Below are 72,089 nucleotides of genomic sequence, written 5' to 3'. Positions count from 1 at the left end.
GGCTACCCGGAGAAGGTACTGACCGATCAGGGACCAGCATTCGAAGCAGAAGTGTTCCAAGAGTTCTGCCAACTGTACGGGTGTAAGAAGATCAGAACCACACCGTACCATCCTCAAACCAATGGGATGTGCGAAAAGATAAACCAAGTGGTGATCGACTTATTGAAGACCTTGCCCGTAGAGGAACGGAACCTGTGGCCGACAAAGTTGCCTGACTTGGTGGATATATACAATCACATCCCAGTAAATTCTACCAACTGCACTCCGGCGTACCTGATGTGAGGAAGGTCTAGCCAGTTACCCGTTGATCTGGACATGGGGGTCCTAGTCCCCGAAGATACCTCGCCGGATGCAGATTGGGATGCAGAAAGGCAGCGAAGGTACCGCAAAGTACAAGAGTGCGTGGAAAGAAGTCTCGCCCAGGCTAGGCAGAAACAAGAAAGGGACTACAACCAGCACGCTCCTGCGATTCCCCTGTCACCTGGTGAGCAAGTACTCAAACGAAAGAGGAGACTACACAAGCTCGATGACCAATGGGAAGCGGAGCCGTATACCATCCTGCCGTCCGATTTCGACAACACGAAGGTCTGTCTCATCAGCAAGGACGGAGGGGAGACCTCAACGGCGATATCCAGGGATCACCTTAAGGTCTGCCCTGATAAGTTGAGAGAGAGGGAAACGGCTCCAGGTATCTCCCCACCTGTAGAAAAGGAGAAGATGATCCACACTGTCCTTGGTGACTTTCCCCAGTCCTGGACTCAGATAAATCAGGCCATCGTGGTACCTGTCCTAACGTTCCCCCAGCCGAACCCACCAGAAACAAGGGTGGTACCAGATCATCCGGCCCCGCAGCCTCAGCAAGCTCAGCAGATCCGACCTGAAGATGCCATGCCAACTGTTGAACCGGCAAGTCCTCCCTCTGCTATCGGCGAATCTGTCGTACCCACTGTTGGTAGCAGCAGCCCTGAGAGCTCTAGCCTGCCAGTGCTACCCAGACTCACTAGAAGCATAGCCAGAAGACAGTGCACTACACCAGCGGTAGCAAGCATGGCGGGCCCTGCTAGGTCAATAGCGACCACTGCGCTGCGAAGGTCCACACGCAGCACTCAGAATCAAACTCCCCTCCGCTACAAAACGTGGAGGTATTAATGAGGGCTGCTATTTAGTTGAAAATGTTTGTGTGCATATCTTCTGTTACAGGTTTTAAAAATGGACAACGGAGTAATGGACAGTGAATTGCTCCAAAAACTTCTAAAAGGGGACCCCTTTGTTTACCCGGGGTCCCCGCTGTTTCAACCGCTGAACTGAGAGTCATAAACTGTGTATGACCTAACTTTCGCAATGTTCAAGAAGTCCTCACCTCCCATAAAGGGAAGCACTGTTATGTTTAATTGTTTATGATATTTCAAATTGTTGTGTGTTTCCTGTTAACATGTATTGTTGTTCTTGTTTTCCCAGTCCGGGAGTACTGGATTTAACCGGGGGGGGGGAGTGCAGCGCCCCAGAGTCCTGGTCGTTGCAGTAATGTCGCTCTGCCACTAAGGGGAGTGATGTTATGTCTGACTGCACTAAAGGAGTTCACCTGACCAGGTAACACTCACACTACACTTCACACTCTGGCCACCAGGGGGAGTGGTTCTATCTAGTAGGCCACTCCTCACACTCTGGTAAAACTGGGGGTTGGACAGGAAGACAGAGAGAAGTAACTGGGAAGAGCTAGAGAGAGGACCTGTCAGGGATGGGATCCTGACAGATTCCTAAGAAAGGACAAGAAGCGAGGTTTATTGTGCTGAGTGAGAAAAGCAGGAATACAGCAAAGAGGCAATAGGACCAGAAGGAGTTGTGCTGTAAGACCGAGGCAACATCCTTCTGAGGCGCAACAGTCGGTGGCCGGAACACCGAGAAAGTAAGAGACTTTAAGTATTACTACAAACCACGGCAGGGCAGCCAATTATAGGTTGGCTGCCTCACTTAAACACCTAAGCAGACAACGGAGGCAGCTGTGGGAGAGGGGCGACTCTAGAGTCCCGGAAGAACTCCAGGCCTACCCGTCATACGGGTGCGTCCTAGCCATATCATCTGGGGGACGGAGAGAACGAGCATCAGAGACAGACAGAACCAGTTGTGAGGACTATCCCGGGGTGCTCAGCAGGGAAGGACTACAACACACAGGCGCTAGAAGGTAGACGCTGATTCCCACCTGTTAAGGGGACTCCTGATGTGCCTTCAGACCGGCCGGTCTCAGACAGCCCGGTTAACAGTGCCCTGGAGTGGACACCTCGAGACCTTCAGTAAAGAGGTAAAGAGACTGCAACCTGTTGTCTTCGTTATTTACGGTGACCAGTACTGCACCGCACTACCACCACCATCCACACCTATTATTGGGCGCCCCTCAGCAGGGTCACGGACCGGGTCTAGCCACCGTGACAACCCCAGAGCAGAGACTCAGAGGCCCGGTACCGGGTACCCCTCGGCCCTGCGGCAGTGGGGGCGCTACACGTCATATAGACGCACAAGACAGGGCGCAGGGGACGCTACTTGTAGCGTTTTCCCTGCGCCGAAAGTCCCGATCTGTAGGATCTTATGACAACGCATGCGTCGCAAAACGCTGTGTTGTGTACATGCGTTGTTGGTTGCGTTGCGTCGCCGACGCTGCGTCCAACAACGCAAATTTGAACGTAGCCTAAGCTTGACTTATGAGGGGCTTATAACCTTATAAGGATCCGGGAGGGGGATGAATGGAAAACTGCGTTTCTGACTGTGGGATTGTTTGAAAATTTGGTTATGCCCTTCGGTCTCACTAATGCCCCTGCTGATTTCCAGAATTTCATTAATGTTGTTTTTTCTGACTTGATTGGACACTATGTGGTCATTTACCTGGATGACATCCTGATATACTCAGAGGACAGTCAATCACACTTACACCATCTACGTTCGGTTCTTATAAGACTCGGAGAACCATTTATACGCTAAGCTGGAGAAGTGCTCATTCTTTATGCAAGAACTGTCTTTTCTGGGTTTAATTATATCAGGGGAGGGATTCCGCATGGATCCGGGGAAGGTTCAGGCCATTTCAGATTGGGTGCAACCTCATGACCTGAAGGGGTTGCAACGATTCCTGGGCTTCGCTAATTACTATAGGAAGTTCATTAAAGGGTTTTCGCAGGTGGTGAAACAATTGACGGACCTCACTCTCAAAGGGGCAGATGTTAAAAATTGGTCCGTGGAAGCAAAAAATTACTTCCAGACACTGAAGAAATGTTTTACTTCAGCACTAGTGATGAGCGAGTATATTCGTTGCTCAGGTTTTCCCGAGCACGCTCTGGTGGTCTTCGCGTATTTGTAAGTGCTCGGAGATTTAGTTTTCATCGCGGCAGCTGAATGATTTACAGCTATTAGCCAGCTTAATTACATGTGGGGATTCCCTAGCAACCAGGCAACCCCCACATGTACTCAGCCTGGCTAGTAGCTGTACATCATTCAGCTGTGGAGATGAACACTAAATCTCCGAACACTAACAAATACTCGGAGATCACCCGAGCGTGCTCGGGAAAACCCGAGCAACGAGTATACTCGCTCATCAGTATTCAGCACCTGGGTTGGTACAACCAGATCCGTCAAGACCTTTCATCGTGGAGGTCAGCGCTTCGAGGGTGGAGGTGGGATCAGTGTTGTCCCAGGGTCCGTCCACCCTTACTAACCTTAAACCCTGTGCCCTTTTCTCTAAAAAAAATTATCTTCGGCCAAGAGAAATTATGATGTCGGCAACAGGGAATTGTTGGCGATTAATTTGGCCTTCGAAGAATGGAGGCATTTTCTGGAGGGGGCTGTTCATACCATTAGGTCATTACTGATCATAAAAACCTGGCCTATATCGAGGCCGTTAAGAGATTGACCCCACACAGGCTCTGTGGGCACTTTTTTTTTCTCGTTTTCATTTTACCGTTACGTTCCAACCAGGGTCTAAAAATGTAAAGGCGGATGCCTTATCTTGACGTTTTGATTCTGTGTCACCTCCAGAACCTCCTTCATCCATTCTTCAACCGGGAGTGGTTGTGGCAGAAGTCTCATCTGAGTTACAGAGAGAGATTCTGGAAGCACAAGCACAAGCTTCCCAGGAATACACCCCCAGGTAAATTATTTGCACCCCAACATTTCCGTCTCACACTCCTGCACGAATTTCATGATTCTGTGTTAAGTGCTCATCCTGGGATTGCAGCTACCCGGGGGGCAGTAGCTAGGAGTTTTTGCTGGCCCTCTATGGGTACTGATATCAAAAGGTTTGTAAATACTTGTGGGGTGTGCGCTCGCTCTAAGAGCTCTCAGGTCTGTCCGGCCGGGGAATTGGTACCTTTGCCAATTCCGGATAAACCAGGGACACACCTGTCCATGGACTTTATCACTAATATTCCGTCTTCCAAGGGCAACTCAGTTGTATGGGTAGTGGTTGATGCCTGGCCTCTTCCAGACAGGGGGACTGGTGTGAGGTATTGCCCATGGTAGAATTTACGTTCAACTGTCATATTAATCAGTCTACTGGTAAATCTCCCTTTCAGATCTATTATGGGTTTGTTCCGCAGTTTGGAGAATTTTCCTGCATGGATTCTGGTTGCCCTGGTACTGAGGGTATGGTGCAACAGTTAAGAACCCTTTGGAGGAAGGTTCAAGGGAACAGCTCCAAACCCAGAAGTACAAACATTTTGCGGACAGGAGGAGGGGGTCAGCTCCTGCCAGGGGCTGGCTGGCAAATTTTAGCCTGGGGGGCAAGCACACAGCAGTGGCCCATGAGTAGCGACCCATCCTTAAAGGGGTTTTCGGATCTTAAGCTGCCGCCACCGGGAACAGGTGGTCTTGTTACTGCAAGCTTGCGAATATAAATTTTATATATATATATATATATATATATATATATATATATATATATATATATATATATATATCTCGACACACACCAAACACGCACAGTTCCACTGTATAAAGAGACACACACAGGGACGGACTGGGACAAAAAAGCAGCCCTGCCTGCCAAACCCATATCCATTTAAATGGGTTTTCCAATATTTTTTTTTTTTTACCATAAAAAAACCCCTGAAAATAATAAACCAGTATTGACCTTCCCAAAGTCCAATGTCAGCTCTCTGACAATAGAAGAGGAGGAGTGGTACTGTGCAGTGTATATATACAGGACAGGAGGAGTGGTACATTGCAGTGTATATATACAGGAGAAGTGGTACTGTGCAGTGTAGATATACAGGACAGGAGAAGTGGTACTGTGCAGTATATATATACAGGACAGGAGGAGTGGTACTGTGCAGTGTATATATACAGGACAGGAGGAGTGGTACTGTGCAGTGTATATATACAGGAGGAGTGGTACTGTGCAGTGTATATATACAGGACAGGAGGAGTGGTACTGTGCAGTGTATATATACAGGAGAAGTGGTACTGTGCAGTGTAGATATACAGGACAGGAGAAGTGGTACTGTGCAGTGTATATATACAGGAGGAGTGGTACTGTGCAGTGTATATATACAGGACAGGAGGAGTGGTACTGTGCAGTGTATATATACAGGAGGAGTGGTACTGTGCAGTGTATATATACAGGACAGGAGGAGTGGTACTGTGCAGTGTATATATACAGGAGAAGTGGTACTGTGCAGTGTAGATATACAGGACAGAAGAAGTGGTACTGTGCAGTGTATATATACAGGACAGGAGGAGTGGTACTGTGCAGTGTATATATACAGGAGGAGTGGTACTGTGCAGTGTATATACACAGGACAGGAGGAGTGGTACTGTGCAGTGTATATATACAGGAGGAGTGGTACTGTGCAGTGTATATATACAGGACAGGAGGAGTGGTACTGTGCAGTGTATATATACAGGAGAAGTGGTACTGTGCAGTGTATATATACAGGACAGGAGGAGTGGTACTGTGCAGAGTATATATACAGGACAGGAGAAGTGGTACTGTGCAGTGCATACATACAGGACAGGAGGAGTGGTACTGTGCAGTGTATATATACAGGACAAGAGGAGTGGTACTGTGCAGTGTATATATACAGGACAGGAGAAGTGGTACTGTGCAGTGTATATATACAGGACAGGAGGAGTGGTACTGTGCAGAGTATATATACAGGACAGGAGGAGTGGTACTGTGCAGTGTATATATACAGGACAGGAGGAGTGGTACTGTGCAGTGTATATATACAGGACAAGAGGAGTGGTACTGTGCAGTGTATATATACAGGACAGGAGGAGTGGTACTGTGCAGTGTATATATACAGGACAGGAGGAGTGGTACTGTGCAGTGTATATATACAGGACAGAAGAAGTGGTACTGTGCAGTGTATATATACAGGACAGGAGGAGTGGTACTGTGCAGTGTATATATACAGGTGGAGTGGTACTGTGCAGTGTATATATACAGGACAGGAGAAGTGGTACTGTGCAGTGTATATATACAGGACAGGAGGAGTGGTACTGTGCAGTGTATATATACAGGACAGGAGGAGTGGTACTGTGCAGTGTATATATACAGGACAGGAGGAGTGGTACTGTGCAGTGTATATATACAGGACAGGAGGAGTGGTACTGTGCAGTGTATATATACAGGACAGAAGAAGTGGTACTGTGCAGTGTATATATACAGGACAGGAGGAGTGGTACTGTGCAGTGAATATATACAGGTGGAGTGGTACTGTGCAGTGTATATATACAGGACAGGAGAAGTGGTACTGTGCAGTGTATATATACAGGACAGGAGAAGTGGTACTGTGCAGTGTATATATACAGGACAAGAGGAGTGGTACTGTGCAGTGTATATATACAGGACAGGAGGAGTGGTACTGTGCAGTGTATATATACAGGACAGGAGGAGTGGTACTGTGCAGTGTATATATACAGGACAGGAGGAGTGGTACTGTGCAGTGTATATATACAGGACAGGAGAAGTGGTACTGTGCAGTGTATATATACAGGACAAGAGGAGTGGTACTGTGCAGTGTATATATACAGGACAGGAGGAGTGGTACTGTGCAGTGTATATATACAGGACAGGAGGAGTGGTACTGTGCAGTGTATATATACAGGACAGGAGAAGTGGTACTGTGCAGTGTATATATACAGGACAAGAGGAGTGGTACTGTGCAGTGTATATATACAGGACAGGAGGAGTGGTACTGTGCAGTGTATATATACAGGACAGGAGGAGTGGTACTGTGCAGAGTATATATACAGGACAGGAGGAGTGGTACTGTGCAGTGTATATATACAGGACAGGAGGAGTGGTACTGTGCAGTGTATATATACAGGACAGGAGGAGTGGTACTGTGCAGTGTATATATACAGGACAGGACGAGTGGTACTGTGCAGTGAATATATACAGAAAAGGCCATGTTCACACTAGCAGTATTTGGTCAGTATTTTACATCAGTATTTGTAGCCAAAACCAGGAGTGGGTGATAAATACAGAAGTGGTGCATATGTTTCTATTATACTTTTCCTCTGGATTGTCCGACTCCTGGTTTTGGCTTACAAATACTGATTAAAATACTGAACAAATACCGACCGTGTGAACGTGGGCTTAATACAGGTACCGTACTCATTAGGGTGGAATCACACTAGCATATGGAATCGGATGTGATCTAACGATACCCGGCTCTTGCTCTGCTGCGAGTGTGAGCCAAGTGTCAGTGGGAAGAAAATTCCCTGCCTGTAATATTAGTTAACCCCTTCAGATGGATTACATCGTGGGACGTGATCTGACATCAGAAGGTATGTATATTGTGCGTTTATTATTTTGACAAGCGAGGGCCTGGAAATGGATTGCGAGAACAATAAATTATTACAACAACCGCTGTGTTTATTTCATTAAAATCCTTTTTAATCATGTGTGTGTGTGTTTTTTTACCCTTTCCTACATTTGGATTAATAATGGATAGGTGTCATAATTGACGCCTCTCCATTATTAATCTGGCTTAATGTCACCTTACAATAGCAAGGTGGCATTAACCCTTCATTACCCCATATCCCACCGCTACAGGGAGTGGGAAGAGAGTGGCCAAGTGCCAGAATAGGCGCATCTTCCAGATGTGCCTTTTCTGGGGTGGCTGGGGGCAGATGTTTTTAGCCACGGGGGGGCCAATAACCATGGACCCTCTCCTGGCTATTAATATCTGCCCTCAGTCACTGGCTTTACCGCTCTGGCGGAGAAAATTGCGCGGGAGCCCACGCCAATTTTTTCCGCCATTTAACCCTTTATTTCAGCAGCTACAGTGCTGAAATTTTGCACATACACACTACTAACGTAGTGTGGAATATGCAAAAAAATAGGGGATATGAGATGGTTTACTGTATGTAAACCATGTCTCATATCCTGTCGGGTTTGTGCAGGAGAAATGCAAAGCCGGCAATTGAATTACCGGCTTTTCACAGATATCGCGCTGTAGTAAATATAAATACAGACTATATATATATATGTGTCTCAATGACATATATATATATATATATATATATATATATATATATATATATATACTGTATATATGTTTTCCCGAACATTTGAGCACATAAATCCATTAGATGTCGGTTTTGCAAGCCTGTGAGAAAATCTCGCAGTACGGATGCCATACGGATTACATACGGAGGATGCCATGCGCAAAATACGCTGACACACCCTGCCTACGGATCAATATTTTGGGAACATTTCTCCGTATTACGGCCGTAGTACGGACGTATAATACGTGGCGTATTGTCTTACGCCATGTGTGACTCCAGCCTTAATCAGGCTCCCTCGTCCCTGAATCCATGGCTCCTTATCCCCATCCTTGTATGCATGGCTCCATATCCCCATCCTTGTATGCAAGGCTCCTTATCCCCATCCTTGTATGCATGGCTCCTTATCCCCGTCCATGTATGCATGGCTCCTTATCCCCGTCCTTGTCTGCATGGTTCCTTATCCCTGTCCTTGTATGCATGGTTCCACCGGCTACTGCTTCTGTGACCCGCTGATCCCTCTCCATCTTTCTGAGACAATGACTCGTGTATAAGCCGAGGGGGGCGTTTTCAGCACAAAAAAAAATATGCTGAAAAGCTCGGCTGATACACGAGTATTTACGGTATACTACATTCTATTATATATACAGCTGCATATTATATACCGTGCTAAGGAATATAGAGCGGTGTAAATATTATATAGTGTAGAGATGTGGCAGTGTATATATAGTGTGAATTCTACACTATATACATATATACATAGCACCATACTATATAAACATCTCTAGACTATATATATATATATATATATATATATATATATATATATATATATATATATATATATATATACACACACACGCTAGATGGTGGCCCGATTCTAGCGCATCGGGTATTCTAGAACATGTATAGTAGTATATAGCACAGCCCACGCAGTACATAACACAGCCCACATAGTATTTAACACAGGCCACGTAGTATATAACACAGGCCACGTAGTATATAGCCCAGCCACGTAGTATATAGCCCAGTCACGTAATATATAGCACAGCCATGTAGTATATAGCACAGCCCACGTAGTATATAGCACAGCCCACGTAGTATATAGCACAGCCCACGTAGTATATAGCACAGAGACGTAGTATATAACACAGGCCACGCTGTATATAACACAGCCCATGCAGTATATAACACAGCCACATACTATATAGCACAGCCCACGTAGTATATAACACTGCCCACGCAGTATATTGCACAGCCACATAGTATATAGTACAGCCGACGTAGTATATAGCACAGAGACGTAGTATATAGCACAGTCCACGTAGTAAATAGCAATGTGGGCACTATATTCCTGTTAAAAAAATAAAAAATAAAATAAAAAATAGTTATATACTCACCTTCCGGCGGCCCCCGGATCCAGCCCAGGCCTTTACCGATGCTCCTCGCGACGCTCCGGTCCCAAGAATGCATTGCGGCAATGACACGTGATGATGTAGCGGTCTCACGAGACCGCTATATCATCTCCGGTCATTGCCGCAATGCACTCTTGGGACCGGAGCGTCACGAGGAGTGGGAAAGGCACCGGAAGGTGAGAATAGCACGATTTTTAATTTTTTTAAATTATTTTTAACATTAGATCTAGTAAAAAGTTGGTCATACAGAGTTAATAGCAGCGGTAACAGACTGCTAAACCGCAATGGGGGCACTGACCGGAGGAGAGTAGGGAGGGGCGAATTCGTGGCCGGACTGTGCCCGTCGATGATTGGTCGCGGCCGGCCGCGACCAATCAGCGACGCGGGATTTCCATGACGGACAAACAGACGGAAGTGACCCTTAGACGATTAAATGGATAGATAGATACCGCGACTGTACACAGCAGTATCACCTATATAACGAATATGAAGTAGTCTATACATTACACAGATGATACTGATACTGCTGTATATAATGATAATATCACCTATATAATGTATATACAGCAGTCTGTATACATTCTATAGGAAATACTGCTACTGTATATACATTATATATAGGTGATACTGCTGGGTATATGTGTGTGTGTATGTATATATATACATACACATACACCGCAGAGTTACCTATAATGAATATACACATCAGTAGCAGTATTACCTATAGAATGTATATAGACTGCCGTATATACATTATATAGGTGATACAATCATTATATACAGAAGCAGCCAGTATCACTTATATATTGTATATACAGCAGTCTATATACATTCTATAGGCAATATTACTACTGCTGTGTATATACGTTATATATAGGTGATACTGCTGTGTATATATGTACGTGTGTGTGTGTGTGTATATATATATATATATATATATATATACACACACACACACACGCACACCAGTATCGCCTATATAACGAATATACACATCAGTGGCAGTATTCCCTATATAATGTATATAGACTGCTATCTATACACATTTTATAGGTGATACTGCTGTATATAATCACTGTATCACCTATATAATGTATGTATGTATAGCAGTCTATATACATTATATAGTGAATACTGCTACTGATGTGTATATATGTTATATAGGTGATACTGCTGTGTATATATGTACGGGTGTGTGTGTATATAAATATATATATATATACAGTATATACACACACACACCGCAGTGTCACCTATATAATCTATATACATCAGTAGCAGCATTCCCTATATAATGTATATAGACTGCTATATATACATTGTATAGGTGATACAGTGATTATATACAGCAGCATCACCTATATAATGTATATATAGCAGTCTTTACACATTATATAGGTGCAACTGCTGTATATACACATTTAAAAAAATCATCTTGGGACTTACCAGGTCCCTGAGATGGGGGGGGAGGTCGGGAGGATGAAGGGCTGAGGTGGATCGGGTCCCAGCGTCGGCGGTGAAGAGGATCCCAGGCAGCATTGGTGAGAGCAGTCTTCTCTGACGTTGGTTCAGGCTGGCCAGCGTCAGACACAGGTGGAGGCGCCCTATGCGCGCCAGCTTTTCAAATATCTGCGTGTGCACGTGGGGTCTCCAGCTTGCCCGCGCTGACAAGGGCAGCAGCAGCAGACGAGCACACTCAGCACACGCAGGAACAAGGACCGCGGCCGTGCTCATTGCTAACGCGACCCGCACTGACGCCAGCCGCTGCGGCCCTTGTCAGTGCCGGCAACCGAACGCGCGCATACAGGACCATTTAAAGGGCCGGCGGGAGGGATGGTGCACTATGTAGTAAAATCGCTGCCGGTATTCCAGCGGCCCTGTGCAGCTGCTCAGGCACCGGCCCGGGGGGCAAATGCATTCCTGCAACCCGGCCCAGTCCGCCCCTGGCTCCTGCACTGGCTGTGGGGGGGGGAGGTGTGGTTGTCTACCCATAACATCAAACTTAAAATACCCTCCATGAAGCTGGGTCCCAGGTTTATAGGTCCGTACAAGATTGTGGAGGTGATCAATCCGGTGGCCTATAGATTACAGTTGCCCACCTCCTTCAAAATATCTAATGTCTTCCACAGGTCCCTATTAAAACCTGTTGGGACAGTTAGAGAAGATTCCTCATAGAATATTCTGCCAGTGTTGGTAGAGGGTCAGCTAGAGTACGAGGTAGGGCGCATCATTGATTCACGGTGGGTGCGTGGGGGGCTTCAGTACCTAATCCACTGGAAGGGATATTCCACTGAGGATCGGTCATGGGTTCCCGCCAGTTCTGTGCACGCTGATCGACTGGTGCGGGCTTTTCATGCCAGATACCTTGAGAAACCTGGGGGTCCAGTGGCCCCCTGTTAAGAGGGCGGGTTCTGTCATGGTTAGGACATGGTTAATGTCCTGTTCTCTCAGGGTTAATTTTGCTGGTCTCCCTTTGGATCTGGGAGGGGTATTTTTTACTCACTCCAGACTAGAATTCCCTGTCAGCTATACTTACGTCTTGTCTGTGTGTCTGACCTCTGGAGTGTGTGTTCAGTTTGCATTTGTGTTCCATCCTCTCCATGCATTACTCTGCTCGTTTGTTCTTTTGGATTTCTGACCTTTGGCTTATCTTCTGACAATCCCGTCTCTCCCCTTTGGTACTTCGTGATCCCCTGGTTCTGATCTTAGCTTGTTTGACTATTCTCCTGTGTGTATCGTCTCCTCTGCACCCCGGTCTCTGGCTCTGTCCCCAACCACCTCCCACTCTTTCAAATGGTTCAGGTCCTGTTTGTTACCTGGTTAGTAACCTGGTGTTTTGCTCAGCTCCCTTGCTGCTGTGTGCAGCTCTCCCTGCAGCAGTATTACCCGGGAGCTGTGACAACAAGTCCATCTCCAGAGATCTTGATGTTCTTTTGTCCACGGTGCGCAACATAATCAAGAAGTTTACAACTACAGCTAATCTCTCTGGATGGTAGAGAAAACTTGATGAAAGGTTGTAACGCAGGATTGTTCGGATGGTGGATAAGCAGCCCCAATCAAGTTCCAAGGAAATTCAAGCTGTCCTACAGGCTCAGGGTGCATCAGTATCAGCGTGAACTATCCGTCAACATTTAAATTAAATGAAAAGTTATGTCAGGAGACCCAGGAGGACCCCACTGCTGACACAGACAGCAGTTTGCTAAAATGTACATGAGTAAGCCAAAATTATTCTGGTAAAGCATGGACAGATGAGACCAAAATAGAGCTTTTTGGTAAAAGCACATCATTCTACTGATTACCAAAAATGGAATGACACTTACATAGAAACGAACACAGTACCTACAGTCAAATATGGTGGAGGTTCAAAGATGTTTTGGGGTTGTTTTGTGGCCTCTGGCACTTGGTGCCTTAACTGTGTTCAAGGCATCAAGAAATCTGAAGATGATCAAAGGATTTTGGGTCACAATGTAGTTTCCAGTGTAAGAAACCTGGGTTTGCGTCCTAAGTCATGGGTCTTCCAGCAGGACAATGACCGCAAACTTACAACAAGAAGCACCCAGAAATGGATGGAAACAAAGCGCTGGAGAGTTCTGAAGTGGCAGCAATGAGTCTGGATCTAAATCCCAGACTCATTGCTGCCACTTCAGAACTCTCCAGCGGTTTGTTTCCATCCAACAGCAATTTTAAGATCTCTCCACAGTTAATCAATGGATCTAAATCCCATTGATTACCTGTGGAGAGATCTTAAAATTGCTGTTGGGAGAAGGCGCCTTCACATATGAGAGACCTGGAGCAGTTTGCAAAAGAGTGGTCCAAAATTCTAGTTGAGAGGTGTAACAATATTGCTGATGGTTATAGGAAGTAATTGATTGCAGTTATCTATTCCAAAGGAGGGTGTGCAACCAAACATTAAGCTGAGGGTGCCAATGATTTTGACAGGACCATTTTTGTTGTTTTACGTGAAATTATGTCCTATTTACCTTTTTCTTCCTCTATTTAATTTTTTTTAGTGTTGTTCCAAAACACACAAAAGAAATAAACGTGTTTGGCAAAATATGTGCAGTTGCAATAATTTTCGGGAAGAAATACTTCATTTTCTGGAACAATTTCAAGGGTGCCAACACTTTGGTCCATGATTGTATATTTCCATGAGGCTGTCACGCTCAGGTCGGGAGAGCCGCATCTGGTTTGGGCATTGCGGTACGATTTGCATGTATGTCTGAATACTCCCTTAGATTGTGAGCCCCATTGGGGACAACGATGATAACGTCTGTAAAGTGCTGTGAAATATAACAGCACTACATAACTTAAGCCCCCATACACATTTGAGTAATGTCCATGGATGTATCTAGAGGGAAGCAGACCGGGAGCATCGAACAGAGGGGCCATCTGATGCAGTGGACCATGGTGCCTCCCAGGCGGTGTTTTTCCGTCACCAGGAGTGGAATGTATTGTTTGTCGAGCTGGTTGTCAAACTGACAGCTGTAAAATGCCATCTCTCACCACACAATTGTGCACCTTTCAGGTGTGAGTTCATTTGAAACCCTGACAGACGGTACTTCAAGGTCAAGGCAACATCAGCAGCATGATCATGTGAGCTGATCACGCTGCTGGCACCACTCCTGTGTCACAGAGCTGGTAGATGTCACAAGTGTGTCATGTCAACCTGAGAGATCAGGGGGTAGAAGATCACTGCATATTGTGAATCGCAGATTTTCCATTTAACCTGTGTTTGGATCCCATATTAAATGAATTTGGTTTCTTTTGGTGCTGAAGAGGTTAACGACCCTTTCCATGCTGGTCAGAAACAATCAGCTCTGTTTCAGCTACTTCTGATCTAGTCCTTAACTCTTCCTACAAAACCTGTCCAGACCCTCTCTGCCATGCCGCTGAAAGCTCTGCTTCCCTTAGGAGACACTGTGCTGAATAGGACTTTGTTGTTGCTATTGGAGATTCGTCTTCCTGTCCTGTGTGTTAAGATAAGTACGGTAGTTGAAGTTTGGAGTTCTGTTAGGTTGCTGTCCGCGCCACAGATGGATTGAGGAGAGGACACAGCTGGACCTCGACCAGGTAAAGGGAAAATGTTTTTTTTTTGTAAAGTCGAAGTATGGGGAGACATGGGGTCAGAATGGAGAGACATGGTTTCAGAATGGAGAGACATGGGGTCAGAATGGAGAGACATGGGGGCAGAGAGGAGAGACATGGGGCAGAGTGGAGAGACATGGGGCAGAGTGGAGAGACACGGAGGCAGTATGGAGAGACACAGGGGCAGTGTGGAGAGACACAGGGGCAGTGTGGAGAGACACGGGGGCAGTGTGGAGAGACATGGTCCCAGGATGAAGAGACATTGAGGGGAGTATGGAGAGACATTGGGAGGAGTATGGAGACATGGAGGCAGTGTGGAGAGGCATGAAGGCAGTGTGGTGAGACATGGACCCAGGATGAAGAGACATTGGGGGGGAGTATGGAGAGACAATGGGGGCAGGATGGAGAGACATTGGGTGGAGTATGGAGAGACATTGGGGGCAAGATGGAGACATGGGGCAGTATGGAGAGACATGGGGCAGAATGGGAGAACACGTGGGGTCCAGAATGGAATACATATGGGAGCAGGATGTAGGACATTATTACTGTAGGGGCTAATTCTGGGATATTATTAGTGCTGTGATGTATTTTATTTTTGAGGATACTGTTTTCAGTGTGTGTGTGTGTGTTGGGGGAGGTCCTGTTACTGTGCAGGGTGGCACTGTCATTTTTTTCTTCATCTGGCGTAGTGTAGAAGTTGGGAAAAATTTGGGGAATGTGCTCTGCATAACTGTGTTATTTTCTGCAGAGATGAGTCCTGGCTTTAAGAAATGATGGCAGTCTATACTGGAAGATGAAAGACTAGAGATGTCACCCGTGAGTAAGTGAGTACCTGTACATTCACGCTATACATATATGTATATTATATACAGAGCTCCTGTGTATAATGTCACTGGTGAACCCTATATTATCTGTAAACTGACATTATATACAGAGCTCCTGTGCATAACGTCACTGGTGATCACTGTATTACCTGTATACTGACACTATATACAGAGCTCCTATGTGTAATGTCACCAGTAACCACTGTATTACCTGTACACTGACACTATATACAGAGCTCCTGTGTATAATGTCACTGGTGATCACTGTATTACCTGTACACTGACACTATATACAGAGCTCCTTTGTATAATGTCACTGGTGATCACAGTTTTCTATTCAGAGCTCCTGTGTATAATATCACCAGTGATCACTGTATTCTCTGAACACTGACACTATATACAGAGCTCCTGTGAATAATGTCACCAGTGATACCTGAATTATGTACACTGACACTATATACAGGGCTCCTGTATATAATGTCACTGGTGATCACTGTACTACCTGTACACCAACACTATATACAGAGCTCCTGTGCATAACGTCACTGGTGATCACTGTATTACCTGTATACTGACACTATATACAGAGCTCCTATGTGTAATGTCACCAGTAACCACTGTATTACCTGTACACTGACACTATATACAGAGCTAATGTGTATGTCACTGGTGATCATTGTATTACCTGTACACTATATGCTATGTACAGAGCTCCAATATATAATGTCACTTGTGATCACTGTATTACGTGTACAATGACACTATAAACTGTGTATTATCTACAAAGCTCCGTTGTATAATGTCACTATGCTAATATTAGTATTGTAGTATTTAATCACTATGTGGTAGTAATATGTGGTCTAGCCATGGTGTGGCGGTATTTGTGCCTTGTATGAGGTATTATTTGGTCACTATGTGGTGGTAATATGTGGTCCGGCCATGGTGGAGTACACACCTTAAAAACCATGACAGATGAGTCTCCTCTTCTGCTTCTGTCTCTTCCTTCTGCTCACAATCAGCAGGGCAACCTGCCTCCCCAGTCCCACAAAGAGAGGATGTAACAGCTTCACTACCCCAGTGTCACTACGCATGTCGACAACATCCAGTGGAAGTGTTCAGCTTTCCATCCCCCAAATCCTTGAACGAAAGAGTATACACACACACACACCCAGCTACCCACGAGCCATGGTCCTGAATTACAGCATTTACAAATTACTGGCCTTTGAAATGTTGCCATTCTTTCTGATGGAGACAGACAGTTTTAAAATACTGATGTTGGTGGCTGTCTCGCAGTACGTGGTTCCTAGTTGCCACTACTTTTCCAGGCGGGCCCTCCCTGCCCTGCACAAACATGTTGCGGACCAAATTAGGTGTGCACTGCGCAACGCCATCAGTGACAAGATCCACATAACCACCGATATGTAGACCAGTAAGCACGGCCGGGGACATTAAATCTCCCTAACTGCCCACAGGGTAAATGCAGTGAGAGCTGAAGGTGTTCTAGCTCATGTCCTACCGCCACCTAGTATTGCAGAACGTTAGAAAAAAAGCAAAACAAAACACAACTGTAGAATTGCACTTTTTTTGCAATTTCACCGCACTTGGATTTTTTTTTCCCGTTTTCCAGTACACTATATGATAAAACCAATGGTGTCATTCAAAAGTACAACTTAAAACAAGCCCTCACATGGCCAAAATGGAAAAGTTATGGCTCTGAGAAGGGGAGCAAAAAAAAACCAGAAATTCAAAAACTGAAATACCCTTAGTCGTTAAGAGGTTAATAAAGGTGGGCACTTCCTGGTAGGGACAGGAGAGAGAAGTAACAAGTCCAACTCAAGTGGGCTGCTAGGGTCAGCATGTGTCTTCCATTTGAGACAGTGGGACAACATACTAAAATTCCGAGCGGACTCTCCTGTTGCCAAGGTCTGGCATAGGGACTACTGGGCAAATCGTGTCCTTTGGCATACAGGGGAAGATTGACTGTGGCCCACCAAGAAGGAAGGTAATGGATCCCGGGTGCACTGCCGAGTGAGGGAGATTCCTGGGGTTAACAGAGCCAGTGAGCAAAGGGATGTTCACGGAGGAACAAATGGTAGGGCTGTAGATGTGCTGTGTTAAAAAAGTAAGGAATAAGATGTTCTCTGCCCTATGAAAAGTGTCACCACTTGGTGAACTTGAACTGACTAGTAAATGTTTGCTTGTGGCAGTGAACTTGGTGTCCCCTGAATTGTGTGCGGTGGCTCCTGAAGATGGAGGCCTGCGGCCTACAAGCAAGTGTGATGCACCCCACACCTGACAGCACACTGGGACTGCGACACCATTTGTCTGTAAAGTGCCAGAGTGTAACCGAATAATGGCTTAGGCTACGTTCACATTTGCGCCGCAACGCACAACGCAAACAAAAACGCAGCAAAACGCATGCACAACGCTGCGTTTTGCGCCGCATGCGTCCTTTTTTTGATTGATTTTGGACGCAGCAAAAATGCAACTTGCTGCGTCCTCTGCGCCCGGACGCGTGCGCCGCAGTGACGCATGCGGCGCAAAACGCAAGTGCGACGCATGTCCATGTGCCCCCATGTTAAATATAGGGGCACATGACGCATGCGGCGACGCTGCGGCGCAGACCGCAAATGTGAACGTAGACTTAGTCATGACTAGAGATGAGCGATTTTGCGCGGGTTCCCTCTTAATCGGCGCTCTATAGCAGAGGGAACACGGTTTCCTGGTTCGCGCCGGCCGATCCTGCGCCGCAGCTGTATGTGTCGTGGCTGGGTTATTGTCACAGCACATGCATGGAGAGCCTGCTTGTTATTCACATTAGTAGTGACAAATAACTACAGGCAGCCTGCTATGAATTAGTAAACTCTCAACATTCAGTATTTGGTGAGTATTTTTACCTCAGTATTTGTAGGCCAAAACCAGGAGGGGCACAATCCGAGGAAAAGTATAGTAGAAACACGTCACCACTTCTGTATTTATCACCCACGCCTGGTTTTGGCTTACAAATACTGAGGTAAAAATACTCACCAAATACTCAATGTGTGAACGTGGCCTTATAGTATGTTCAAATCTAACAGAAGTTTCTACAACTTAAAATCTGTACATCCGAATGAGATAATTTCTGCAGTATGTGGCAGGAGTTACAAACCACATACAGATATATGGAGCAGCTACATGTTGGATTTTCCTTCTGCTGATCAGTTTCCATATTTTTGTTCTTTTTGCAGCGGAGTTGCGTCACCCTCAGGGCTGCGCTATCATCCTGTCTATGGTCCCCTTACGTCAGTGTGTCGGAACAAAACGGTATCGGTGCCATCAATGCAGCATGCTTTTTTTTCCCGGTATGGCTTAAGAAAAATCAATTATAAAGCTTCTCCTGTCACTCGCAATGTTAAACACATGCAGTATATGGATGCAATCCATGTGCATGTATGTTTTACCTTGACCCATAGACTTGTATTGGCCCTTGTTATCCATGCTGCTGGTAAAAACGGACATGTCCCTGTGTGGTTTGCACAGACACAACATGGGCCGTGCACACAGACATCTATCTATATAATCGACTAAGGGTCACTTCCGTCTGTCACGGAAATCCCGCGTCAGCGACGGGCACAGTCCGGCCGCGAATTCGCCCCTTCCTACTCTCAGTCAGTGCCCCCTCCAGTCAGCGCTCACACAGGGTTAATGGCTGCGTTACACCGTGTTATGCCGCGGTGTAACGCAGTCTGTTAACGCTGCTATTAACCCTGTGTGACCAACTTTTTACTATTGATGCTGCCTATGCAGCATTAATAGTAAAAAGATCTAATGTTAAAAATAATAAAAAAATCATTATATTCTCACCTTCCGGCGCCTTTCCGGCTCCTCGCGACGCTCCGGTCCATGCATTGAGGTCTCGCGAGATGATGACGTAGCGGTCTCGCAAGACCGCTATGTCATCATTTCGCGAGACCGCAATGCATTCTTGGGACCGGAGCGTCGTGAGGAGCATCGCTAAACGCCTGGCCTGGATTCGGGGGCCACCGGAAGGTGAGTATATAACTATTTTTTATTTTAATTCTTTTTTTTTTTTTTTTTTTTTAAGAGGGATATGGTGCCCACATTGCTATATACTACGTGGACTGTTAGATACTACGTGAGCTGTTATATGCTGCATGGGCTGTGTTATATACTGCGTGGGCTGTGTTATATACTACGTGGGCTGTGCTATATACTACGTGGCTGTGCAATATATCACATGGGTGGGCAATATACTATGTGGCTGTTATACACTGCGTGAGCTGTGCTATATACTACGTGGGCGGTTATATACTGCATGGGCTGTTATATACTACGTCTCTGCCATATACTACGTGGCTGTTGAAAAAAAACACAAAAAGGCGGGCACCGCACACAATAAATACTAAAGGGATCAACCACATGCATATATAAAGTACCAAGAGAACAAAAGTAGAAAGTAATATGCACACAGTGGGATCAACCTAATAAATTTTATTTTTATTATCACAATTCACCATACATAAAGGCAAAAAAAGGGAGAAACGAACATTTAAAAGCATTTAAAAACAAAACGGACCTACCCGCATCCCCCCACATGACAATATATAACAAATATACAAGCAGTACACGGAACCCTTGAAAGGCTCGGCAGATGAATACAATGACAAACACATTTATTCAATACAGTGTACTGCCACCTAACAGAGCCCTCATAGACCGTTATCAAAAAATATTATCAAAAATTGAGTCCCAAACAAATGGTTAACACCCCCCAGTCACAAAGCAGGCCTGTAATCAGTCAAGCTGCTATCCACCAAAAAAAAAAAAAAATTAAATATAAAACAGAATGACCAAATAGCTAATGCAGCTGAATAGCAGCCTTCCCTAATACTACCACCTACTATGATACTTTACCAACCATACGGTGCAAGTCTCCCAGTTACCAAGGAGTCACTACCCCATCGGTATCCATGGATAAATTTTAACCTCAAGGCAAGAGTGTAAGCAGTAAGCATACAGACGTGCATGCATAAAAATGAGATTTAGAGGTGAGTAGGGAATAAGGCCGAGACCAGGGGGGTCCAAAAGAAGGGAAAAAAGGGGGGGGGGATGGAGGCCCCACGCGTATCGACGCTGCCTAGAGCGTCTTCGTCAGGGGAAGGTAGTGAGGATAACCTCCCAAAGCTGCCTTATATGCATGGAATTTAATCAATAAAGATACCTTACACCTGTGAGGCTGCCAACGGCATCCATATGGCCCATGGATGTGAGGTGCTGGAGAAATCGTTCCTGACATGCGCACAGGAATGCCGTGGGTGTAGCCGGCATGTCAGCCAATCAGTTCCCACCTGGCACGCATAGACCAAACTGCTTTAGAAAGACCAGCTCCAATTGGTCCAGGAGCGGTGTAAACAATGCGCACAGGTCCGGAAAACCAGCGCCAATGCAACGTTACATAGGGTCAGTGTGCGCGCGCGCCTGGGTTACCATGGAGAGGACGCCCAGGCATGCGCAGTAAAGGTAGAAAATGAATTCATCTATACTGATCGTGAACCTTGTGCGCAAGTGCACCAACTACCCTGGGTTAAAAAAAAAAACACAAAAAAAAACCCCACAGGCATAAAATAAGGGTATGTCTCCACGTTCAGGATTGCATCAGTCTTTGGTCAGGATTTTATGCAAGTAAAATCCTGACCAAAACTGCACCTGAGGTCACTGGCAGGTCACCTGCGGTGTACCTGCGTGTTTTGCTCATAGTAGCAACATGCAGCGTTTTGAAAAAACGCACAACGCATGCGTTTTCGCGGCAAAAACGCATGCGTTTTTAAACGCATGCGTTTTTAAACGCATAGTGGAGTCTGGATTTCATAAAATCCCATCCACTATGCTGTAACATCTGGACGCTGCGTTTTTGACGCAGCAGAAAAACGCAGCGTCAAAAACGCAGCGTTTCCTGAACGTGGAAACATACCCTAAGGAGTCCATGAAGTACTTATCTAATCACAAACAGTCTGGTACCACATCCACATCATGCACCCTACACGTTATATTGGTGCATAACGCGAAAAGAAAAAAGATGACAAATGGTCACACACAATAAATAGAAATACTATAAACTTTATTAATAGCATACCACAATATTAAAACCAGGTGAAAGGAGGGAAGGTAGTAACAGCACAAAAACCTCTGTTATAGAGTTAACAGGAAGGGTGCCACCAGGAATAACAGTCCTACAGGCTTATACATTATCAGAATAGAAAAAATAAGCAAAAATAGGAAACAAATAGTAAAAAACTAAATAAACAAAAATAATAATTTGATCCTACTGCAGTCAGGAATACCAAGCCAAATAACAACAGTTCACATATAAGATAGGTAAATACAAGAACCGCTATAGTGCTAACCTAATTGAAGTCCCATAGCCTATCAAACAAACATAGTAGATATTATTAGAGCAAGGTACCCACCGCACAGAGGACTGTAGTACTGGAGGCACGCTTCCACCCCAACGCGCGTTTCGGCGATCACACCTTCATCAGGGGGCAAAGACAGTGAGTGCACATGGGTTTAAAAAGCTCCCGGACCGGAAATGAGCGGGTGCAACGACCAAAATAGTCCGTACGGCAACAGGAAAGAAAGAAACAGTGACCGCATATACCGGAAGTATAGGGGCGTGGCTATCAAAGTGATTACGCAGTACCGTGGAAACCATGACGCAGAAGCGTCAAAAATAAAACGCTGTAACATGGCAATCAAAACGCAGCAGCGTCAGGAAAAGAACGTAACTCCGTGGAAACCACAACGCTAAATAGTTGCGAAATTTCATGAACACCATAGCGCCGGCGACGTCCAATGGGGGCCAAAGGGAGCCGGAGACCACTGGGGCCCCAAGTGATCCGTAGCATCCAAAGGCCACCACAAGAACGCACCGGCGTATAGGATTCACTGAAGCAGCACCCAAAGATGTAATAATTACTGCTAGATGGAATCACTAAGAATGGCCCCATTCAATTGTACATAGACATAAACATAGAATATAAGAACATAAAATAAAAGGACAAATACCAAATAGATACCTATGACACCGACCACAAACTATATATTACTTAATCACCTCTAATCCTACAGAAATACAAGAAGCTCATCCCACAGTTAATGAGAGATTAATACAACGGATTTAACATACAATCTATACATTGCAAATGCAATAAAAGTGATAACAAACACATATATAAATAGCAATAATAGATATAGAGAAAGCATATATATATATATATACAAAACTGTGGTTGTAATAACTGTGGCCGTAGTCACCTTTCATGACTGTAACCCTGATCTTCTCAGGGCTAGAGGGATTGATTTACTTGAAGTAGGGATCCGTGGGGGTGGTACCTTTCAGAGGCTGGCCCGCGTCGAGTCAAGATGGATATGGACTCTGGGCACGGTTCAGCCGACTGGCCTTAATGACAATATTAGCTATGCTCCCTTTTTGTAAGATTGGCATTAATACAACTGCTCCTCTTCCAAGTGTATATGCTGTTATCGGTCCTGCTGGTAGTATCTGCACGTTTACGCTGTTAGTTCTTTGTTTTTAATCTTGTTTTTTACTTACTTCGTTGTTTTTAGCACATGTTGACCTGGTAGTACCCTGCGGCATATCCCAGATTTTTGTTTTATGAGAAAAAAAGAAAAAAGGAAAAAAAGAAAAAAAGAAAGAAAAAAAGAAAAATTGAGAAGAAAAAAAGAGTTTAAAAAGAAGAAAAAAGAAAGAAAAGGATTTAGAAGGCAGAAATGAGCAATTGACTACGGCCACAGTTATTACAACCACAGTTTTGTATATATATATATATATATGCTTTCTCTATATCTATTATTGCTATTTATATATGTGTTTGTTATCACTTTTATTGCATTTGCAATGTATAGATTGTATGTTAAATCCGTTGTATTAATCTCTCATTAACTGTGGGATGAGCTTCTTGTATTTCTGTAGGATTAGAGGTGATTAAGTAATATATAGTTTGTGGTCGGTGTCATAGGTATCTATTTGGTATTTGTCCTTTTATTTTATGTTCTTATATTCTATGTTTATGTCTATGTACAATTGAATGGGGCCATTCTTAGTGATTCCATCTAGCAGTAATTATTACATCTTTGGGTGCTGCTTCAGTGAATCCTATACGCCGGTGCGTTCTTGTGGTGGCCTTTGGATGCTACGGATCACTTGGGGCCCCAGTGGTCTCCGGCTCCCTTTGGCCCCCATTGGACGTCGCCGGCGCTATGGTGTTCATGAAATTTCGCAACTATTTAGCGTTGTGGTTTCCACGGAGTTACGTTCTTTTCCTGACGCTGCTGCGTTTTGATTGCCATGTTACAGCGTTTTATTTTTGACGCTTCTGCGTCATGGTTTCCACGGTACTGCGTAATCACTTTGATAGCCACGCCCCTATACTTCCGGTATATGCGGTCACTGTTTCTTTCTTTCCTGTTGCCGTACGGACTATTTTGGTCGTTGCACCCGCTCATTTCCGGTCCGGGAGCTTTTTAAACCCATGTGCACTCACTGTCTTTGCCCCCTGATGAAGGTGTGATCGCCGAAACGCGCGTTGGGGTGGAAGCGTGCCTCCAGTACTACAGTCCTCTGTGCGGTGGGTACCTTGCTCTAATAATATCTACTATGTTTGTTTGATAGGCTATGGGACTTCAATTAGGTTAGCACTATAGCGGTTCTTGTATTTACCTATCTTATATGTGAACTGTTGTTATTTGGCTTGGTATTCCTGACTGCAGTAGGATCAAATTATTATTTTTGTTTATTTAGTTTTTTACTATTTGTTTCCTATTTTTGCTTATTTTTTCTATTCTGATAATGTATAAGCCTGTAGGACTGTTATTCCTGGTGGCACCCTTCCTGTTAACTCTATAACAGAGGTTTTTGTGCTGTTACTACCTTCCCTCCTTTCACCTGGTTTTAATATTGTGGTATGCTATTAATAAAGTTTATAGTATTTCTATTTATTGTGTGTGACCATTTGTCATCTTTTTTCTTTTCGCGTTATGTGCTTATCGTGATGATAGGTCTTGTTGGTCCTTTTTCACCTATGGTACAGATTTTTGTCAAATTATGAGTTACCATGGTGTTTAGTCATATAAGTTGTTATTCACGTTATATTGGTGCACTGAATTGCGCACATAGTCCATCTAAATCGCCGAACATGTTGCGCACACACTATAATCAAAGGCCACATTGCTGCCTACACCTATATAGTAACCAAGGATGTTATTTGGTGGGGGCCCACCACAAATACGCAATACACATATGGGCTTAGATAGTTGTCTTGTGGGCAAATATACATAGCCCAGAATCAACACCCTTTTAGCATATCCCTCATACGATGTTTTTTAGAACCAAAATTAATTAAGGGCAAATGTACCTAGAGGATAAAAAAGTCCCCGTCAAAAAAAAAAAAATAAATAAAATATAAAAAAATAAAAAATATATTTTTTTGCCTAAATTGCGAGAGGACACTGCAACTCTTTTGCCAAAAAGCCACCTTTATTCTTGTTCTAAAGTGCTAAATGCAAATAAGTCACTGAAAAATCCCCCATTTCAGAACACCACCCACTTGAGATCAAGGGAAAGGAGGGCCATGTAAGATCACGGGACAAAAAGCCAGGAAAGGAGGGGGAATGGAGGGGGAATCAGAGGGAGGAGAGACATAGGGAGGAATTACATTTGTGAGGCTAAACCTGTTTGTAGAAGCCAGTAAAAAGAAGCTCCTCATTGATTCCTACCGGAGCCCGACTATTAAGATTATAGATCCACTTGGACTCTCTCCTAAGTAAATCCAATGTAATATTACCACCCCTTATATCAAGCTTCACCCCCTCCAGCCCCATAACCCTCAAGCTTCCAGCAGAGCCCCCATGCTTCTGAAGAAAACTACGTGGCTGTGTTATACACTGCGAGAGCTGTGCTATATACTATGTGGGCTGTTATATACTGCGTGAGCTGTGCTATATACGTGGGTGTGATATGCAAAGTGGGTATCATTTTTGTGTATATTTCTATTTTACTGATTATCATGGTGTTACTGTATCTTGTAGGATGTTATTTGCCATCTGATATTCTCCCCACAGTTCTGTATTGTTATCTCTCCACAGGGTCAGTGAATAATATTGTTTGCTAATATGCTAATGACATGTTGACCTAGCTTGTTGAAACAATGAGCCCCTGAGACCTTCCCCCCTCCTGGCCTGTGAATGAGGGGGGAGACTTGTAAATATCAGTGAGGTGAGACACAGAGATCAGTCTGATGTGGAACCATGATGTGAAGAGCATATCAGAGAGAAAGAAGGGAATATGGACTGTTATCCTCTGTGCTGGATTGTTGGACTTTTATCCTGATACTGAAATGCATTCGTGTTCTGGAATATTTTATCCTTTGTGTGATGGATCGTATATATGGACCTCTCGTGTTTTGCCTAAATAAAGGTCTTAGAATTGTTCACTATTCTCTTGCTCTGTTGATTGTGTGATACCGGAGAAGGAACCCGTGACAGTGGGCTGTGCTATATACTATGTAGCTGTGCAATATACGTGGCTTGTTATATACTGCGTGAGCTGTGCTGTATACTACGTGGCTGTGCTACATACTACATGGGCTGTGTTATAAACTACGTGGCTGTGCTATATGCCACGTGGGCTGTTATATACTACGTGGCCTGTGCTATATTCTACGTGGCTGTGATATATGCTACTTGGCTGTGCTATATTTCTCTGCTGTTTCTGTGCATCATGAATCATGGTATGTGTTAAAGAGGGGGGCCCACTGAGATTCTTTCGCCCGGGGCCCTCAAAAACCTGGAGCAGGCCCTGGCTTCACTGATTGTTCGCAGCCGGCCAGGCATGACCAATCAGCGACAGGCGCAGTCCGGCCACGAATTGGCGCGGAATTTGAACCGCGCTTCACTAATTGGTCGCGCCCGGTTGGCCGAATCCTGTGTATAAATTGCATTATTCTGAAACCTTCATAAATAAACTACATATATATTCTAGAATACCCGATGCGTTAGAATCGGGCCACCATCTAGTAGATTATAATGGGTACATGTGTTATCCATGAAAAAAAAACGGATATGTGAAGGGGGCCTAACAAAGATTCATTTTATAGGATGATTCTTTATAAAATGCCTTGGCTCGTTATTCTCAAGTATATCTACAGCAGCGACACACTGACAATGGGCGCTGCATGAATCTATGCGCAGTGAGCACCACCTAGTGATGGTACACACATAAACATGGGTCTGTCATGTCCCCAAACGCCAATGAGCTGCAGGTATTGGGTTAATCTGCAGGTTAATAGCATCCTGAACCTGCCCAGTGCCTTCACTTAGAATCTCGCCATTGGAACTTTATTCCTCCAGCTATCGTTCCTGTTTCAGTCATGTGGGCGGTGTCAGCGCAGGTTCAGTCAATGCTCTGTGTATAGAGAGTGGCGGCTGTAACCGCACTCCTGGCGCTGATAGAGCGGCTGTGCAGTTACAAAATAATAATCATGTAACAATTAAAAACCAGATCAGCTGGACACAGTCTTAATTTCCCATTGCGTCAATGTCGCTCTGTCTAGACTCAACCCTAGAAGTCAATGTCTGTCCCTTTAAATAAGTGTTGCATTATAACAAGGGTAATGAGTAGTGATGAGCGAGTGTGCTCGTTACTCGAGTTTTCCGAGCATGCTCGGGTGATGATCTAGTATTTTGGGCGTGCTCGTATATTATGTTTGTGTCCCCACATCTGCATCATTTGCGGCTGTTAGATAACCTGAACACATGCAGGGATTGCCTGTTTGTTAGGGAATCTCCACATGTATTCAGAATGTCAAGCAGCCGCAAATCATGCAGCTGGGGGGACTCAAACATAATTTACGAGCACGCCCAAGATACTCGGAGATCACCCGAGCATGCTCGGAAAACTCAAGTAACGAGCACACTCGCTCATCACTAGTAATGAGTCAAGCCAGACTCTCCGTGTACAGACACCAGTCTCAAAGTATGAAAAGGGAATATGAGGAATTGTTAGAATTCTGGGCATGAAGATCTTAGTTTTTATGTTACTGTCCATGATCGTTTGTTACAAGGATCTTACAGGTTGTGGTGCCCTTTTAGGTTATGCCAAGTCCTAATGGATGGGTAAGAAAAATCCAAGATTAAATGGAACCTGTCTCCCCCAAAATCGAAGGTGAGCTAAGCCCACCAGCATCAGGGGCTTATCTACAGCATTCTGGAATGCTTTAGATAAGCCCCCGATGTATCGTGAAAGATGAGAAAAAGACGTTAGATTATACTCACCCAGGGGCGGTCCCGGTCCGATGGGCGTCGCGGTTCGGTCCGGGGCCTCCCACCTTCTTACGATGACGTTCCTCTTCTTGTATTCACGCTGCGGCTCCGGCTTACTTTGTCTGCCCTCAGGGCAGATAAAGTACGCCTGCGCCGGAGCGTGAATACAAGAAGAACGTCATCGTAAGATGGGAGGGCCCGGACCGCGACGCCCATCGGACAGGGACCGCCCCTGGGTGAGTATAATCTAACGTCTTTTTCTCATCTTTCAGGATAAATCGGGGGCTTATCTAAAGCATTCCAGAATGCTGTAGATAAGCCCCTGATGCTGGTGGGCTTAGCTCACCTTCGATTTTGGGGGTGACAGGTTCCCTTTAAAGGGGGTTTGTAGAAAAAGAAATACAAGTAGTTCCGGTAATGTCTGGCATTACTCATCTTCTCGTAATAACATCAGACTGCTTGAAATCCATCTTGCTGAAGCCTTCAGGCAGTTATCACAGATATTTGGTCAGATTTGTAGAAATATGATGAAATTTGCACCAAAAAAAGTCTTTAATGACTTTCACCATACTTGTGACCAAAAAACGCATCAAAATTATGGCAGGTATGTCCGGCTCAAAAGTACGCCAACGCACTAATACATGGTTTAAACTTAGAGTAGACAATATTAAAGAGGGCCTTTCACCATTTTTTCATGTTAAAGTGTCTACGTCATAAAATGGCTGAAGAACGAACGTAGAAGAATAATAACATAGTTTTCTATTTATTTCTCCTATTAATTGTGGAGATACAGAAATCTAAATTATAAGACACATAATATGCGAAATTTCCATACAGGCAATAGGGCATCAACAGAGATTCTTCTCTGGGGCGTTTACTTTATCCCATGTATGACGTGCCCAATCAGATAGGACAGAGTCATGCAGGGAGAGGGGGGAGAAAAAAAAACACCCCCAGAGAAGGCCAGAACTGGCTTTTTCAGTAAAATCTGGTAAGACTGATGTGTGCAAACCTAATTACACTGAGATCTCCTCTCCTGGCTCTTGTAATGTCGTTTAGGGCTGGAAATGGAGGTATTGTATCGTCATATGATTAGATCTAGGGTGTAGTCAGATGGCTGTATAAGTCAGACCGAGATCGGAATGCAGAGCACAGACTGGCTGCGGCTCTCCTAACCCGAGCGGGACAGCATCATGTATTTCTAAGTAGCCCCAACGCTCGGGTCGGTAGATCCGCTGGCCAGTTCATGCACTGCATTCCCATTTATACTGCCGTCTGGACCCATAGACACATCAGTCTTGGCAGATCAAACTGGATGAGCCAGTTCTAACCTTCTCTGGGGGGCGGCTTCTTTCTTTTTTTTCCCCCTGTATGACTTTGCCTTATATGATTGAACATCATCATACAGGTGAAAAAGGTAAACGCCCCCACCCGAAAAAAAAATCTTTATTAATCCCCCCCGAAACTGTTCCCTTGGCTATAGGGGAAATTAGTATATTATGCACACTGACGTTTAGAAGCCAATATCTTCACTTTATCATGCAAACAGTGGTGGTGTAAGGTCATCTTTAAAATTAGACAAAACAATTTAGTAAATGTATCACATTTTAAAAGACTGTTTAGTCTAAGCCTGCACTAAGAATAAGACAGTTTTGACAAATATGCCCCAGAATCTTCTGTATGGATCCCAATAAAAGCAGCAGCACCCACAGGTCCAATCACACATCTATGGGCAGCTAAGTCCACTGTCTGCGTGAACGTGTGGAAAATCGGCCAACTTGACAAACGTCTCATTTATGACTTTTATAATAAGAAGGTAGTGGTTCCATGCAAATGCCTTACAGCATGCTAAAACCTGCTGCAAGTGTCTGAATAATACAGCTCAAACATTTAGTCTATTGCCACATTGGTACGACGTCCATGCTCTTCTTCCTTGAAGACTGAGTGATGCAATTCGGTAGGATGAGAAAATTCTCAACAACATCAGGAAAAAGAAAATGGTCTTAAGGTTGTCAGGTCTAATATTAAAGAGGGTGCAACACAGTAAATACAATAGTCAACATTTTTTTGCTATAGAGGAGCAGGCAGTGCAGCTGAAGAACCAGGATTCCCCCAAAGGGATCACATAAATTCATGTTTGTTTATTTTCCAAAATAAATCTCTCATCGTGGCACATATCAAAGGTCCAGCTCAATCTTCACATCCATTTTATTTTGGTAGGGGATCAGTAATGGAATAGCCTCTTCCTTCAAAAACTTTACCACCTGGCAAAAAACAAATAAGATTCATTATCTCGTAATCCATAGACAATAATATGGAGTCAGCCTCTTGGAAGCTAAAATAGCTCCCAATCTCTTGGTTTTCTACAGGATTTTGGAGATTTGCCGGTAGAAATTTTTGCCCATACAAATGCCCATCTGGATGACCGGTCAGACACAGATGTTGGAGGAGAGGACCTAGCTCCCAATTTCTGCTCCATCTCATCCTAAAGCTGTTGGATGGGGTTAAGGTCAGGGTTCTGTGCAGCCGGTCATGTTCTTCCACACCATCTTCCCCAACCGTGGCTTTATGGACCTTAGGCACTGGGGCATAGTCACGTGGATCAGAAAAGAGCCTTCTCCAAACTGTTCCCACAAAGCTGGACGCTAGAATGGTCCACAACATCTTGTATGCTGAAGGATTAAGAATTTCCTTCACTGGAAATAATCAGTCTTCTGAAATAGAAGCACCATACCCTTTCTCCACCAAACTTTACAGTGGGCACAGTGCAGTCAGGCCGATAATGTTCTGACAGTTACCAAACCCAAACTCGTCCATCAGATGACAGATAGAGAAGTGTGGTTTTTTAAATCATGTATTTTTTATTAAAGCATATGACACACCATTAAGGCCATGTTCACACTTTGCGGTTTTTACCGCGGATCTGCGGCGATTTTGATGCTGTGGGTCCGCAGCAGTTTCCATAGCGTTTACATTAACATGTAAACCCTATGGAAACCGCAAACCGCAGTGCACATGCTGCGGGAAAAACCGCACAGAAACGCAGCGGTTTACAACCCGCAGCATGTCACTTCTTTGTGCAGAATCGCAGCGATTCTGCACCCATAGGAAAGCATTGTTCCGCTTACTTCCCGCATGGGGCTGTGCCCACGTTGCGGGAAGTAAGCGAATAATGTGCGGTTGCTACCCGGGGTGGAGGAGAGGAGACTCTCCTCCAGGCCCTGGGAAGCATAAATAGTGTAAAAAAAAAAGAATTTAAATAAAAATTGATGCTATACTCACCTCTCAGCGCTGCACGCGGCTGTCCGGTCTTAGTTGCTGTGCGAGCAGGACCTGCGGTGACGTCGCGGTCACATGACCGTGATGACGCCGCGGTCCCATGACCGTGACGTCACGAAGGTCCTTCTCGGCACAGCATCTTTGGAACCGGACCGCCGCGTGCAGCGCCGAGGAGATCGGGACTTCAGAGGGTGAGTATAACCAATTTTTATTATTTTTACCATTACTATTGATGCTGCATATTGCTGCATATGCATCATCAATAGTATAGGAGTAATCCCGCAGCGGAAATCGCAAAACAAACCGCGATAAACCTGCAGGGATAACCGCAGCGGTTTTGCCCTGCAGATTTATCAATTCCGCTGCAGGAGAACCCGCAGAGGGACGCCGCAAAGTGTGCACATAGCCTTAAGGTACCGTCACATTAAGCGACGCTGCAGCGATAGCGACAGCGATGCCGATCGCTGCAGCGTCGCTGTTTGGTCGCTGGAGAGCTGTCACACAGACCGCTCTCCAGCGACCAACGATGCCGAGGTCCCCGGGTAACCAGGGTAAGCATCGGGTTGCTAAGCGCAGGGCCGCGCTTAGTAACCCGATGTTTACCCTGGTTACCAGCGTAAAAGTTAAAAAAACAAACAGTACATACTCACCAGCGCGTCCCCCAGCCTCTGCTTCCTGACACTGACTGAGCTCCGGCCCTAACAGCACAGCGGTGACGTCACCGCTGTGCTTTCACTTTCAGTTTAGGGCCGGCGCTCAGTCAGTGTCAGGAAGCAGAGGCTGGGGGACGCGCTGGTGAGTATGTGCTGTTTGTTTTTTTAACTTTTACGCTGGTAACCAGGGTAAACATCGGGTTACTAAGCGCGGCCCTGCGCTTAGTAACCCGATGTTTACCCTGGTTACCAGTGTAAAATATCGCTGGTATGGTTGCTTTTGCTGTCAAACACGGCGATACACGGCGACCTAGCGACCAAATAATGTGCAGACCTTCTAGCAGCGACCAGCAATTTCACAGCGGGATTCTGATCGCTGCTGCGTGTCAAATACAGCGATATCGCTCCCTAGGACGCTGCAACGTCACAGATCGCTGGCGACGTTGCTTAGTGTGACGGTACCTTTAGAGTCCGATACAATTTCCAGACAAATACCGTACATTAGATACATGACCTGATAATATATTTTCATTTTACTAAACAACACCCTTACCACCTAACCAACCCCCCTCTCCCTCCCCCCAATCTCTTGCCCATTATCCCATACCACCATCTGACAGCATCACCTCTTGAGAAAAGATAACAAGCTTTACAAAAACACGCCTGTACATGTAGGAGTCCCCCAGAATCAACTACACGACACCCATTCTACTTTGCAGTAACTCAGCAGACGCCACACCTGGGTAATCCATCCATCCACCCCACACACTTTCAAATTTTGTATTCTGACCTCTCTTACTGTATATATTTCTTTCCATAAGGACAATACAATTTATCTTGTTGATAAATTCCTTTTTCCCTGGCAGTTTTCATCCAACCAGTGCATTGCTATAAGCTTTCTTGCAGCATACAACAATCTTGCGATAGTCAGCCTTCCACATTCATCCGTAGCAATATCATCCATACAGCCCAAAAGTCAAGTCAGCGGGTTACGCACCACATCTACTCTGTCACCTCCTGGATCAAGTTAAGCGCCTTCACCCAAAAGGGTTGTAGGCGAGCACACGACCACATCATATGTAGCAGATCAGCGCCTTCCTCACCACACCTGGGACATTCTGAGTCACCTCTCAGTCCTGCCTTCCTCATCCATGCCGGGGTCCTGTACACCCTATACACCAGGTATAACTGTGACACCCTCTTAGCCTCACTCAGGGAAGCCCTGGGGATATATTGAAGCATGGACTCCCACCGGGACTCCGACAAGGGGCCCACATCCGCCACCCATTTCTCCTTAATCCTTAACGGATGCTTCAATAAAAAGGTATCCATCAGACCCCTGTACATCAAGGTAATGAACCCCCTCGTACTCCTCCGAGGCCCAATAAGATTCAACAAGCTATCTGACTGCAGATTCACGCGCGACACCTCATTTTGACAGTTTAGGGCATGTCTCAACTGCAGGTACTGAAAGAATGACTTCTGGGTTAAAGGAAACTCAGTCCTAAGTGTCTCGAATGTTTTAATAACATCTCCATCAAGCAACTGAGACACGAACCAAATGCCAATGCCCCTCCACTGACCGAACCCCCGCAATCTCATGAGCTCTGCAAACCTAGGTTCAAACCAAATTGGCGTATATCTCGTAAATTCCGTTACTCCCCTCCATTGCTTAGTTTTCTGCCATACTTTCCCCATCATAGCTATTGTTGGGAATTTTTTTGGGTTAATTCTGAATCTACCTGCTTCAAGACTGGCCAACAATGGGCCCTTCCCTACCGCGCGTTCAAGGATTATCCCCGCTGAAGAGCTTTGTTCTAGCTCTCCCCAGCCTACCATGTGCTGGCATTGAGATGCTATATAGTAGATCCATGGATTGGGGACCGCCAGACCACCCTCATCCTTTGCAGATGTTCCAATTTGATGCGTGCCTGTCCACCCTTCCAAATTAAATCCCTAAATAGAGTATTGATCGTATAAAATTTACTCTGAGGCAGGCACACTGGAGCATTATGCAACATGTAGAGGAGCTGAGGCATAAGTATCATTTTGATCAAATTGGCTCTGCCTGCGACCAACAGAAATAGCTTCTTCCAGGCCCCAATCTTCTGCTGGAACTTCCCAAGCAAAGGAGTCAGGTTGAGCCGCACATAGTCCTCTATTTTGTCCGAAACCACGATGCCCAGATACTTAAACTCATGTACTACTCTTAAGGGAACCCCAGGGTCAAGAGTCAGAGGAGCCGCCGCGCCCATCTGCAACAACACAGACTTCTCCCAATTAATAGATAATCCGGAAAGAGACCCAAATTTAGAAATACTGTTCATAGCGGCCCCCAAGACTCCTGTGCATCTTCCAAGAACAATAACACGTCGTCAGCGTACAGGGCTATTTTTTCTTCATAGTTTCCATACCGAAACCCCTTTACGTCCCTGTCCCTCCGTATTGCCGCTCAACGTCCCCCCTTTACGTCCCTGTCCCTCCGTATTAGGGCTCAACAGCAATTGCAAACAGCAGAGGAGACGAGGGGCACCCCTGCCACGCTCCCCTATATAAAGGGAAATCCCCCACAAGACTCCATTCACCCGTATCCTGGCTCCTGGAAAGCATACATCAGCTGCACCCAACGTATGAACCTCTCAAAACCCATAGCCTTCATGACCGCCCACAAATACCGCCACTCCACACTATCAAACGCCTTAGCGGCGTCTAAAGACACCACAACCCTCCGACCCATATTATCCGCCTTTACCTGCATATTGAGAAACAGTCGTCGAAGATTACACGCTGTAGAACTATTGGGCATAAATCCGGACTGGTCCTGGTGTATTAGTGTTGTTATCACCTTGTTAAGACGGTTAGCCAACATCTTGGCCAAGATTTTGATATCTATCGTTAATAACGAGATTGGGCGATACGAAGCTGCATCCCTCGGATCCTTACCCTGTTTTGGCAGTACAACAATTATTGCCTCCCGCATGGACCTCGGCAGCTCCCCCTCCACCAGACCAGCTGCATACACCTCCAATAAGGCAGGAAGCAGTATCTCTTTATATTTTTTATACACCTCCCCCGGGATTCCATCTACCCCTGGGGCTTTATCATTGGGCATAGAGACCAATGCGACGTCAAGCTTCTCCAAATTAAAAGGCTCCTCGAGAAGTCCCCGATCGGCCACAGAGTCTGGGAAGCTGTACCCCTGTCAAGAAACCATCCACCTCCTCCATCGTTGGCTGTACCCGTGATTTATAAAGAGCCGAGTAATACTCCGTCATCACCTCCAAAATTGCTTTGCAACCAGTGTGCTCCCTCCCATCCCTTCCCTTCAAAGCGACTATATGTGTGGAATCTCTCTGCGCCGTCACTATTCTGGAAAGGAGATGGCCCGCCCTGTCCTCCTTTTCAAAGTATTTAGCAGTTTGAAACATTCTTCTACGTTCCGCTGTTTTCATTGCCATCTGACATACTCTATTCTGCACCACCTTTAACCTTCCCTGTGCCTCTGGGGATTGATCGTTAATTAATGAGAGAAGTGTGGTTGATCACTGAGCAGAACATGTTTCCACTGCTCCCGAGTCCAGGACTCACAGGTGTTAGGGGAGGATATAGAATGGAAGAGATTTCACAAATGGACATGTTACACGGGTGGCTCCTATTACGGGACCGCGCTGGTATCAGTGAGCTCTGTACCATGAACCATTCTGCCACATGTTAGTATAGGCAGAAGGCATGGTGCGGGACCGGAGGTTATACACATGTGGAGATCAGACTAAATGATAACCCTGAATTCAATGAATCTGTGTCAGTGACTTTTCTCTTGGTTCAGTACGTTTTATTAAAAGTGAAGCTTCACAGCCCGCATCATAACTTATAATTGGGGCACACCTACACCTACATGTGCAATGGCCCTGAGAACTCTACAGCCTACTGTTAGGAAACCGGCTAAACCCAATAATTGTATAAATGTCCTGTGGCAACTGGGAAGCGTATGACTGTTCTTCTGGAAGGCGGATAGGGGAGATTCCCATGTTAATCCATGTTGTAGTTATAATATGCTAGAATCCTGCCTTTGGTTTATATCTGAAGTATTTCCTCTTTTTTGCATGGTGGACCCAAGATGTGAGAACTATTAATTTGTCTTTTGCTTTGTTAAAACCCCACACTCCCTGGATTTCAAACACCCTTTTCCAAATTGATGTTCGCACACAGATAATAATTATACAAACTGATTCATGCGTTCACAGACACACACCACACATATTACTATTTTAGTACGGCTATTGGAATTGAACAATGTATAAAATAGTAACTGAGCACTCTGGTAGAAAGTGGACTCAGAGCATTTAATGTGCAATGTATGGTGAGATATTCTATACGGTATAGGGTATTAAGGGAGATGACCAAGATTACAAAAAAAACAAAAACCAAGAGCTTTCTTTAATAAATACCACCGCATCTGGACATGTGCTGCGAGTGGAACTGCAGCTCAAAGAGGGGAAAAAGTGTCACTAATTCACAAGTGGACAGTTTTTGCTTGTTTATTTCCAGTGCTCCCAAGGATTTATTTATTTTAAATCTGCAATAGGGTCCCAGAGATATGAGCCTTTTTAATATGTCCTTTTTTTTTTGTTCTTTTCCAAGTGGGTGTGGCTAATACCCTAGAGCAGGGGTGAGCAATTAATTTTCCCAAGAGACTGCACAAGAAACTGACTGTTATGGAGGGCTGAAACAATAAGCTGAAATTAATTCTGCTAAATATTAATATATTATAATTATTTTATATTAATTGTATAATTTAATATTCAGCAGCATTAAGTATGCTGACATCCCCCTATATACTTTATAAGCCCCGCATTGCGTCCTATATGCAGCGCGAGCCCCACATAGCCTCCCATGTGCAGAGCGAGCCCCACATAGCCTCCCATGTGCAGCGCGAGCCCCACATAGCCTCCCATGTGCAGCGCGAGCCCCACATAGCCTCCCATGTGCAGCGCGAGCCCCACATAGCCTCCCATGTGCAGCGCGAGCCCCACATAGCCTCCCATGTGCAGCGCGAGCCCCACATAGCCTCCCATGTGCAGCGCGAGCCCCACATAGCCTCCCATGTGCAGCGCGAGCCCCACATAGCCTCCCATGTGCAGCGCGAGCCCCACATAGCCTCCCATGTGCAGAGCGAGCCCCACATAGCCTCCCATGTGCAGCGCGAGCCCCACATAGCCTCCCATGTGCAGCGCGAGCCCCACATAGCCTCCCATGTGCAGCGCGAGCCCCACATAGCCTCCCATGTGCAGCGCGAGCCCCACATAGCCTCCCATGTGCAGCGCGAGCCCCACATAGCCTCCCATGTGCAGCGCGAGCCCCACATAGCCTCCCATGTGCAGCGCGAGCCCCACATAGCCTCCCATGTGCAGCGCGAGCCCCACATAGCCTCCCATGTGCAGCGCGAGCCCCACATAGCCTCCCATGTGCAGCGCGAGCCCCACATAGCCTCCCATGTGCAGCGCGAGCCCCACATAGCCTCCTATAAGCACAAAAACTGCTGACTTTATATTTGGAGACAGGTCCACATTAACTTTATTGAAGTGAAAGCGGTTACGCTGTCATAACAGACATCCAGAGAAGTGTGGAAGAAAGTAGCCATGTTTTTCTAATCCTGTACAACCCCTTTAATTAAACAGTGGACGTGCTTCTCACTGTATTGGGGTGTTAGCAACAATGTCTAATACCAAAGAGCAATTTTCTGCTAATACTGCGATGACTTGCAGGCTGTAGTACAATTACATTACTCAGCGAGACCCCAGCTCCATACAACATGCAGGATAGAAATAAACTAGGCTGAATGTTACTGTGCCCTATAAGCCAGACGTTGGAATCACTCGCCCAGATGACATGTGCATCCTGTCAATCTCACCTGCTGAGGAGCTCGGCCAGTAAAAGATTTGGGGTCCAGCAATTGTTCCAGTTGTCCATGAATAGGAGCAAAGTAGGGATCAGAGCGAATTCTGTGGATCAGGTCGTTGTCTCCCCCTTCCTGCTTCACTACAGCAGCGGCTTGTTGAGAGAGCACCCTGATACGCTCATGGCAGTCCTAAAGCAGAGGAACATAGGAAGAGTTACAGAGAACAAGAATCAAGTTATAATAAAACCATCAGACATTTGTTAAAGGTGTTTCCTGACTTTGCTTTTTAAGCATGCCTATGAGTAAAAAAAAAAAACAACTACTGACTTTTCTAATCTACCAATGCTGTTATGCCAACTGTTCTATGGTCCCCACCAGGTCACTGTGAGCCAGCACAGAAGGCCATGTCTCCACTGTGGCCAGTGTGTGGCTACGACGTCACAGTCAAATAGACAAGATCTGGCTACCATTAACTTGAGGAATGTCATGCTTGGTCACTCATTTTTCCTGTAGCTCGTTTGTAAACCGAGAGTCCCAAACATGAGACACCCCAATAAGGCATAGGTTACAGCAGTGATTCCCAAACTCCAGTCCTCCAGGCTCCCCCAACAGGATTTCCTTAGTATAGCACAGGTGAGAGAATCTGTGTCAGTGTCTGATGCCTTGATAATAATTCCAGCACCTGCGCAAAACTAAGGAAATCCTGAAAACATGATCTGTTGGGGGCTGTGAGGACTGGAGATTGGGAAACACTATGTTAGTGCATAACACTACAACCCCACCACCAAAATAAAAATTGACCTGCACCTCCAAACAGAATAAGACAGGTGTGAACAGGTGCAAGCGGTCACAACTATTCAATAAGACCAAGTAAATACAGCTACACTCTGAAATGCTGTCCCAACGGTCAGACCCACAGATATCGTCTATTTATCACGGAGGCAGCGAATTCTACAATTCTAGATGGGAGGTGGTGAGTTCTCCTTCAATGGAAGTCTTCAAACAAAGGCTGGACAGACATCTGTCTGGGATGGTTTAGTGAATCCTGCATTGAGCAGGGGGTTGGACATGATGACCCTGGAGGTCCCTTCCAACTCTAATGTTCTAGATAAATGCAGTCGGTGTGATAACCCCTTTACAATGAACTTTTATTTTAAAACAGAGTTAATTCCCTAAAAAAAAACACTGATATATAGTCATGTTTTGTCTTGATGTTGACCCCAGAAACAAAGCATCTTGCCTTGATGTTGTAGATATCGTGCTACCAACCTGCCTATTTCCTCCAGTTTTCACCATCGCCATGATGACATTCTCTGTGGCCATGAATGGAAGCTCCTGACGGATGCGCCTTTCAATTACCTGAGAAGATTTAGAAAAGCAAATGTGAGAAAAGTCACAATCATCTATTAGGATTCTGACCAAACGCTCCAGTGTTCTTTAATAGGATACCGGAAATATCTGGTGGCGGATTATCCCTTAGGGAACAAAAGGATCAAGAAACTGGAATCGAACATGCTGGATCCTTATCTCCCCCAACATAAATCAGTCAGTGGAGAATCTGCAGGCCCCCATACACATTAGATTGTCAGGCTAGTATAATGTATACAGGGGTCATTAGACACCGTGTATGGACCGCCATTTCCAAGCGGGCCACGGGTCTCTTGACCCAAACTCAACAGCCTGATATACAGCTCCTGAGCTTGTGCCATACACCTACACCAGACACTTGATATTCATACATGTCACATGTTGGGAAGGCGTTAAATCAAGCCTATCCATTCTTAGTAAAAAAAACACAAAAAATGATAATAAAATTGTAGATTGTCATTGGCAAAATAGACTGCTCCTATGACATTACAAGGCTGCAGGACTAAAGGTAAGTTCACACGGGGAGCTTTTTATGGTAATTTTCAGCTGCTTTTTACACTACCAGTAAAGCCTGAGATTTCAGAAATCTCATGCACACACATTGTTTTTTTTGTGTGATCAGTATTTTGTGCTTTGCTGCGTTTTTTGGACATAGAGCATGTCACTTCTTTCAGCATTTTTGCTGCATTTTTTCAGCGTTTTTGACCCATTGACTTGAATGGGTGTTGAAAAAACGCAGCAAAAAGCCCTGTGTCAATTTACCCTAAAGGTCCATTTACAGTGCACAATTAACGTGCAGTCTACACAGGCTCCCGATAACTTGAAGAATGAGCCAAAAGCACCAAAGAACCCATTACAGATGGTCTAGTGTACATCTGAAGAAAAGCGGTCGGCTTGTGTAATCAGGATATTAAACGACTGCCATCAACAAATGTTACCGGTTGCTTAATACTGTAAATGCACCAGTATTATTGGTGGACTCTTCAAATCATTGGTTAATAGAATATTCTAAGAGAACAGGTTCACTTTTTTCTCAAAAATGTGCGAAAAGAGAACAATACAGAAGGCAATTCACTCACATCCTGTCAGTAGCCTGGTATAGATAAACGTCATAAGCCATGTAAGACGTATACCTGTGTATTAAGCAGCCAGCCCAAAAGGAGGACATAGCAGCTTGTAAATGGTAATACAAATCTCATTATACACAGTCACATAACCCTGTGTATTTAACAGCCTTTCTAGAAGAGGACATAGCAGCTTGTAAATGGTTAATAAAAATCTCATTATACAGAGACAACAGCAGCTAGAAGAAGGCTGTGACAGGGTTTAGCTCTACTGCTGCTGCTCCATAATACACAGGAAGCCATCTTACATTGCTAATTTAACATACAGGATGAAGGCAAGAGCAGACTCCCCTATTGTTTATAACCAACACATCCCCTTTCCCCCACACAGTGGTATCCATCAACTGAAAAGAAGGAGCCCCACTCATGTCTTTATTTCTTAAAGGGACAAAGGTTTTTATCACTATGTTAGAGAGAAAAGATTAGATTTGATATTTCCTTGCTATACATACTTGAGACAAGCTTCTGGAGATAAAGGGGCATATTATGACTAAAGACTAAACATACTGATATAATGAGGTCAGGGGTTTTCTTCTTTCTTAGTCGGTATTACCTTAGGATAAACCACAAGCCCTTCAGAGATGTTCTGTAGAGTGCTGAGTACAATATCTGCAGTTAGGAAAGCTTCTGCCAAGCAAACCCGCCTAGAAAAGAAACACAAACATACAGGGAAAGGTAAATGGCAGCAGCTTTGTGCCTCGTTTCCAATGAGGAAACCTGCAGGTTCAGCTATAGGAAGGGGTCAGGACATATAGACATATGGCCACTGGCTATGAAGTGCGTGGTCTACAATGGCGGAGTACCACATGATCATATGTGTCACCATGTTTATGCTCCTACATGAAGTAGTGACTGACACTGATTTCAGCAGAAGTGAATGTGATGGCCAGAAGACTGGGATATTCACAAACTGCAGGCTACATCCACTCCATTTTGCAATTCGTTCTTTTCCCCTGTTGTACATGGGGAGAAAGCTATTAACGATTGGATAGAGCCTGTAGTTCAGGAACGTGATAGACTCCTAGGTCAGCACACTGTATTAAAGGGTACCTATATTTTACAAAAAACAGTATTAAAGAGGTTGCCCAGTCTTTTGCTAAAAATCTTCAGTCACTATGTGATTGCAGACTTATGAATCCTAAGAGTACGTGCACGGCATACTGTCGGGATTCTCCGGTGTCACTGCCGAGACTGTGTGGACATGACCACAAGTATGCAATTTGCATACATACGGTCATGTGCTGACGAGACCTGCTTGGGCTCAATCAATCTAAGTGAATCGAATGCGGCCATGCAGATCACAGACATGCGCCACGTGACCGCCCGGTCTCTGCAGCGCCACTGGAGAATCCTGACAGCGTGCAGTGCACACGCTGTAGAAATCCATATGTCTGCATTCACAGAGTTACTGCAGACTTTCACTACAAGACCAGACAACCCCTTTAATATGCTGTAGCCACTGTATAGAAGTTTTGATAGGGGACATCTGGGGGTCCTGAGAACCCTTTCCCCGTGAAAGGCAGACGTGCTCAGTTTATCCACAAACCAGGTGAAGTGATGCAAGGGTGTAATAGGTAGAGTTTACAGGTGGACGCCTTGCTCTGTTCCGAGAACAAGCAGCTATTTCCTTTTGGCGATCATGGAGGATCTCAGGACCAGGACTCCCATTGGTCAAAACTGACTAAATATTGGCTAGAAAATGTAGTTACCCTTTAAAAACCAAACCGCATAGTCACAGATGGCAGACACTGCTGAAAAATGAATGCCACTACTTCATGCTGCCTTCATAACCATAACCATGCAGCATAACCGCAGTGACAGATTCCCTTTAATCCATGCAAAATTTATATTTTCAGCTTTTTCCCAAAGTTGCACCATAACAAGTAGACAGCGTGCTGACAATTATTGGTCCATGACTGTGCAACAATACTAAATTTAGATGCCGAAATGGTGGATGTAGACCTTTCCGACTCCATCTCTAGTCTGCTGGTTTTGCTCATCAGACCTCTTCTAGGGTAGAGGTCAGGGGTGTACTTTATTTTAATTAGCTATACAACATGGATCATCTACTATATAATTGTCTAAGGGGTACTTCCGTCTGTCTGTCCCGGATATTCATTGGTCGCGGCCTCTGTCTGTCATGGAAATCCAAGTCGCTGATTGGTCGTGGCAACACACCCACGACCATTGCCACGACCAATCAGCGACGGGCGCAGTCCGACGGCAACATGGCCGCTCCTTCCTCCCCGCAGTCAGTGCCCCCTGCATACTCCCCTCCAGTCAGCGCTCACACAGGGTTAATGGCAGCGCTAATGGACCGCGTTATGCCACGGTGTAACGCAGTCCATTAACGCTGCTATTAACCCTGTGTGACCAACTTTTTTACTATTGAGGCTGCCTATGCAGCTTCAAAAGTAAAAAAATCTAATGTTAAAAATAATAAAAAATCATCATATACTCACCTTCCGGCGCCTTTCCCGCTCCTCGCAACGCTCCGGTAACCGCTCCATGCATTGCAATCTCACGAGATGATGACGTAGCGGTCTCGCGAGACCGCTACATCATCATCTCGCGAGACCACAATGTACTCTTCAGACCGGAGCACACGAGGAGCGTCGGTAACAGCTTCCTGGATCCAGGGGCCAACGGAAGGTGAGTATATAACTATTTTTTATTTTAATTCTTTTTTCTTTTAACAGGGATATCATGCCCACATTGCTATATACGTGGGCTGCGCAATGTACTACGTGGGCTGCGCAATGTACTACGTGGGCTGCGCAATGTACTACGTGGGCTGCGCAATGTACTACGTGGGCTGCGCAATGTACTACGTGGGCTGCGCAATGTACTACGTGGGCTGCGCAATGTACTACGTGGGCTGTGCTATACACTATGCATACATATTCTAGAATACCCGATGCGTTAAAATCGGGCCACCATCTAGTAAGGTATAATTGTACCTGTTGGCGCTGTCGTCCAGTGTGCGCTCAAACCACTGTACAGAAGCAGTCTGGAGTGGGTTCATGATCAGCGTCATGAGATGCCGGGCCAGGCTGCAGCAACGCTCGGAGCGCATGGGATTCCTCTTGTAGGGCATGGCACTGGATCCTGGAACAGTAACAATATACTATACAGGGGGAGAGGAGTAACAGACTTCATAGCAAGGCTTAATGCTCTGGCAAAGTGCCACATGCTTCATGCTCCATTGTGAGTGTAGACATCCCACTAGCGGGTCAATCTATACTTATTTCTAATTACAATGTTGACGGTAGGTAGAGAGGGAAAGCTTGGAGTTGGCATAGTCTGCCCTAAATATGGAATACAGATTAGCTCTGCAATATGACCACACCAAAACATTAATGTATCAAATTTCTCAAAAATATTTTTTTATAATCTGTGTATTCCAATTTGCTTCTTCAATATGTGCCTGTTTGCAGACCGGCGAGTTCAGAGTTTTTAGCGTGTACTGACTAATATTTATATGTACAGATTTGGCCAATTGGTTTGGATACTGAATGTGCATTGGTTGTACTTGTACTGGAATGAAATACCTTGCTAAAAAAAATATCAGAGCTCCCACATTCCGCAGCTCTCTTTCATTTTGCGCTGCATCGCAGAGATATTCACATTTGGTTTTTTATTCTGGAGCGCAATATGTGAAATCTCTGCTTGTAGTTAAAATGGGCATTTCTTCAGTCTTCTCTGGTGCAGTGTGCTTTCACCTCTTCCTATCAGACACTGCCAATCACAGCTCAGCAGCTGATCTAGCAATCTCAGATGCTGCCAAGTCGCATTAGATAAGACTGTGATGAAACGCCCAGTTGAACTGCAAACAGAGATTTCACATAGTGCGCGCTCCAGAAGAAACAAATATGAAAATCTCTGCAATGGAGCGGCGCAATGCAAGACTGTATCCGAATCAGGGGAGCTCAGGGATTTTTAATAGGTATTTAACTCAATTTTTTGAGCAAGTAGCATGTCCTCTTTTACACAGCTGTAATGGTCTAAATAAGTAATTGATAATTGATCATTAAAGGGAATCTGTCAGTCTTCCTAGCCCCAAACCTCATATATAGGCACGCAGGTCTTTGAATTGTAAATCTTATCTTCTATCTGTTGCTGCATTACCGGGTGATTAGTGTTTTCACTCACATGCAAATGGAAGCGTTAAGTGCTCTGGCCATAATAGAGCACTTCCCAGGCTTCTGCGTCTCTATGTTGTTTCCCTGCCCAGCCCCAGCCTCTTTAGCTTGTCTGATTGATAGCTTATGGTCTGATTTCCTTCCCTAGCTCCTCACATCACACAGTGAGACAACAATCAAGATAGAGAGGCTGGTGCTGAGCAAGGGAACAAGTTCTGGAGGCAGTGTCTCCTTAAAGGGGTTGTCCAGGTTTGGCATGAAAGTCCGCCAATCCTCACGCTGCGCACTAACCGGATTCTCTGGTGCCAGTGGCAACTTGGCTGGTGTTGGGCAGGAAAACAAGCTCTGGCAGAAGTGGTTCCTTAGGTGCTCTGTCCCACCTAGAGCATTTAATGCTTCATTTGCATACTAATGAAAGCGTTATTTGCTCGGGAATGCAACAAAAGATAGAAAATAGAAAAGGTGTTGATGGATTTATATTTCAAAGCCCATACATGTGGTTTGGAGCTGATTTTACTGACAGATTGCCTTTAATCATAGGTGAAGATATTCTGTGTATATTCATGATCTCTAACATCACAGGCAAAGCTAATAAAACATTGCTTAGTGCAAAAACTGGCTTGTGAAGCATTTAGACAGGAGAACTCACCAATCTGCTCTTTCTCAAAAGGCTCCTCAAGTTCCTTCAAGTTGGCTAACAAACGAATATCAGTACATATCTATAGAAAACACAGTGCACTATTATATGGAAATGCACAACACCACCAACACCTTTAACATTGTAAAAAGTACTGGTGAAATATATGTAGCCATTCTAAGAAGAGATATTAGATGAGGGGCTTCTACCGGCTGGGAGGGTTGGCTAGCTGCTGTCCCCAGTGATGGCAGCTGCTGTCCCATACCCTTTTATACTGCAGGAAAAAAAATCCTCTAACCCCCTCAGCAGACATCAGGCAAGGTCTCAGAGAACTAAATATGCGCTACCTACAATATATTTCATAGTTCAAAAAACTAAAGGAAAAGTGTGACAAGAGCTCCGAAAACGGAACCTAGTATACACAACACAATGCCATCCTGGGGAGCAAGTGGGAAAGTAACAGGCACCGCAGCACCTAGCCATAAACTGATTAAGAGATCTAAAAAGACTACTTATACTTTTGGATTCAAGGATGGTTTGGGATAAAAAGGAGAATAAAAATACAAGCAGACCCAGAATTCTTAGGCCAGATTCAAAAATCCATGTTTCGAGGCCCAAGTACAATGCGTGAATGCGGGGCTCTAAAAAATATATGGAGAATATCATTGAATACAAATATATAGATTTCAGTCCATTTTTCTTACCCACCTTGTGGACCGTGGCTCCTAAACTAGCCAGGACAGACAATACTTCTACATCCACTTTGCGACTGTAGGTTTGTCCAGTAACTATATATGCTCTTAAAAAAAACAAACAAAAAAGCACTTTTTTTATGGTCTGGATTCTTCCTGTTCACTGTACAGAAGGTTAATGAACACCTTTCACCAAACTTTTCATGTTCAGCCGGACACACGATGTAATAGCAGATGCATACTGGAATAAACATTTTTGTTTGCTTTTAATTTTGTCTCTCAGTTACTGAGATACTGGCAATCAAAGCATTGGCACATAAAAAGTTAACACCCACCAGGATTTGATTAAAGTTATCAGATAGTTTTCACTGGGGGCGTGTACTTATTTCCCCTTTATGAGTTATCAGATTAGTTACGTCCAAGTGGGTGTTATTAGATAGCAACTCGAAGGGAGAAGTAGTGCACACCCCCTGATGAAAGCCATCAGATAGCAACTCGAAGGGAGAAGTAGTATACGCCCCCAGTGAAAACTATCAGCTTTCACTGGAGGGTGGGGGTCCACTTCTCCCTTTATGAGTTATCTGACAACACTTAATTGGACTTAACTAATCAGATAACTCAAAGGGAGAAGGAGTACACGCCCCCAGTGAAAGCTATCTGATAACACCCACTTGGAGTTAACTAAAGTTAACTCATTATGTGCCAATGCTTTACTCGCTAATTTCTCTACAACAGAGACAAAATTAATAAACAAAAATGTTTTATTTTGTTCTTTCGCCACTAACATCGTGTATCCAGTTCAATATAAAAAAAATTGGTTAAAAGGGTCCACTTATTTCTGACCAGCCAGGAATTTTTTTTTTGTTATCCCGGACCAAGGTCAAACACCACACCATATATCAGTATGAATGTCCATCTTTGAGCGGATATGGACATCTTCGGGGGTGTATTTATTTATTTTTATCTATATATTTTGGGCTAAACATAAGTTTTTGTATTACAGTCAGGGACATAAAGGAAACCTCAAGATTGTTGGAAAAAGAAAACTCAAAGCTCTAACTTACCTTTTAAATCCTGCCATACTGGTCACCAGTCTGTCTAATTCTTCCACCTAAATTAAAAAAAGAAAAAAAATTCTCATCAATGCAGACCTAATCAGTCCTCTGTCATGAAGCACTTACGGATGGAAGCTAGTGACAAAAAAGACTAAAAATAATTTCGGGCTACCATTCCAAAATCAACGTAGGTATGTCTCCCCACAATTTGACATTCTAAGCACTTATGGCCAAAGTCAGATGTTTTATAAGATCCAGTGGTCAATCTTCCATACATTTCTAGGAGGAACAACAGAGGGACAGTGCAATGAAGAGTTCTAAGAAATGATGCTCCACAACTGTATTTATAAGCTATGCAAGTAGATAGTAAAAAGGATAAGTCAGAAGAGCCATCAGAAACACGGGCGATCCACTACCTTGTCATGGTCTCCATCGAATAGTTGCAGGAAGCTGGCCTGGGTTCCAGTTGTGCCCTTCACCCCTCGGAATCGGAGTTCGTTTCTGGCTCGTTCCAGATTTCGCAGATCCATGCACAGGTCTTGAAGCCAGAGACAAGCGCGTTTTCCTACAGTGGTCAGCTGGGCCGGTCTACAAGACAACAACGTGGTGGAAATAAAACATAACGGTTCGACAGAATCCTGGGTGTATCTGTGACTTCAGTGTGCATGCTCAGCCGTGTGTGCTCCAGACTTGTAACTTTAACTTTGTAGTTTTGAATGATAGTAGACATGTATGTACATCACATGTTGGGATGGGGCTCATTTTTGGAACAGGAAGAATCTGACAGGTACAACTGTTGGGACTGATTTTTCTGTCAACAGTTTACAGAGTGGACCTTTCTCCTTCTGTAAGGTCTACTAGGCGTTCCTATGAGGGACCCTCCTCACTCACCATCACATCTATGGTCTGGCATCAGTGGCCGAATTATTTGCCCATCAGTAAAAAAACAGATCAGACCCATCACCCTTAAAATAAAAGACTGCTGGAAAAAGTATTGGCTGCAATAGCTTTCTTTGACAGTTTCAAAACAGTTGCGCCATTGTTTTAAAGGGAACCTGTCACCAGGTTTGGCCGATATAAGTTACCACCACCGCCTTTCAGGGCTGATATATACAGCATTCTGTAATGCTGTATATCTGCCCCCAACCTAACCTGCAAGAGAAAAAAAACCAAACTTTTATTATACTCGCCTGTGGGGCGGTCCGGTCCGATGGGAGTCGGCGATCTTGGTCCGGCGCCTCCCATCTTCTTACGATCACCGCCCTCCTGCTTGCTTCTTGTGGATGACTCGACCCTGCATCATCCACACAGGCTCCTCGGCACCGCGCTCCTGCGCAGGCAACGTCTCTGCACTGTTGAGGGCAGAGCAAAGTACTGCAGTGCGCAGGTGCGGGGCTCTTTGACCTTTCCTGGCGCATGTGCACTGCAGTACTTTGCTCTCCCTCAACAGTGCAGAGAAGTCGCCTGCGCCGGAGCTTGGTGCCGAGCAGACTGTGTGGATTATATAGGGACACGTCATCCACATCAAACAAGAAGGAGGGCGGCGATCATAAGAAGATGGGAGGCGCAGTACCAAGACCAGCGACACCCATCGGACCACAGGTGAGTATAATAAAGTATAATAAAAGTAATTTTTCAGCTCTTACAGGTCGGATCGGGGGCTTATATACAGCATTATAGAATGCTATATAACAGCGCTGAAAGGTGATGGCCGTATCCTATATCGGCCAAAACAGCTGACAGGTTCCCTTTAACTTGAGGATGAATGTTAAGGGAGCACAATTTCAGACCAATTTAACATACATTCATAGAACCATGTCTTTTTAAAAAAGGAGGTCTGTGTTTTCCTTCTCATTCCTGTAGACTTGAATGGGGTAGTCAGATCCAGACTTTAAAGGCATTCTGTCAGCAAGATCAAACCAAGTCTTTGAAATGTAAATCCATCAACACCTTTATATCTTCTATGTGTTACTGCATTCCCCTAAAAATAAGGCATTAAGTGCTCTGGGCGTGGCAGAGCACTTAATGGCCTACTGCATCTCTAGGTGGCTCCCTTGCCCATCACCAACCTCTTCAGCTTGATTGATAGCTCACAGACTGATTTCCCAGCCTGGCTCCTGACATCACCCAGTGATATATCGATCAAGCTAAAGAGACTGGTGCTGAGAAAGGGAACAAGCTCTGCAGAGTCTCCTAAAAGGAGTTGTCCAGGTTTGGCACGAAAGTCTGCTATGTGACTACAGAATTGTGAATCCTGACATTGCACATTATCGGGATTCTCCAATGTGGTCATGTGATCTGCTGTGACTAGACTTTTGAATCCTGACATTGTACATTGTTGGGATTCTCCGATGCGGTCATGTGATCACAAGCATGCAATATGCATACTTTCAGACACATTCCGACTACACGTGCACAGCCTTGCTCAGTTTACTTGTATTGAGCGACACTGCGCATGCCTAGTCAGAATGTGGCCGGGAGAATGAATATCGCATACGTGCAGTCACATGACGGCGGTCCTGGCGAATCCTGACAGTGTGTGCTTTGCACAATACGAATACTAGGAGTGGTGACTGAACGCATGGGGCGCACATAACACACGGTCACACCGGCAGCCGTGCCATCGCTTACTGATAGTGGGTGAATCCTAATGTTGGTAGATCAGCGTATTTTTCTGCAAAGTCCGACAGGCGACTTATGACCCGAGCGAGCTGTGATTCAGAGACGAGAAGGAGACAACGTTACAAGTTATGCAGCGAGTTATTCAGATTACCGCTTGCTTTCTTATAGTAAACAGCTCTCACCTTTGGAAGCAGAAGATCAAAACCATCACGCAAAACAATAAGGTCCTAAAAGTACAAGAAAGTCATATTATAATGGCAGTAAATTAAGCGACTGTCTACTACTGTCAGCTTTATGCCCTCTGGCAAGTGACCGCTGCAGCCAATCAACAGCCTTTATCATTTTGTCAGAGCAGACAGTATTACACTCTGATGGAATACTGAAGAGCTGCGGCTGCTGATTGGCTGCAGCGGTCAAGGGACTGTAGAAGGACACTGTGCTGACATCACAGGAACAGCGTATTTATCAAGTGTTTTAATTTTACAATAAGCACCAAAGAGATTGAAAAGGGGTTGTAAAATATTGGCCAACCTGTATAAAATATAAATAAGGACTCTGCACACACTTTAGATTAATGTAGATTGAAAAACCATTTATGTGAACGTCTCCCCAACAGATGATGTCCGGAGAAATAAGGGAGCGGGCATTTCAGCAGATGATAAGGCACAGTGAGAGGTGCCTGGCAGCTGATTACTTCTCTCACCCCATTGAAAAATGCATGATCTCAAAGCCAAACTGAGGGCGCATGTGTATGAAGGTAGCGAGGACGAAGGTTTAGCAAAAAGCTGCCCAAGTCGTAAGGGACGAGATTATGAAAATTAATTTACAGTGGTCCCCAAGTTACAATATTTAGCCACTTTTCTGGGCTACAGTAACTTAAAACCACATTTGGCATCCAGCGCTGCACTCGCTGCTAATTAGTGTGCCTGTCTAGTAGTGCCATGCTATAGCACAGTACCACATGTAGTGTACTGCTATCTACTAGTAATGAGCGAGTGTGGAGAGAGGTTTTCTGTACCCCTTAGGTTACTTTCACACTAGCGTCAGTACGGGGCCGTCGCCATGCGTTGGCCTGACGTACCGACGCACGTTGTGAAATAAATGCACAACGGGGGCAGCGGATGCAGTTTTTCAACGCATCCGCTGCCCCATTGTAATGTCTGGGGAGGAGGGGGCGGAGTTCCGGCCGCGCATGTGCGGTCGAAAATGGCAGACGCGACGCACAAAAAAAGTTACATGGAACTTTTTTTGTGCCTACGGTCCGCCAAAACACGATGCATCCATCGCACGACAGATGCGACGTGTGGCCATACGTTGCAATGCGTCGCTAATGCAAGTCTATGGAGAAAAAACATCATGCGGGCAACTTTGCAGGATGCGTTTTTTCTGCAAATGACGCATTGCGACGTACGTCACATGACGCTAGTGTGAAAGTAGCCTTACTGCATGCAACTTGGAATTCTAGGCCCAACTTTTGATAGAAATTATTACGGAGCCATTTGGAGCGGTTTTGTTATTATGTGATATTTTGACAAATCACTAATTGGGGGCTGCCCAGTGTTTTATTTAATAAAAAGGGCAGTGCCAGACAGCCGATAGGTTGTCTTTTTTAAATGGTCGTCTTGGAATGATCTGATATCGTAATTTGAGGGAGCACTTAAAAGCAAATTTGGGTTTTGCACATAACCAATTACATCCTATAGTCAGAGAAATGCAAGATGAAGCAAGAAGCACTCACTGTATTGTCTCCTACATAACAAGAAGTGGCCCCCAGGTGAATTATGGGCGCAGCCCTGGGGCAACAGTGTGCAAAAGTGTGCACGTGGGCCATGACGTCATGCCGCAAACGCTTCTCCTCGTCAGCTGCCATTCTGAAGTCTATGTTCTCCAAGTTGGCCTCCATCTCTTGGATTTGCTCCTCCGATATTGGTAGACCCAGGCTCTGTACAAAAGGAAACAAAAATAATGCAGTAAAGGTAGCTGCGCTTTCAGGTAACTTTACAGAAATCAGGCGTCGTGTGGAAGAACACCACTTCTGCCGAATGTGTAGTCTGCATTTTATAACCTGCAGTCTCTAAGAACAAAAATCTGCGGCAGCTTCTCGCTTGTCTTCCTCCATCTGTCTCCATAGACTTCTATAGGCAGCGACTAAAATCATTCTGATGCCTCTCTAAAGACAGGTGAGCAGGTTGAGAGTGACTGATCAATGGAGGAAGCACGGGGGGGGACTGATGAGAGGCATTTTTCTTTAATAAAATATGACAGTTTTTTTCTATTCACTTGCTTTATTGATTTATGAACTAAAGAAATAAAGTAGAATTACCTTTAAATTAAAAAAAAAAAATTGAAAAAACCCCCAAACAAACACGGTATGTCCAGATTATCAATACAACTAGTTGAATAGTGTATACTGGCAAAACACGTATATTACTTACCGGCACGTATATTACTTACCAGTAATGTGTTTTTACGTAACCCATGACAGCACCAACGATATAAGGGTGTTGTCATGGGTGACAGGAAAAACACATATTACTTATCGGTAATGTGTTTTTATGGAACCCATGACAGCACCGTTATATCGTTGGTGCTGTCATGGATGACAGGAAAAACTAGCGCCAAGAGAAGCCAATCAGATGACAGCTTTTACCTTTCAGAAGTGTTTTGGAAAATAATTTTATTCCCTGATGCACAACAGCAGGAATCACCCCACTGCCCATGTACACAAGGATATGAGTGGTGGTACTTTGGCCCCACCAGGAAAACTTATTGCCTGGCCACCAGATAAGGACGTTGCTGATCTCTGGTGGCCCAACTGCTGTGACCCCAATCTCAAGAACAGGGCATTTGCCGCCCCCCCATTTGAGTGGAGGGAATGTGCTGGACTCATCGGTTCTGTTGAATGCATGGATGGTGAAAAGCACTCGTCAATCTCAGGTCAGGTATGACCGCAAGGGACACGGTGGGAGCCCCAGGAGTCAAGACCACCAGCGACCGGCAGCTTAGGCAATAAAGTCAAGAATGGAAGCAATTTTTTTTAACAAATAAAGAATCTTTGATGGAACACAACAGAGATACGTGATATATACCGTAATTGTAGGACAACAATTTAATATAAGGAAAATCAAACAAAGGGAATTTAACTCTCCCAGCAGACCTAAAGGGGGGTTCCAAATGATAAAGGGGGCATTTCACATATTAAAAGTGTTTGTGGAAACCCCTTATTATCGAGGTGGAAAAAAAAGGCAAGGTAAAAATTTGAACGCTGCAGCTCATCAGCAGCCACCGATGGGCCGCAGCGCTCTCAAGATGCCCCCACAATGCTGAGTACACAGGAGCGGCGCCGGTGCGGGAAACAAGTATCAAAATATTTTATTTCCTCTCCCTGGGCCCATTAATTAGGGGGTGCCAGGTAATAGACAACGCTGAACATTTTAGCCAATATATTTGTACATCCCAATAGCAAAGGGAATGGTAAAACGCAGGTGTCAATGAAAACATATTCCAGGAAAAGTAACAGGGACGTCTCAACGTGAAGAAGATGCTCCAGAACTGGTATTTAATAGAAAATTACAATCTGAAATGATAGAGGAAAAGAAAAAAGAAGAGGGGGGGACGGCAAAACAGTACATGGGAAACAAGCAATTATGTGTCCTGGGAGAGGAGGAGATGAGGCTTTTCAGCCACCGCATGATACGACAGACTTATAAATAGTCTTCAGTAAATTACTGAGCGCTCCACCATACGTCCCCGCTGATAGAACAAGTGTCTACATGAAAGCCGTGGGGCATGGAGGACTCTGGAAACACTATACGGGGGCTTGTTCTACCGAAAGGTTATGCCAGGAAAAAATCTTGAAGACTAAAGATAGTCCCCAGCGAAAGCCTCCTCCGGCAGCTCTAAAAATAAGAGCGATCTTAATGTTCAGACAGCACAGAGTACAAAGGAGAAGCAGTGACCTCGGGGCCAACACCGCGCGGGGATCATGGCCGCAGTACACACAAATCACGGCGTGGGCCGGTTAGCGTCTCCGAGGAGCTCGAATACTGTGTTCAAGTCCCCACGGCTGCATGCACATGCCTAACAAACAGGCAATCCCTGCATGTGTTGTGGCTGTCGACATGCAGCTACAGGGACACGGATATATTTTTCTAGCACGCCGAAGACACTCTATTAGCACCCGAGCATGCTCAGATAACACCTCATCCCAGCACGTTAGTTCATCACTAGTGATGACCAATTCCCTAGCCGGCCATCCAGATAGTCGTCGGCCCACTGCCATAGACTGGTCTGAACATGCTGATCATCACCGGCTGCATCACATCTGTTCTAAGAAGCAAAGGATCAGGCATATTGAAATCCAACAGTCCAATCCTACTCTCCTCCAGTATCAGGAGAGGTTCACACACCGAAGATTTTCCGCACGTAAAATCCACATCATTACACAGTGTCAGTGAGGAGCAGGAGGTGAAGCTTGATCTCATCCACACCTGCGCTTTTTCTTTGATATAAGGTAATTGGATTATTTTCTTCTTTACAGCCGGTCAATTTCTGCTGCAGAGACGTTTTTGCAGCAAATTTTACCGGGGCTCCTAAATCTGAAAGGTTAAACCTCTGGCCTGAAACAAGGTTTTATGTGATTTGTTCTGTTGTTGTAGAAATGAACCAAAAAAAGTGTGGAAAATAAGTTCGGATTTTATAAGCAGAAATGCTCTGAATTTCAGCACATCAAATACTCACGGTGTGAACCAAGCCCTAGATGGCAAAAACAATAGATTTAACCAACAGTAAAGGAATCTATCAGAAGGTTTTTTCCATGTAAATCTGAGAGCTTCATGATGTAGGGGCAGAGACCCTGATTCCGGCGATGTGTAACTTATTAGGCTGGGTGCTGTAGTTTTCATACAATCAATGTTTTATCTGCAGGAGATTATCACTAGAGGACGAGTTGCCCAGTGCCTTCTAGTCCAACCACAACTCAAGCTCTGATTAGCAACTCTATGTACCGTAAGTATAGGGGTGCGGGCAACTTCCTGAGCTCTGCTACATGTACAACAGAGAGAGCTCCAATTGTATCACAACTGCTGCAAGCAGCTCAGTAAAGTGACACATCACTGGAATCAGGGGCCCTTTCTCTACTTTATGCTGCTCTCAGACACCCTTTAAAGGGGTCATCCACAAGGCGCTGCATAAAATGTAACAGTGCCTCTCGGACCCCTTTAATGTTGGTGGCCAGCTCAACCATTTGGTTCCTAAGCCTCGATTTCAGGGTCACCGCTTCTTAAAGGGGTGAAACATTCTCACCTACCATAGAGGATAAGTGATACCTTACTGATCGTGGGGGTCCCACATCGATCCAGAGACTGGGGCACTTTCACCCCCATCCTAAAATGACCCCCGACCCCGCTCCATTCATTTTCTGAGGGGCTGCCGAAAGAAGGCGAATGCGGCGCTCCGCAGGGGAGGAATGGATCTCTGAGCAGCGAATGAGGATTCATTTCCCGTTCTCCCAGCGGTCGGACCCCCAGCGATCAGCAAGGTACCACCTATCCTGCAGATGGGGGATTTAGCCGGACTGGCCCTTTAACCCCATGGGCACATACGCACCGAGGGCTACATTAACATCCCTGGCTCACACAGTTTACTATGTCCTGCAACCTGTGAAATAGGAATGAGCCCCTTGGACGACCCCTGTCTTCATCAGACACAACGCAGAGAGGAGCGGGGGGCTGGGACCCCCACTGTAGCGACAAGTCTCACCACTGCGACATTTCTGGTCCCTGCGCACGTGGAGGATCGCTGTTGTGCGACATTCTGGTAACGGTCCCGCTCCAATGAAGCGACCAGCCGTGCGACATTCGCGCACACGTGTTGCGCACCAGTCACAGCGCCCGCTGCCCGCCACCCGGTGCCGCCCGCCGCCCGGTGCCACCCGGTGCCGCCCGCCGCACAGTAGTTACCCGCTGGGCCTGCGCCAGGTACAGCCACAGCCGCCTCCACGTCTGGAATTTCTTGCTGTCACTGAAGTTGAAGGCCATTTCGCGGCTGGCATAGCGGGACACCAGAGGGGAGCGGTACCGCAGGACTTCTTCTGGCCCCTGGGCTAGCGGAGAACCGCTGCCCGTCACTCTCGGTGCAGATTCCCCGCTCAAACCACTGCTTGCGTCCATCTCCTGTGTGAACAGAACTGTTCTGCAGAGTAAACGCACCGAACGTGCCACTCACAATATGGCGACGTCGTTCTGCCGCGCCGCCGACTGTCACGTGTCGTCACATGACGCCTCCATCTTAGATGTGGCAAATGGAGCGCCAGCGTCCTGGTTACCATAGTAACCCAACATCTAGCGCTGTGTGTCCGTGCTGAGACACCACACATGGTAGTAGTGCATAGGGCATTTTGAGAGGCTCAGTCACACAGTGCAGTTTTAATACAGGGCCATTTTTTTGTTTTGTAGAAACAAAAAACTTCATTTATAGGGGTTTTTTTTACATTGCAATACAGCACAGATTAGCTTACAAAAATGGATTTTGAGGTCAGAGAAGCTCTTTAAGGGTTTGAACCAGCATATTCACACATAAAACGGCCGCTGGTAAAATGATGCCAGATACCAGTATAGCTGGAATGAAGAATAGAGGTGGCTGGCTAACATACATTGTGCCACCCCACAACAGAATCCCCAGCAGGGCCAGCATTAGGGGAAGACAAAGTAGTCGGTTGCCTAGGGCTCCCACTACCTTCGGGGCCCAAAGCCAGTGGCGTGTCACGCAGCCGCTATGAGGCCATGAGTCAGGTGCCCAGATCCATGGGGCTGCATTATACTCTATGGGGGGACTGCATCATACTCTATGGGGCCGCATTGTACTCTCTTGGCCTGTTTTTACTCTATGGGGGCTGCATTATACTCCGTGGGGCGGCATTATACTCTTTGGTGCTGCATTACACTCTGTGGAGCTGGATTATACTCTATGGGGCGACATTATACTCTTTGGGGCTGTATTATTATATTTGGGGCTACATCATACTCTATGGGGCCGCATTGTACTCTATTGGCCTGTTTTTACTCTATGGGGGCTGCATTATACTCCGTGGGGCGGCATTATACTCTTTGGTGCTGCATTACACTCTATGGAGCCGGATTATACTCTATGGGGCGGCCTTATACTCGTTGGGGCTGTATTATTATCTTTGGGGCCGCATTACACTCTATGGAGCCGCATTTTACTCTATGACGGCTGCATAATACTCTATGGGGGTGGCATTATACTCCATCAGGCTGCATTATACTCTGTGGGGCCGCATTATACTCTTTGGGGCTGCATTATACTCTATGTGGCTGCATTATACTCTGCGGGGCTGTATTATACTCTATGGAGCTGGATTATACTCTGGTGGCATTATACTCATTGGGGCTGTATTACACTATATGGGGCGGCATTATACTCGTTGGGGCTGTATTACACTATGGGGCTGCATTATACTCTATGGAATGGCATTATACTCAATTTAGCGGCATTATACTATATGGGGCTGCATTATACTATATGGATTGGCATTATACTTTATGGGGCTGCATTGTACTCTTTAGGGCTGCATTATACTATTTGGTGCTGCATGGGTCGGCATTATACTCTATTTAGCAGCATTATACTCTATGGGGCTGCTTTATACTATATGGATTGGCATTATACTTTATGGGGCTGCATTGTACTCTGTCAAGTATGGGGAGTGCATTATACTATATGTACTATATGGGGGCTGCTTTATACTCTCAAGGACAATAGGCTGTGTATTATACTGTATGTACTATATGGGGCTGCAGTATTCTGTATCGAGGACTATGATGGGTGCATTATACTGTATGGAGGACTATGGTAATACATTGTACTATAAGAGGGCTATGCGGTGCATTATACTATGGGGAGTGCATTGAACTATAAGGAGGACTATCAGGGGTGCATTATACAATATGGAGAACTATGGGAGCATTATACTATATCGAGGACTATGGGTTGTGCATTATACTGTGTGGAGCACTGTGGGGCGCATTATACTATGTGGAGGACTATGGGGTGCATTATACTAAACAAGCTGCCTATTCATCTAGTGATTGGATTGTTTATATTGGAATAAAAATCATTGTTCTCAGCAGTACATCGCCTGGTGAAAACTTCAGATATGCTGCAGATAACATGATACTGTAGGGAAACAAATTGATGTACTAATAATCATTCTGTGTCCATCATTCTTCCTCAGCTGGTGTAAAGAGGCCAGGAATGCAGCGTCGAACTACTTCAATATTGTTAATCATGCCCGTTTAACCCTGAACTCAGCCCATGTAAATGCAACAAAAAATGTTTTTGTGTGATGGTGCAATATGGTTTATGGTCTCCCAAACTTCCTTACACGGGCTCTGAACAATAGAAATCAGCCAGTGAGCCTCCAATTTCAGAGAGCTAAAGGTGGTAGAGGAAATACTCAAATCAGCAACATCCATAATTCAGAGCTTCAGAGCACACACGTAAGGATCTACTCAGACAACATGACCACATTTGCTTCCCTCCGTCATCAGGGAATCATGAACCACGAAGACCTAAAAATAATCTCAACAAGAATCTTCTCTTGGGAGAAGAACATATCTCCTATCTGCTCTCCACATAAGAGACTCGGCCACCATCCAAGCTGACTTTCTGAGCAGAAGAGATGTACATCCAGGAGAATGGAGTTTAAATATAGAAGTCTTCCAAATGCTAATCAAAGGATGGAGTTTGACAGAAACAGATTTTTTTGCAAGTCACCAGAACGAAAAAGTGGATCAGTACTTCTCCCTGAACCCAAATGATGCCTGCCTAGATGAGGACGAATTCACCCACTCATGGAAATTCAAACTAAAGTATGTGTTTCTGCCGATTGTGATCCTAGCAAGAACACTACAAAAGATAAAAACTGAGAAGGTCAAGGTAATCTTAATAGCACTTCTCTGGCCGAAGAGAAGCTGGTTTGGCCTCTTGAACAACTTGAGGTTAGAAGGTCCCCTGATTCTCCCACCAATCAGAAACCTTCTTCACCAGGGTTTAATCTGCCACTCGGACCCTGAAAGCTTGTGTCTGGCTGTTTGGCTTCTGAGATCGCAATTCTAAAAACGAAAGGTCATACAGACTCTCCTGAAGAGTAGAAAACCAGTGACAAATGCCCGTTATAATAAAATATGGAAAACCTTAGTGACTTTGTGTGCGCCTAGTCCTCCAGATCCCTGCCACATGGATGTCACCCAGATCCTAGACTTCATGCAAGGTGGTCTGGAAAAGGACCTCAAACCTAGCACTCTCAAGGTTCAGGTTGCAGCCCTAAGCTCAATTTTTGACCAGAGTCTGGCAGATCACCGCTGGGTGAAAAGTTTCATGACTGCGGCTTTCCGTCTACGTCCAAAATTAACCAACATATTCCCATCCTAAATATTGTCCTTAAGGGTCTGACACTACCTTATCCTTGAAAGAACTGGACAAACTATCCTGGAAAACAGCCTTCATGGTAGCAATTACCACGGCCAAGAGAACCTCAGGCCCTCTTAATGAACCCTATTTGAGAATTTTAGATGACAGACTTGTTCTCCAACTTGACCCAACCTTTTTGCCTAAAGTGGTCTTAGAGTTCCAGAGGTCGCAGGAAATTATTCTTCCCTCCTTCTGCGAAAATCCAGCAAATGATAAAGAGGAAGAGTTCCATTCTCTAGTTGTACGAAGAGTGGTCCTTCACTACCTCCAACAAACACAATCAATCTTGGAGGAGGGATCAGAATCTTTTTATCCAGCTCTACTGCCAAGATAAAATGAAGAAAACATCAAAAAGCACTATTGCAGACTGGATCAAGTAGCTGTTTTGCGAGACATATCAAAACCAGAACATCTTGCCCTCAGAAAATCTTACGGCTCACTCCACTAGGGCCACGTCTGTCTACTGGGCTGAGAAGGCAAGCGCTTCCATCGACCAGATCTGCAGAGCCGCTAGCTGGTCCTCGGTCCATACCTTATCCAAACATTATAGACTAGACTTTTTATTTTTATTTATTTTACCCATTTACAGTACAGACCAAAAGTTTGGACACACCTTCTCATTTAAAGATTTTTCTGTATTTTCATGACTATGAAAATTGTACATTCACACTGAAGGCACCAAAACTATGAATTAACACATGTGGAATTATATACTTAACAAAAAAAGTGTGAAACACCTGAAAATATGTCTTATATTCTAGGTTCTTCAAAGTAGCCATGTGTTAATTCATAGTTTTGATGCCTTCAGTGTGAATGTACAATTTTCATAGTCATGAAAATACAGAAAAATCTTTAAATGAGAAGGTGTGTCCAAACTTTTGGTCTGTACTGTATATAGCGCTACTAATTCCACAGTGCTTTGCATACATTATCATCACTGTCCCCATTGGGGCTCACAATCTAGAATCCCTATCAGTATGTCTTTGGAATGTGGGAGGAAACCGGAGAACCTGGAGGAAACCCACACAAACACGGGGAGAACATACAAAGTCCTTGCAGATGTTGTACTTGGTTGGATTTGAACCCAGGATCCCAGCGCTGTAAGGCTGCAGTGCTTACCACTTAATGGCTATCAAAGATTTAGCCTTTTGGAGAAAAGTTCTCCAGGATACAGTCATTCCCTGACATTAGTCGTTGGTATTTCTCCAGTGGTGCAGTTGTGGAGGGTTTTTGGAGAAAGTAGAATTAGATTTACTGATAATTTAGTATATAAACCTTCCTCGACAGCACAGATAATTCCCTCCCTTTCTCCTTATTTCTTGTATTACGTTTTTTTGAAGCATTCATACTCTTGTGGTCCTTTAGAAAAACACTGGAGAGAGGATGTGGGAGGGGCTATTTGACCTCTTTGTGCTTCCTGCCCCTATTAGAGTGGAGTGACATCCTCCTATGGTGGCTTCATGGAGGGTTATTAGAAACCGAATTACCGGTAAGTCTAAGGCTGCCGTCACACTAGCAGTATTTGGTCAGTATTTTACATCAGTATTTGTAAGCCAAAACCAGGAGTGGAACAAACAGAGAAAAAGTATAGCAGAAACATATGCACCACTTCTGTATTTATCACCCACTCCTGGTTTTGGCTTACAAATACTGAGGTATAATACTGACCAAATACTGCTAGTGTGACGACAGACTAATTCTATTTTTTAACCCCTTTCTGACATTAGACGTACTATCCTGTCGAGGTGGCCTGGGCCCGTATGACCACCGACGGGATAGTACGTCATCACCGATCAGCCGCGCTCACGGGGGGAGCGCGGCCGAGGGTCAGCTGATTATCACAGCTGACATCCGGCACTATGTGCCAGGAGCGGTCAAGGACCGCTCCCGGCACATTAACACCCGGAACACTGCAATCAAACATGATTGCAGTATTCCGGTGGCATAGGGAAGCATCGCGCATGGAGGGAGCTCCCTGCGTGCTTCCCTGAGACCCTTAGAACAACGCAATGTGATTGAGTTGTTCCGAGAGTCTCCTCCCTGCAGGCCCCGGATCCAAGATGGCCACGGGGGTCCTTCCGGGTCCTGCAGGGAGGTGGCTTGCGAGCACCTGCGGCGCCGGCAAGCCTCCAGCACTGCCTGTCAGATCGGGACAGTGTAAAAAAGTAAAAAAAAAAAAAAAATCACACTGTGCAAAAATATAAAAAAAAAAATCCTAAATAAAGAAAAATACAGTTAGGTCCATATATATTTGGCCAGAGACAACATTTTTCTCATTTTGGTTATAGACATTACCACAATTTAATTTTAAACAAAACAATTCAGATGCAGTTGAAGGTCAGACTTTCAGCTTTCATTTGAGGGTATCCATATTAAAATTGGATGAAGAGTTTAGGAGTTTCAGCTCCTTAACCTGTGCCACCCTGTTTTTTAAAGGGACCAAAAGTAATTGGACAATTGACTCCAAGGCTATTTCATGGACAGTTGTGGGCAATCCCTTCATTATGTCATTCTCAACTAAGCAGATAAAAGGCCTGGAGTTGATTTGAGGTGTGGTGCTTGCATTTGGAAGGTTTTCCTATGAAGTAAACATGCGGTCAAAAGTGCTCTCCATGAAGGTGAAACAAGCCATCCTTAAGTTGTGAAAACAGAGAAAAAACCCATCCGAGAAATTGCTACAATATTAGGAGTGGCAAAATCTACAGTTTGGTACATCCTGAGAAAGAAAGAAAGCACTGGTGAACTCATCAATGCAAAAAGACCTGGGCGCCCACGGAAGACAACAGTGGTGGATGATCGCAGAATAATCTCCATGGTGAAGAGAAACCCCTTCACAACAGCCAACCAAGTGACCAACACTCTCCAGGAGGTCGGCGTATCAATATCCAAATCTACCATAGAGAGAAGACTGCATGAAAGTAACTACAGAGGGTTCACTGCACGGTGCAAGCCACTCATAAGCATCAAGAATAAGAAGGCTAGACTGGACTTTGCTAAAAAACATCTAAAAAAGCCAGCACAGTTCTGGAAGAACATTCTTTGGACAGATGAAACCAAGATCAACCTCTACCAGAATGATGGAAAGAGAAAAGTATGGCGAAGGCGTGGTACAGCTCATGATCCAAAGCATACCACATCATCTGTAAAACATGGCGGAGGCAGTGTGATGGCTTGGGCATGCATGGCTGCCAGTGGAACTGGGTCACTAGTGTTTATTGATGATGTGACACAGGACAGAAGCAGCCAAATGAATTCTGAGGTATTCAGAGACATACTGTGTGCTCAGATCCAGCCAAATGCAGCCAAACTGATTGGTCGTCGTTTCATCCTACAGATGGACAATGACCCAAAACATGAAGCCAAAGCAACCCAGGAGTTTATTAAAGCAAAGAAGTGGAATATTCTTGAATGGCCAAGTCAGTCACCTGATCTCAACCCAATTGAGCAGCATTTCACTTGTTAAAGACTAAACTTCAGACAGAAAGGCCCACAAACAAACAGCAACTGAAAACCACCACAGTGAAGGCCTGGCAGAGCATCAAAAAGGAGGAAACACAGCGTCTGGTGATGTCCATGAGTTCAAGACTTCAGGCAGTCATTGCCAACAAAGGGTTTTCAACCAAGTACTAGAAATGAACATTTTATTTAAAATTATTGAATCTGTCCAATTACTTTTGGTCCCTTTAAAAACAGGGTGGCACATGTTAAGGAGCTGAAACTCCTAAACCCTTCATCCAATTTTAATGTGGATACCCTCAAATGAAAGCTGAAAGTCTGAACTTCAACTGCATCTGAATTGTTTTGTTTAAAATTCATTGTGGTAATGTCTATAACCAAAATAAGAAAAATGTTGTCTGTCCAAATATATATGGACCTAACTGTATATATATATATTGTTCCAATAAATACATTTATTTATGTAAATAAAAAAATACAATAAAAGTACACAAATTTAGTATCGCCGCGACCGTAATGACCCGACCTATAAAACTGTCCCACTAGTTAACCCCTTCAGTGAACACCGTAAAAAAAAAGGCAAAAAACAACGCTTTATTATCATACCGCCGAACAAAAAGTGGTATAACACGTGATCAAAAAGACGGATGTAAACATGGTACCGCTGAAAACGTCATCTTGTCCCACAAAAACGAGCTGCCATCATCGAAAAAAAAAAAGTTATAGCTCTCAGAATAAAGCGATGCAAAAATGATTTTTGATATAAAATAGTTTTTATTGTATAAAAACGCCAAAACATAAAAAAATGATATAAATGAGATATCGCTGTAATCGTACTAACCTGAAGAATAAAACTGCTTTATCAATTTTACCAAGCGCGGAACAGTATAAACGTCCCCCCTCAAAAAAAAATTAATGAATTGCTGGTTTTTGTTCATTCTGCCTAACATAAATCGGAATAAAAAGCGATCAAAAAATGTCATGTGCCCGAAAATAGTACCAATAAAAACGTCAACTGGTCCTGAAAAAAACAAGACCTCACATGACTCTGTAGGCCAAAATATGGAAAAATTATAGCTCTCAAAATGTGGTGACGCAAAAACTATTTTTTGCAATAAAAAGCGTCTTTTAGTGTGTGACAGCTGCCAAACATAAAAACCCGCTATAAATAGTAATTCAAACCCCCCTTTATCACTTCTTTAGATAGGGAAAAATAATAATAATAAAAAAAAAGTATTTTCATTTTCCCATTAGGATTAGGGTTGAAATTAGGGTTACGGTTGGGGCTAAAGTTAGGGTTGGGGCTTAAGTTAGGGTTAGGGTTGGCGCTAAAGTTAGGGTTGGAGCTAGAGTTGGGGTTAGGGTTTTGATTACGTTTACATTAGGGGTGTGTCAGGGCTAGGGGTGTGGTAGGGTTATGGTTGTGACTTGGGTTAGGGTGTGTTCGGGTTAGAGGTGTGGTTAGGGTTATGGATGGGATTAGGGGTGTGTTGGGGTTAGGGATGTGGTTAGGTTTGGGATTAGGGTTAATGGTGTGTTGGGGTTAGGGTTGGAGTTAGAATTGGGGGTTTCCACTGTTTAGGCACATCAGGGGCTCTGCAAACGCAACGTGACGCCCACAGACCATTCCATCAAAGTCTGCATTACAAAACGCCACGTCTTCCCTTCCGAGCCCCGACGTGCGCCCAAACAGTGGTTTACCCCCACATATGGGGTATCAGCGTACTCAGGACAAATTGGACAACTTTTGCATCCAATTTCTCCTGTTACCCTTGGGAAAATAAAAATTTGGGGCCTAAAAAAATCATTTTTGTGGGAATTTTTTTTAAATTTTCACGGCTCTGCGTTATAAACTTTAGTGAAACACTTGGGGGTTCAAAGTTCTCATCACACATCTAGATAAGTTCCTTTGGGGGTCTAGTTTCCAATATGTGGTTGTGAAGAAACCAGATTGTATCTTAATTACCCAGACAGCTACGTTTTTGCAGACCAATAAGAACTGGCTTTTCATCTGTATATTGGCTTGTGCATTTGAGTGTTTGTGTCTGGTGGGTCAGGAATACAGACTTGCCAACTGATATACTAGCTAACATGCTGTGTAGGTGTGTAAAGGCTAAGTCACACATAACGATATCGTTAACGATATCGTTGCAACGTCACGCTTTTGGTGACGTAACCAACGATCCCGCTAACGATCTCGTTATGTGTGACAGCGACCAACGATCAGGCCCCTGCTGGGAGATCGTTGGTCGATGGGAATGATCAGGACCTTTTTTTGGTCGCTGATCACCCGCTGTCATCACTGGATCGGCGTGTGTGACGCCGATCCAGCGATGTGTTCACTTGTAACCAGGGTAAATATCGGGTTACTAAGCGCAGGGCCGCACTTAGTAACCCGATATTTACCCTGGTTACCATTGTAAAAGTAAAAAAAAAACCAGTACATACTCACATTCTGATGTCTGTCACGTCCCCCGGTATCCACAGGGTTAAAACTGCTTTCGGCAAGAGTGCTGCTAATATGCACGCGCTGCTGCCGAGAGCTTCCCTGCACTGACTGTGTCAGCGCCGGCCGTAAAGCAGAGCACAGCGGTGACGTCACCGCTGTTACTGCCGGCGCTGACACATTCAGTGCACGCCGGTGGACGCTGGCGGGGGACGTGACAGACATCAGAATGTGAGTATGTAGTGTTTTTGTTTTTTTTTTACTTTTACAATGGTAACCAGGGTAAATATTGGGTTACTAAGCGCGGCCCTGCACTTAGTAACCCGATGTTTACCCTGGTTACCCAGGTGCTGCAGGGGGACTTCAGCATCGCTGAAGACAGTTTCAACGATGCTGAAGTCATTCCCGATTGTTGGTCGCTGGAGAGAGCTGTCTGTGACAGCTCCCCAGCGACCACACAACGACTTACCAACGATCACGGCCAGGTCGTATCGCTGGTCGGAATCGTCGGTAAGTCGTTTAGTGTAACGGTACCTTAATTGTGACTGTACATTGAGTGTGTTGGGCTTTGTTTATTGATGTGTGCTTATATGCTAATAGTGCTACTTAATCATATCACCATTGTTTGCCTTATCTTGATGTTGGACTGGGAGACCCTGGGTGATTCTGGGAGCGGCTTACATGCCTTGGGCTAAAGGCCCCGTCTCACTAAGCGATTTACCAACGATCACGACCAGCGATACGACCTGGCCGTGATCGTTGGTAAGTCGCTGTGTGGTCGCTGGGGAGCTGTCACACAGACAGCTCTCCAGCGACCAACGATCAGGGGAACGACTTCGGCATCGTTGAAACTGTCTTCAACGATGCCGAAGTCCCCCTGCAGCACCCAGGTAACCAGGGTAAACATCGGGTTACTAAGCGCAGGGCCGCGCTTAGTAACCCGATGTTTACCCTGGTTACCAAAAAAAACAAACAGTACATACTCGCCTTTCGGTGTCCAGGTCCCTTGCCGTCTGCTTCCTGCTCTGACTGAGATCCGGCCGTACAGTGAGAGCAGAGCGCAGCGGTGACGTCACTGCTGTGCTCTCACTTCTCACTGTACGGCCGGCAGTCAGTGAGAGCAGGAAGCAGACGGCAAGGGACCTGGACACCGAAAGGCGAGTATGTACTGTTTGTTTTTTTTGGTAACCAGGGTAAACATTGGGTTACTAAGCGCGGCCCTGCGCTTAGTAACCCGATGTTTACCCTGGTTACCAGTGAAGACATCGCTGGATCGGTGTCACACACACCGATTCAGCGATGTCAGCGGGGCCTCAACGACCAAAAAAAGGTCCAGGCCATTCCGACACGACCAGCGATCTCACAGCAGGGGCCTGGTCGCTGGTACGTGTCACACATAGCGAGATCGCTATGGAGGTCGCTGTTGCGTCACAAAACTTGTGACTCAGCAGTGATCTCGCTAGCGATCTCGCTATGTGAGACGGGGCCTTTAGAAAGACTCAGAGATCACATCCCGGAGTCTGAGGTAATACAGAGCTACCAGCTGGGCATTCTGAAAACCACCCAACAGACAAGAGAAAGGACTGCAGCCAATTCATCATGGCACCATCACGAGGAACACTGATCTAGGATTCTATAGGATGCAACCTAGGGGTTTTCGGCTCCGGTTGGAAGGACACAGATCTGATCCAGTGACCATCTCTGCACCATGGATATATTTGGAGAAAGCCAGGGTTGGGACCCGCTGGTCGCCTGGTTCCATAGAGATGGTCAGATAAGCCAGGTGGTGGCTCTCGTGTCAACTGGCTTTGGACCTTGTCTACACTCTATGGACAGTTCTTGGTCATCTCCCTATGCTTGTCGTTACCCCTTCTCTGTGCGTTCATCCACAGATGGAGTAGCGACCCTGGGAGCTCTGACATCGTGTCAACTGGCTTTGGACCTTGTATGGACTCTATGGACAGTTCTTGGTCATCTCCTTATGCTTGTCGTTACCCCTTCTCTGTGCGGTCATCCACAGATGGAGTAGCGACCCTGGGAGCTCTGACATCGTGTCATACTGGAAATACGTGGAGACGCAGTGATATTTTATATGCGCCAATGTACCCATACAATTCCAGGCATGTTGGGAATGTTCTGTTTGCTATTGTGTGCTGTGGTTCATTAAAGTATTGCCACCCTGTTTTACCTTAACCCTGTGTTGTCTGTGTAGTGTATTGCCCACTGGGAGATAGAGCGGGCGTTCAGTGGTATGAGCCGTGTTCCATGCAGTCTTGCTAAAGACAGCCGGGCCAGCGGACGAGAGCACCCACTGACCCCGCGTCTCCGTAACAGTGGTCACTTCTGGGGGGTTTCTACTGTTTAGCTACACCAGGGGCTCTGCATACGCAAGGTGACGCCCACAGACCACTCCATCAAAGTCTGCATTCCAAAACGCCACTTCTTCCCTTCCGAGCCCCGACGTATGCCCAAACAGTAGTTTTCTCCCACATATGGGGTATCAGCGTACTCAGCACAAATTGGACAACAACTTTTGCGGTCCAATTTCTCAGGATACCCTGGGAAAATAAAAAATTGGGGCTGAAAAGATCATTTTTGTGGAAAAAAAATGATTTTTTAATTTTCATGGCTCTATTACTATAAACTTTAGTGAAACAATTGGGGGTTCAAAGTGCCCACCACACATCTAGATAAGTTCCTTAGGTGGTCTAGTTTCCAAAATGGGGTCACTTGTGGGGGTTTGCACTGTTTAGGCACATCAGGGGCTCTCAAAACGCGACATGGCGTCCTATCTCAATTCCAGCCAATTTTGCATTGAAAAGTCAAATGGCGCTCCTTCCCTTCCGAGCTCTGACATGCGCTCAAACAGTGGTTTATTCCCACATACGGGGTATCAGCGTACTCAGGACAAATTGTACAACAACTTTTGGGGTCCATTTTCTCCTGTTACCCTTGGTAAAATGAAACAAATTGGATCTGAATGAATTTTTTTGTGAAAAAAAGTTAAATGTTCATTTTTTTTTAAACATTCCAAAAATTCCTGTGAAGCACCTGAAGGGTTAATGAACTTCTTAAATGTGGTTCTGAGCACCTTGAGGGGTGCAGTTTTTAGAATGGTGTCACTTTTTGGTATTTTCTTTCATATAGATCCCTCAAAGTGACTTCAAATGTGATGTGGTCCCTAAAAAAAATGGTGTTGTAAAAATGAGAAATCGCTGGTCAATTTTTAACCCTTATAACTCCCTAACAACAAAAAAAAATTTGGTTCCAAAATTGTACTGATGTAAAGTAGACATGTGGGAAATGTTACCTATTAAGTATTTTGTGTAACATATCTCTGTGATTTAAGGGCATGAAAATTCAAAGTTGGAAAATTGCAAAATTTTTGCCAAATTTCAGTTTTTTTCACAAATAAACATAAGTAATATCAAAGAAATTTTACCACTACCATAAAGTACTGTATGTCACGAGAAAACAATGTTAGAAATTCCGGGATCCGTTGAAGCGTTCCAGAGTTATAACCTCATAAAGGGACAGTGGTCAGAATTGTAAAAATTGGCCCGGTCATTAACGTGCAAACCACCCTTTGAGGGTAAAAGGGTTAAATTCACAAAAAGAAAAAAATGTATACAGTCTGTCAGGCTGAGTCCTGCTGTATCTGTGTTTGAAAAAACCGTATTTTCGCAGGCATACGTAGCATAATTCTGTGTGCTATCCTTGTTGTACTCTTTTTTTTTTTTTTTTTTTTTTTTTTACATTCACCAAAAAGCCCCAAAATTTTTTAATACAGTCTGCTATGTCAGGCTGAGGCATGGTGTATCTGTGTTTGAAAAATTGTATTTCCGCAGGCATCCGTAGCCTTGTTCAATTTTTTCTTTCTTAAATTCACTAAAAACAAAAAAAATGTGATACAGTCTGTTAGGCTGAGTCCTGGTGTATCTGTGTTTGAAAAATCGTATTTTCGCAGGCATACATAGCATAATTCTGTGTGCTATCCTTGTTCTACTCTTCTTTTTTTTTTTTTAAATTCACCAAAAAGCAAAAAAAAAAATGAATACAGTCTGTTATGTCAGGCTGAGGCCTGGTGCATCTGTGGTGGAAAAATCATAGTTTCGCCAGCATACGTGGCATAGTTCTGTGTACTAGCCTTGTTATACTCTTTCTTTTTTTTTTTAAATTCACCAAAAAACAAAAAATTATTTATACAGTCTATGTCAGGCTAAGTCCTGGTGTATCTGTGTTTGAAAAATTGTATTTTCGCAGTCATACGTAGCATAATTCTGTGTGCTAGCCTTGTTCTACTCTTTTTTTTTTTATTTTAATTCACCGAAAAGCAAACAATTTTTAATACAATCTGTTATGTCAGTCTGAGGCCTGGTGTGTCTGTGGTGGAAAAATCGTAGTCTCGCAGGCATACGTGGCATAGTTCTGTGTGCTAGCCTTGTTCTACTCTTTCTTTTTTTAAATTTTTTTTTTTTTTTTAATTCACCAAAAACATATTTAATACAGTCTGTTATGTCAGGCTGAGGTCTGCCTGGTGTTTCTGTGTTTGAAAAATCGTAGCTTTGCAGGCATACTAATCAGATATAATTTAGCTCCAAATAAATACATTTGTGTTGAGCTTTTGAAATAGTGCAGTAGTCCATTTAAAATGGACAAGGCAAGGGACGGGGAAGTGGACGTGATGCTGGTGGTGCATGCAGAGGACGAGGACGTGGCCAAGCTGAAAGTGGGCCACAACAAAGACCCACATCTTCTCGCCCGACTTTCCTGTCCCAGTTTCTAGGGGACCGCAGCACACCACTATTGAACCAAGACCAGTGTGAAACAGTTGTTGGTTGGATAGCGGATAATGCTTCCAGTCACTTAGCCACCACTACCACCACCATGTCTTCCACATGGTCAAGTCTGAGTAGCCGTGAGTGTGAACCGGATATTCCTCACCCTGATCCTCCTTCCTCCCATCATACCGAGTGCCCTGAGACAACTGACCCCACACTTGGACACTACGAAGAGCTGTTCAGTTTTCCCTTTTCAAGATTTCGGTCTCTCGGCCGGTCAACTTGAAGTGGGGTCAGATGAGATCGCATGTAGCGATGCCCAAAGCTTTGACCATTGACATAGTGACTGACCCAACCTGGCAGGAGGACATGCAGAGCGAGGACAGCAGGACACATGGGGAAGGAGGCATATCACCCCAACAGACAGGAAGAAGCAGTGTGGTGGCCACAGACCGAAGGCGTGCATCTGTTCCCCGTAACACCAACATGAGGGAAGTTGCCATTCCAACTGTTAGATCTTCCAGAGTCTGGTTATTTTTTAAAGACTCTGTCCATAACCCCAAACAGGCCATTTGCAGCACCTGCCATGCCCGCATCAGCAGGGGTAGCAAAACTACCAGCCTGACAATCACCAGCATGAGCAGGCTCATGTTCCAGGCTCCAGGAACGCTGTCTGTAGGTGACACCACTGCTTCTTCCACTGTTTTGCGTAGAAGCCAATCGCCAGTCCACCGTGCATGTGAAGATGCCTCTAGCCCTGCACCTGTTGTTGCGCACAGTCAAGCAGCACCATCATCAAGCCCGTCCACGTCCTTGTCCCAGCACAGCCTTCAGTTGTCTATACCCGTCTTTGGAACGCAAGCAGAAATACCCAGCCAACGCCCCACAGGCCATAGTCCTAAATTCTAACATTTCTCTTCTGCTTGCGCTCGAAATGTTGCCTTTTAGGCTCGTTGAGAAGGAAGCTTTCCGCAACCTGATGGCGGCCATTCCAAGGTACTCGGATCCCAAGTCGCCACTATTTCTCCCGGTGTGTCGTACCGGCATTACACCAGCATGTGTCCAGCAACATTACCCGTGCCCTCAACAATGCTGTTACTGGGAAATCCACCTAACCACGGACACAAGTGCTTGTGTGGCCAGGGGCGGTACATCTCACTGACGGCACACTGGGTTAACGTAGTTGAAGTCGGGACCTTGGGATGGAACACATCCTCCCCATGCCAAGGATTGCGGGCCCTACGTCAATCAGGGTTGCCCCCACAGTCTACAGCTCCTGCACCTCCTCCTAGTCTTCAGCCTCCATCTCTGAAATTAACACATCAGTCAGAAGCTGGAAGCACTGCCTCAGCCAAGCGGCAACAGGCTGTGCTGAAGCTAATCTGCATAGGTGACAAACCGCACAATACAGAATACAGAAGAGTTGTGGACAGCGCTGAAAGAGCAGTCAGATATTTGTATGACACCGCTCAACCTACAGCTAGGCATGGTCGTGTGTGACAATGGCCGGAACCTGGTCGCGGCTCTGAGGCAAGGTGAGCTCACACACGTACCTTGCTTGGCCCATGTGCTTAACCTCATGGTTCAATGTTTTCTTTAAAGCTACCCGGAGCTGCCAGATCTGCTAGTGAAAGTACACCGTCTGCCCATTTTAGAAAGTCAGCTACAGCTTCAGCCACCCTTGCCATGCTTCCGCAGCGTTTACGCTTCCGGCTCACCGACTGGTGTGTGATGTCCCCACGCTCTGGAACTCTACGCTGCATATGTTAGAAAGAATTTGTGAGCAGAAGAGGGCAGTTGTTGACTACCAACATCAACAAGGCCATCGATATTCAGTTCAGACTCCACACATAAGACCTCAGGAGTGGACATGGATGCCAGACATATGTACCATCCTACAAAACTTTGAGGACTGCACCATGATCGTGAGCGGCGATGACGTCATAATTAGAGTCATCATCCCGCTTCTCAGCATTCTCAAAACCTCTCTGCTCACAATTAAAGTGGATGCATTGCAGGCAGAGCACGAGGACATGGATCAAGGAACCATACAGGGGGATTACACTCAGCCCAGCCTCATGTCTTTCCAACGTGGATTGGTAGGCAATGAGGAGGAGGAAGAACAGGAGCTACTTTCATGCGCTATAGACGGTACTACAAGCACAGCTGTCATACCGTCTGTTCAGCAGGGACAGCCTGAGGACAGGGAGGAGGATGAGGACAGCATGGTCAGTCATCCTGTTGGTGAGGACACGGAAGTCTTGCATGTTAGCAGTCTGGCACG

General features: G+C 45.1%; 1 protein-coding gene across 2 annotated transcripts; it reads right to left on the bottom strand.

The window, feature by feature from the left end:
- Positions 1 to 28,906: 28,906 nt before the first annotated feature.
- On the bottom strand, positions 28,907 to 55,875 carry ADSL (adenylosuccinate lyase). Of its 2 annotated transcripts, none has more exons than XM_077277675.1 (13): positions 55,591 to 55,875; positions 51,369 to 51,572; positions 49,813 to 49,857; positions 49,640 to 49,719; positions 47,425 to 47,596; positions 47,018 to 47,064; positions 45,970 to 46,060; positions 45,274 to 45,343; positions 43,443 to 43,590; positions 41,036 to 41,126; positions 39,260 to 39,349; positions 38,003 to 38,179; positions 28,907 to 30,423 (listed from the first exon to the last, which is right to left on the bottom strand). In XM_077277675.1, the coding sequence occupies exons 1-13, from the start codon at positions 55,798 to 55,800 to the stop codon at positions 30,337 to 30,339; spliced, it is 1,512 nt and encodes a 503-aa protein (XP_077133790.1). In that variant the 5' UTR covers positions 55,801 to 55,875; the 3' UTR covers positions 28,907 to 30,336. The 2 variants fall into 2 exon arrangements, with proteins under 2 accessions (XP_077133790.1, XP_077133791.1); XM_077277676.1 differs by lacking the exon at positions 55,591 to 55,875 and adding an exon at positions 55,391 to 55,519.
- Between the last annotated feature and the right edge of the window lie 16,214 nt (positions 55,876 to 72,089).

This window comes from Ranitomeya variabilis, chromosome 8 (assembly GCF_051348905.1).
Source record: "Ranitomeya variabilis isolate aRanVar5 chromosome 8, aRanVar5.hap1, whole genome shotgun sequence".
Classification (NCBI taxonomy): Eukaryota; Metazoa; Chordata; class Amphibia; order Anura; family Dendrobatidae; genus Ranitomeya; species Ranitomeya variabilis.
Note: the sequence above shows the minus strand (reverse complement) of the source record. Positions and strands in the feature narration are given on the sequence as shown.

Coding starts and splice junctions, on each gene's coding strand:
- ADSL (XM_077277675.1), bottom strand. CDS start 55,800: ATGGACGCAAGCAGTGGTTTGAGCGGGGAATCTGCACCGAGAGTGACG. Junction 46,061..47,017: donor AGTATGGCAGGATTTAAAAG/GTAAGTTAGAGC, acceptor GTTTTTTTTAAG/AGCATATATAGTTACTGGAC. Junction 39,350..41,035: donor GGCTTGTGGTTTATCCTAAG/GTAATACCGACT, acceptor AAATCTTCTCAG/GTAATTGAAAGGCGCATCCG.